Source organism: Dipodomys merriami, unplaced genomic scaffold, assembly GCF_024711535.1.
Source record: "Dipodomys merriami isolate MVZ:Mamm:240054 unplaced genomic scaffold, mDipMer1.0.p SCAF_3, whole genome shotgun sequence".
NCBI classification, from domain to species: domain Eukaryota; kingdom Metazoa; phylum Chordata; class Mammalia; order Rodentia; family Heteromyidae; genus Dipodomys; species Dipodomys merriami.
The window spans coordinates 110,668,814-110,740,902 of record NW_027204492.1 but is presented as its reverse complement, the minus strand read 5'-3'; the positions used below and the strand labels follow the sequence as shown (position 1 = coordinate 110,740,902).

Sequence of the window (72,089 nt, the reverse complement as noted above, 5' to 3'; positions counted from 1 at the left end):
TATCAAAGATAATAGAATTTACCACTTGAAAAAGTACTCTTCTTTAAGCCAGGCACCGGTGGCTCACACCTGTAATCCTAGCTACTCAGGAGGCTGAGATCTGAGGGTCATGGTTCAAGTCCAGCCCAGGAAGGAAAGTCCATGAGATTCTTATCTCCAATTAAGCACCAAAAAAACCAGAAGTGGAGCTGTGGGTCAAGTGGTAGAGTGCTAGCTTAGAGGACCAAAGCTAAGGAACAGCACCAAGACCCTGAGCTCAAGTCCCAGGACTGGCACAAACAGAAAGAATTTTTCTTTAACGTTATCTTAGTATACATCTATCAGAGTATTCAAATTGACATACCAAAGGTCCATTTAAAATCTCTATCTTCATCTCATATGAAAACTATATGATTGTATTAAGTATACTTATATTGGCATATTCTAGAAATAACTATAAAGAATCCTATCAAACAATGAACACCTTTATTCACTATGAAATTTTTAACATTTAAAGGTAAGTCAAGCAAACATGACTCTCATTAGATATATGCTGTTTTACAATTTTCAAATTTCTCTCCTATACATAAGGTCCTTTTTTGTGTATGTGCTGGTTTTAGAACTTGAACTCAGGCACTGTCCTTGAGCAATTTTTGCTCAAGGCTAGCACTCTACCACATGAGCCACAACTCCACTTCTGGCTTTTTTGTTGGCCAATTAGAGATAAGAGTCGCCCTGACTTTCCTGACCAGGCTGGCTTCAAACAATAATCCACAAATCCCAGCTTCCTGAGTAGCTAGGATTACAGCCGTGATCCACTGGCACTGCACTCAGATGAGTTCTTTTTATTTTTACAATAACTCTGGAAAGGAAAAGATCATATTATTTGCGTAACAGGACCCAGACAGTATAGCGGAGACTGGCCAGTTGTTCACAAAAGCATATCCCCCCCCTCCTTTTTTTTTCAGGGCAAAGAGTTAAGACAAAACTTCCCAGGCTCCTTTAAGGTTTTGTATGAATGTGATAGATCCTATCCAATGGAATGTGGGTCGAAGTGATGTAATTCATAACATCCTCTTAAGAATAAGGCCCCCATTCTCCTTCCTCAACTAACTACCTAAAGAAAGATTAATCTAAGAACCAAGCTATGATATTGAAAAAGCTTAAGTCACCACTAGGAGGACAGATGTGCAGGAAAGTTAACCAGCCAGGAGTATGTATTGGATTCTTGAATGAGTAAGAACTGTAGTGATTGGACTTTGGGGATCATTTTCTGTATCAGTTATCCTCTATTAATATGAAAACTTTATTTTTCCAATGTTATACAGCTACATTATTAAAGAGTCTGGACTAGAACTCTGCATCTCAAGTGTTTATCATTCATTTATTAACCAATACAAGCCCTATATGAGGTACTTTGCTATACAGATAAGTCACACACTGGCTCTCCATTTGCCCCTTCTGCTTCTTATATATGTTCTTCTAAGAGTTACTCCCTGAGTATCCCACCCAAAGCCGAATTCAGTGACAGATACCAGGCTTTACTGATGAGAGAGGACTCATATCTTAAAACTACCCCCCCCCGGGCTTCCTTCCTGATATTGCAAACAAAAGTTACTAAAATCTTTCTCCCTTCTGCTGAGATAACCTCAAATAGACTTCCTTTAAAAAGGAAGCTGCCAGTGCTTGCTTAGAACAGCAGTGATTGAAGTCTTTTTTTAGGTATGACTCACAGTGTCAGGAAGTCAGAGGCCAGAGGGCAAATGCCAAAGCAAGCAGAGGTAGTGAATCCATTAGATGAGGTAAATGTAAGATGGGGGAAAATGTAAGGTGGGGGGGGGGGGGGGGAGGGAATGTAATGGAATCATTCAGGACCCTGGAGAGCTCCTAGAAAGCACTGTTAACTGTCCTATGACTCTGACACCAGATTAAGTGCCCTATCTTCTGAACACTGTAACGGGTAGAGTTCTTGTCCTCTCTGGCCTACACCCAGTAGGAAGGCTAAGGCTGTCTCATCTAGCCCTAATAAGGACCACATGAGATGCTTACATCTGAGAATGTGACACCAAGGGATGTCATATTATTTAATTTGTTGTATTCTAAAGATTCTCTCTCTTCCAGGTTATAAGCTTGTGTTAGAACCCAGGTTATATAAGCTTGTGTTCATCCAACTGAAACTATTACTATATAAACTTTATATTATTACTATATAAACTGACTTATTAACCCTATGGTCCTAACAGGAGAATTGTCTAAATTATAGATCCTTTCTTCCTAAACCTATTTTCTGATGGCCTTGAGGCCAACATCTGCAGCTGGTGAACAGTGGCCTGTTTTAGGTTTGGGATCAGTGTTATAGAAGAGCATTTGTCCAGTGTGAATGACAACTCCCATCTCACATGTCACACCCAGGGACCACGCCTCCAGCCCAACATTTTTGCTAGTTTTTTGAGGATGGAGTCTCATGGACTTTCCTGCCTGGGCTGGCTTTGAACCAAAATTTTCCAGATCTTAGCCTCCAGAGTAGCTAAAGATTACAAGCATTAGACATCAGTGCCCAACTCTAAAGCTTATATTTGAAGCCATCAGAATGGATTGGTCTTTGTCAGGGCGGATCAGGTAAGAGAGAAGAGGGCCACAGACCAACATCTGGGAATCACCTGTAGTTAGGAGGCAGGTGGCCAAAGAACCAATAGACACAGGGTGGGAGGAAAACTGGAAGAGTCCTGAGCTTCAAATACTATGAAGAAAATAGAAGCAAGGAGGGCTTTAGATTCAGTGACCAGAGCATCACACTATTTTCTCCCTTATTGTAGCTGCTTTCTAGCTATTGTTAGTAAGGTTTTGTTGGTTTTCTTTTGATCTTTACATATTCCTTTGGTTAATTTCAAAGCTGTTCCAATTTTCAGGAATGTTGCTACCCTGACAGCTGCTAAAAACACTCTCTCCCAACCCACAGAAATCCTCAGGACGGAGTACTTAATGAGCATTTACTAAATACAGACCCATCAGTTAAAATTGTAACTCCAAAGTAGCAGGCTTTCAAAGTCAGCTAAGGGTGCACTTGTCACAGGGCCAAACATTCACACAAATGGAGAGGAGAAAAAGAGATGGAGAAGGAAGGAAGGAAGGCATTTCCTATAAAAGCCACTAACTTCGCAGAACTAGATAGCTTGGCAGGGTCTCATTGTTTAGCACAGGCTGGCCTGGAACCTGAGGTGCTGCTGCCTCAGTCCCCTGAGTTCTGTGATGACAGGTGTGCCTGGCTTCCTGGATCTTTTTTATTGGTAGAAAATTATGAGAAAGGAGAACGTGGAAGAAGGAAGTTCAAATGAGTTCTGCAGAAAGAAACACTAAAGAAAATTTCAGAAGCTAATCTCTATGCACAGAAAGGAAAACAACATATTAACTTATGTCACTGGCTGCACAATAACAATCCTCAAATGTGTAGTGAATGTTATTCCACAGGATAAATATTCATCATGTGTTTGTTCTATTCCAAGCCAAGGGAAGACAATAAACTCGCAGAAAACATCTCATCAGCATCAAAGGTCAAAAGGTCGTGAAAATGGGTGTGTGAAATGGATAATAAAGAAAAGAAATAGACTAGATAACTTTCAGAATAGAGGGAAAAGATCAAAATGGAATACATAACCAGAAAGCAAAACCTGAACACAGCTATCTCTAAAATCTTTTTATGTACTATCTTTATGGAGGTTATTTTGCTTTTGGATAGAGTTTTGCATTTGTTTGATTTTTGAGACAGTCTCACTATGTAGCCCAGATTGCCCTCTCAAATTCATGATCTTCCTGCCTCCCCTCTTAAGTACTAGAATTATATGCATGAACTGGAATGAACTTTAGTCACTAATAAATACTAGTACTGGGGATTGAACTCAGGACCATGCACCTGCTAGGCAAGCACTCTATCATTTGATCCACACCCTCATCCACTACTATCTTGAATAAATAAATGTTTTTAGTGAGGGAATGAAAAACAGAAGCTAGATATAGACTATGATTTTTTAAAACATCAAAATAGGCTGGATACTATAATCATAGGAATTCAGGAGGCTGAGATCTGAAGATGATGGTTCAAAGTCAGCTCTGCCAGTAAAGTCTATGAGACTCATCTCCAATTAACCACCAAAAAAGCAGGCAGTGAAGCTGTGATTCAAGTGTTAAAGCACTAGCATTGAGCAAAACAGCTCAGGAAAATTGTCCAAACCCTGAGTTCAAGCCCCAGGACCAGCACACAAACACACACACACAAAAATGAACACTAAAAATATAATGATGTATGCTAAAATACAAGATTAACAAGGAATAATAAAAATCTATCTGAGAAAGTTAATATCAGTAGAAACATGGGAAAAACAAAACAGCACCTTTCTTTGCAAGAAACAGAAAAATCTACCATAAAACTAAAACAAATAGAGCCTGAAAGGATTTTACATATGATTTTAAAATAGACAAAACAAAAAAATTGGTGCCTAGCTAAAAACAAACTTTTTATAATAGATTTGTCATTATAGAAGATTTTTCCTTTCCCAAAAAGTTATCAATAAGGTGGATAGAAATACGTATAGCAAGAATTTCCTAAAGATTTAATTCAAATTAAAATCCCAACATGATATAATATTTACATATAGAATATTACATTCAACAAATACAAAATTAAATTCATTTTGAGATCATATGGATTCAAAATTGACCACATACTAAGTAGGCTATAAGGAGAATCCCTTCAAATATAAATGTTAGGAACTATGGGGAAATTGCTGGCTTTGCATTCATGATGAAAGAAATCAAATGCTTTTTGCTCAGAGTCTAGGATAAACTCAGACTCTGTGTCGCCAAATCAGGAGCAGATGGACACTCGGCCCAAAAGAATATCAAATTAAGTTTCCAAAAGGTTTCCTGACCATGTGGCTCACACCTGTAATCCTAGCCTCGCAGGAGGCTGAGATCTGAAGATTTCAACTCAATGCCAGACCAAGCAGAAAAGTCAGCGAGACTCTTAAATTAACCACCAAAAGGCCAAAAGTGAAGCTCAAATGGTAAGGTGCTAACATTGAGCAAAAAAAAAAAGCCAAGAGGAGAGTACCTTGGCCCTGAGTTTAAGCCCCAGTACCAGCACACACACACACACACACACACACACACACACACACACACACACACACACACACACACACACACACACACACACACACACACACACACACACACACACACACACACACAGGCTTCCTGATGAATCACAAACATGACCCAATGTAGAAAACAAATGTTTCGTCTGTTATTCAGCTTTCCATTACTATAACAAAATATCTGAGATAACCAACTTATAAATAGAAAATGTCAGCTTTGGCTCATAGCTTTGGAGGCATTGGTCCGTGATTGATTAGCACTATTGTTTTGTGGCCAATAGCCAGGCCATATAACATGGTGAAGACAGAACAAAACTTCTGACCTCATGGTCAGGAAATGAAAAGAAAGGAAAAAAGGAACCTAAAGATCTCTCACTAAGCCTCAACTCTTAAGTTTCCACCACCCAACCTTCTGGAGCTCCAAGTCTCAAAAACATCGGCCTTTGAGGGCCTTCTCCAAACCATGACATTTCCAACAGTCCTGATAGGCTTTGGGATAGCACTGAGATCCATCAACTACATTACATGTCAGAACTCATCAGCAGCTTAAGGTTTATCACACCCAGAACCGGCTTCGTCCTTTCTTTGCCTGTCTCACTTCCTCACTCCTCAATGTTTCCTTCTTTCTCCATTCAGTGATCCACACTTGAATCTTTGTCTGGTGACTGGCTTTTATGGGAACCCAAACTATGAGGATCTCATTCAGAAACAAATTACAGTGTGTCATTACCAATTTCCACATATTGTTTAATGTCAGAAATAATTGAGTCTTTATCATTTATTTTGATCTTCCAAAATATAGAGATGGTAACCGATGTGCACGGTATTCAGTAAGCACCATCAGCATGCATCCGTGGGTACTAATGTTCTTGATAACAGAACACCACAGCATGCTTCTGTGAAGGGCTACTGCAGAGAGAGAAAGTAGAGGTGAATATTTGTGGCTGGTATACACAACTGGAACTTAGTGAGGATCTGAGAGCAGGTTGGAGTTAATGAGTCTTCATGTTATAGGTGTCGAAAATACTTGACCTATGGGCACTCTAAAACAAGATATAGTTCAATACACCAAAGGCTCCTGAATATTAGAATAGGGTTTTTCATAGCTCTGATTCCAGGTAGGAATTTCGACATCCAACACTGCTGCCACCTTCAAGGAAAGCTCTTCTTTCCCTAAGGCCCTCCAGTGAAATCAGTGTTCTTGCATGGGCCAATTTGTCCAGTATGATTTGCAACCGTTCATTGCTCATTTCTTATCATGATCCTATGAAGAAATACAAGGGAATATTGTGAGATTTGTTAGTGTGTGACTCAGTTCAAATTACCATTTGGAGAGAAGAAAGTCTCTGAAGATCATACCAAATCATCCTTTGAAGTGACAGGACAATGGAAAACAGTTCAAAAGGATCCTTTCTTTTCTAAAAGAGTTTTAAGATCTTGCTTCACCACAATGTGGTTTAGCTTTATTGAGACTCTGGGGTCATATTTATATTCCTCCTACTACTTTATATCCATATGTTAAAAGGCTATATCTGTTCTAATATATATAAGGCTTTATCTTCAGTAAATTTGACTTTGAGTCCTTTGCCACGAATAGATTCTGCTTCTGGGACTGTTGTATTTCATCTCTGCCAGAATAATATCAGCCTTTTGTGTGAATAACTCAGGTACATATTTTAAACTGTGGCAATGCACAGGTGGAAATTAGATAACTGAAATAAAGGATGGATGTGCATGTTTTGTAGAAACATGTTGTTACTAAATACATATGTATACATATATATATATATATATAGTAATGACATTTTTCATATATATACACAGCAAACTTTATTCTTTAAAAAAGGAGGACAAGGAGGAAAAGGAAAGAAAGAAGTACTTAAAATAACAACTGGGAAAGAACTTCACTTGGTCTTTCTGGTACATATTCCAGAAGTGGCTGGTGCAGGCGGAAAAGACCAAGTGTTTTCCTCTCAGTTGCAGCAAGGATGCAGAAGCCCAGCAGGGTGGCATTCCTAGTCCTGTAAACTTTTCCCTTTTATCTTTTACTGCTTTCAAACTTCATATACTATATGTGGGCTGTTACCTTGGCTAAACATAAGAAGAAAGATCATAAATGATTGATTCTTCAAGGAAAATCAATTTTGAGGAAAAATAAACCATACTTGAATTTTTAATATAAAAAGATTTCAGGTTGAAAAGTGTTGTATTGTTTGCTGAAAATTGTATTTTAAGTTATAAGCTGGTAAGAGGTACCTAAGCCTTACTCATAGAAGCAAGGGACAAAGGAAAAAGTGGAGCAAGATGGTGGAACAAGACCACCAGAAATCTATCCACAGACCATCAATCTTAACAGCTATCTGTGTATAAAAGCACCTTCACAAAAGATTAAAAAATGGGTGAGAGTTCATAGAGTTTCTGTTTTTAGGAAAAATATAAGAAAAGACTAATAATTAATGTATAAAACTCATTTGTTACTTTATAGCCTATAATAATGTGTCTGCCTTTTAAACCTGTTGCAGTAACTTTAACTTTACTAAAATATTAACACATCAGTAAAACTTCCCTTAAAAGGAAAATCAAAAGAGACACATAGAAGAAACCTGAGGCCTAGAAGTTTGAGGACCTGATTTCAAACCCTATTATTAGATCACTCCAAATTGAAAAAAAAATAAAAGGATACAATTGCATATACTATGATATTGACACAGTGAGATGAGACCTATTTCCTGTTCCATTATTTGGGGACTGTGATATTTAGTAGAGTGCATTATTCATAAGTTGAGATGTATTTTTTGTGAGCACAAAGATAGTACTGAATTACAAAAAAAGGCAAAATCATAACCTTTCCAAATGACATGTGTCTGATAAAAGAATTTAATATACCATAAAGAAAGGTCCAATCCCCATCCCCCAGTATCTGTGAGTGCTAGAGGCTGACCGCTAAAGCCAACTCTCTCACATTTCCATTCTAGGGGAGCTAACATTCAGTGGAGAATGAGAATCATACCCCCTTGTCTCAAGGGAGACAACTGAGAAAGGTCATCCCATGCAGAACCCCTTTGATTTTGGCTGAGGTGATTGTCACAACTGTTACGCAGCCTTATCAACCCCATTATGAAACATTAGAGAACATTTGCATGTACAGATGCCCAAGTCAGGCTTATCCACTGGCTCTTAGTCATTTACAAACTCGTAAGTGTGCCTATTATGAACAGTGGCGCACACGGCCCACAGCTTGTTTCAGGTGGTATTTTTAAGAAGATCAACAGCGTCTCTAAGCAATAGTTACTCTTGGAGCCCAGTACAGTCTATTGCACTGCCAAACACTGCAAAAACAGGCCTATAAACCTTCTTTAAATAGACAGCATCCATCACTTAAGCAAATCCACAAAGATGAAAGCACAAGTAGAGTATCCACTAAGATCTAAACTTTATGAAAGAGGCATTACTTCTAAGAAAGTGCCTTGCTTACAAATGCATTAATAATGAGGTGCCTTTAAAAACCTGAAGTGTTGGTGCTGGAAGTATGACTCAGTTAGCAGAGTGAAAATATCAGGTACAGAATTCAAGTTCCAGTCTCAGATCAAATAATGATAATAATAATGAAAGGGAAGAAAATGCTGGTGTCAGCATTCTACAAAAATGGAGTCTATTAGCAATGTAAGTGCACAGTTGTTTCCAAGGGCTGAGCAGGAATTGTGCTGTTCAAGTGAAAGTGGAAGGCTCTAATGCTCTTGAGTGGACATCTCAGTGGAGCAGGACCCTCAGAGCTGGTCATTTTGACATAAAGAAAATATATTGGACTATGAATATGCACCTATCTCTCCGTTTCTCATCTCATTCTTCTGTCTCACACGTGCACACACATTGTGCTCTATCTGTGCTTGAGAGGGAAAAAGAAAAGAAACCTATCTTTGCCTACATCTTGAATATTGACACTTCCCTTAAACAGACCTCTGAAATCACTTTGATTTTTAAAAACAACTTTGACTTTTTAAAACACAGTGATCTGCTCAGTGCCAGTGGCTCACACTAGCTAGTTGGGAGGCTGAGAATGGTTCCATATCTGCTTGGGTAGAAACATTCATGAGATTTCCTTCTCAATCCAGTAGTAGCTGTCATCCCAAGCTCTTGGGGAGGCTGAGATTGGGAGGATTGCAGTGCCAGGCCATCTAAGGGAAAAAAATTCCAGGACAGTATGTCTTCAGAAAAAGGAAGATGGACATGGTGCTGTGCCTGTAATCTCAAGGACGATAGTAAGTCCAAAGTAGGTTGATCGAAGTTCAGGTGCCATGCCTGAGCAGTAAGCAAGACACTATTCTTGAAATAACCAGTGAAAAACACAGCTGGCTGGAGTTATGATTCAACAGTACTGTGCCAGCCTAACAAGCACCAGGCCCTGAGTTCAAACCCCAGTACCACAATAGATAGATAGATAGATAGATAGATAGATAGATAGATAGATAGATAGATAGATAGATAGATAACCAGACTTCAAGGGACAGATGACTAGGTGGAATAGCAGGGAACAAGAACATGCACTCAGCTAAACTCATTCTCTGGTGACTCAGCCTTTGTATCCCAAGCCCAATCTGAATGTGAGGTATCATCCTGAAGCCATAGCTTGAGACTGATTTAAGGGCAGCGCTGGTGTGCTCTTCATCTTGGTGGTCACAGAGAAAATGTCAGTCCCTTGGGCTAGCCCCAGATCTCTCTAAATCATGGATCAAGAAAAACTCAGTCATGTTGCTCCTGTCACTGTAGTGAGCTTAACAGGGAAGTGCTTAAGTTACCTAAACCAGTGGTTTCAAAGTTGTTTTTTTTTGTTTTTGTTTTTTGGATTTGCCCAAATGTTTTTTTTTTAATTTTATTTTATTTTATTTGTGAACATACTGTACAGAGGGGTTACAATTGCATGGGCAGGATAATGTGTACATTTCTTACCAAGCACTGCAGCCTCTTCCTTTGTTTACCCTTCACATCACTTCCCAGCCTCCCCCCTCCCCCCCCAATCCCCATCCTTCTCCTTCCCCCCTTCCCCCCCACCCCCCGCACCAACGTTGTAAAGCTTGTTTTGGACATGACAACTTGTACTTCTCATTGTTGCAACAGGTCCACCTGTATCCTTAAACAACTGGTTTTTCCCCATCTCCTCCACAAGTTATACTGACATCAAATATAGTGAAAGCAGGGGTTATACTGTGGGGGAGGGACATACAAAGCAACAAAGAGATAATCTTATAGATGCATTAGAAACACATGCATGAAAGAAAAAACATTAAAATACATATCTAAGGGTTCGTTTTCCTGACATCACATTATCTGACCTTTTCCACTTGACTCATACATATACTAGATATTGCAAATAAGGGAAACCATGGGACCTATGTTTCTTTGGGCCTGGCTTACTTCACTTAATATAATTTTTTCCAAGTTTTTCCATTTCCTAACAAATGGGGCAATGTCATTCTTTCTGATGGAGGCATAGAATTCCATTGTGTATATATACCACATTTTCTTGATCTATTCATCTACTGAGGGGCATCTGGGTTGGTTCCATATCTTAGCTATGGTAAATAATGCTGCAACAAACATAGTTGTGCTGGTAGCTTTAGTGTGGTCTTGTTTGTAAACAACAACGGACAAGGGTCTCATATCTAAAATATACTTGGAACTCAAAAAATTAAACCACCCAACAACAAATCCACAAAGAAACAACTGCCCAATAAATAAGTGGGCGAAAGACTTAAAGAGAAACTTTTCTGAAGAAGAAAGAAGGATGGCCAATAGACACATGAAGAAATGTTCAACATCCCTAGCCATAAAAGAAATGCAAATCAAAACAACATTGAGATACCACCTCACTCCAGTTAGAACGGCAAAAATCAAGAACTCTAACAACAACAGATGCTGGAGGGGATGTGGACAGAAGGGAACCTTACTTCATTGTTGGTGGGAGTGTAAACTTGTTCAACCACTTTGGAAAGCAGTATGGAGGTTCCTCAAAAGACTTCACATAGGTTTCAAAGTTTTTGACTGTGAATCAAATAAATATTTTTTGTCCACACTGTCCTCAAACTGTGATCCTCCAGATCTCTGCCTACCAAACATCATTTCACGGTAGCAATGCCATCTTGCATTCCTTAATGGATTCCAGTTGTTCCACAGCCTCACCAGCACTTCGTATTGTCAGTCTTTGCAATGCTAGCCATTGCAAATGCTACAATTTTAAAGTACACTAATCCGATGAAAGTGTTGAGCACTTTTTCATTGGTTTAGGAGCCATTTTCTATATCTTCCTTTATAAAGTATCCACTCAAGAATTTTGCCCATTTTCAACTAACATTCATCTTCTTATTATTGATTTATATTTTTATAATAGATACAAGTCCTCTATCAGACATACATATTGCACATGGTGTCCATCTTGGCTTGCCTTTCACTTCAGTATTTGTTCCGTTATTTTTAAAGGATACCTATGTTCCCACTGTAGTGGCAGTTTCTTAATCTAGGACCTTACCTTTTATGGGTATTTACATTCACAGGGAAAATTGTGCGTTAGTGGGATGTAATAATGTTTAGATCACATGCTTCTGGGTTATCTAATTCTGATTATCCAACTTTCATCAACTAAGTTTTGATTCTATAAATTCTATGCAACAAGTAGAAATGTATCTATTGACATGCAAATCAATTCCATCTGGTAGGTTCAATTAACTTGCTCACTCGAGTGTGAAATAAGCCAATTTTAATTGTTGCATCTACACTTTGATATTCTTGATTTATACATGTACCTGTACTTTGCATGGTCTTCTGTTGGAACACCTTACCAGTTTTCTTGTCACTTGTCACTTGAAACAACAAAAATATCTGTTTTATGCTCATTTTATATTTGTGCAAGAGCCATAATTCTATTTTTTAAAAATTAACATAATGTTTCCTATATTTTTCTTTTACAGAATGTAATAAAACCCTTTTGGCTTCAGAACTCTCTCTGAAGACAAAGTAGTCTTCGAGTTCTGTTCACACTCCAAAGCAAACCAACTCCAGGGAATAGATGCAACAACTTAATAAAGGCCAAAGGGATGAACACAGATAGAAAATGCCTTTGTTTATTGCACATCTACTATTCCCAGACTACTGTGTTAGGCACCAAAGACATCATCTTTTCCCTTACACAGCTCAGGTCTGGCCACAAAGACAAATAATTAAGCAAGTAACTGATGTTAAGGCTGGTTCTGTATGCTCTCAAACCTTCAACTGAAAGATAGGGAATGTATCCATTTCTGATCCTCAGGTTATGGATTCTCAATGCTTTCTGAGTTCCTGGAAATGGCTTTATATGGAAATATCCGTTTTGTATTTTAAAGAAGAAAAAAGAAATTAAATTGTGGTCCTCATTCTTTTCACATGTGTCCTGGTAACAAAGATGTTTCGCTTTATTGTTCATGGCTTGAAATATTCATTAAACTGCTCACCAGTAGGGATGGGCACAATTGACTGGTGAGCCCTCTCACTTCTAATGGCATGAACTCCAAGGGTGGTTAGGGGATCAAATGCAGTAACAAGCTACAATTTGTCAGGGATTCAAAAAAAAAAAAAAACCAGAAGTCATGCCATGAAGGTTTTTATCATCAGAATTAGTCCTTTGCATCACTATTAAGAGGTAGGAAAGATAAGGCTTTTCTACCTTCAAATTTCATGCAAGTTCTTCTCATTAGCAAACTCTAAACCAGAGTTATTGAGACAGGGATCTCAGGAAGTATGCTTCCCAGTTCTGCTTCTGCAAAGGAAATTTCTAGTCTTTATTAACATCACTACCTCCTCATTCTTGAATCAGATTCTTGAGAACTTCAGCAATTAGGAATCTTTCAAGAATTTCCACCTTGGTGCTTCACGCTAAGGTTCCAGGGCCTGTTTCCTTCATCTTCAGTGGAATTTTTTGCCTTGTCTTTCCTATCTCTTAACAGTGATACAAACCAATTCCCATAGCACTTCATCTCTAAGAGTTCTCCCCTGTCAATCTCATCAGGTGAAAACATACAAGCCTAAGTAAAGGACCATTCCTATTGAACTGACTTGTCCTCTTCAAGAAAAAAAATGAAGGTCAGGAAAAAGGAAAAGACTAAGAAATCTGTCCCAGACTCCACAAGCCTATGGAAATATGACAACTAAATGCCAGGTGGAACTTGCATTGACTCCTGGGAGCTTACAAGAAAAAGGCCTTGTGGGTACCAGTGGTTTATACCTACAATCCTAGCTACTCGGAAGGCAGAGATCACAGGATCATGGTCTGAAGCCAGCCCGAGCAGGAAAATCTGTGAGACACTTCTCTCCAATTAACCACCAAAAAACCAGTAGAGCTGTTGCTCAAGTGGTAGAGCCTTGAGCAAAAAAACACAGAGACAGCACATCCCTGAGTTAAAGCCCCAGGACAGGCCCCCAAACAAGGCCTTAACTCTGAAATATGAAGGTTCATTTGGTTTTTGGTTTTGGTGGGGTTTTTTTTGCTAGTACTGTGATTTGAACACAGGACTTCATGGCATGCTGGCTAGCTTGCTTGCTCAGCTGGTGTTCTACCACTGGAGGCATACCTTAAGTTTAGCATTTTGAAGTCTCTCCGACTTTTCTGCCTAGGCTGGTTTTAAACATGCCTTCCAGATTCAACCTCCTATGTAGTTTAGGATTACAAGCATGAGCCACTTGTGTCCAGAAATTTCTGACTTCTGATCAGTGTACTTTAAGTAAGCTGGTAACCTCAGGAAAAGGAAACTGAATGGAGCTTATATGGGAACTCTTGCTCAAAGTACTCTAAGCCAAAACTCATTCCCAAATCAAAGGTTGAAAAATAAGGAACTGGCTATGGTGGCTCATGAGTAATCACAACTATTCAGAATGTAGAGATCAGGAGGACCAAGGCTTTTGAGCAGCCTGGACATAAAGATCTCATCTTAACCAACAAGATCCGATAGAGGTGCTTACTTGCCATCTCATCTCATGAGTGGCATGCATGAGTGGAAATTTCTCAGTCTGAAGCTGTCCCCCAGTCAAAAATAGGAGACCTTATCTGAAAGAAAGTAACTGAATAAAGCTAGGCATTAGTGGTTCATGCCTGTAATCCTAGCTACTCAGGGAGCTGAGATCTGAAGATCATGGTTTAAGCCAGACTAGACAATGAAGTCTGTGAGACTCATCTCCAACTAACCACCAAAAAGCCTGAAGTGGCTCAACAGTACTAGCCTTGAGCACAAAAATCTCAGAGACAAGCCAGGCGCTGGTGGCTCACGCCTGTAATCCTAGCTACTCAGGAGGCTGAGATCTGAGGATCGCGGTTCAAAGCCAGCCCGGGCAGGAAAGACCGTGAGACTCCTATCTCCAATAAACCACCAGAAAACCGGAAGTGGCGCTGTAGCTCAAGTGGTAGAGCGCTCACCTTGAGCTGAAGAGCTGAGGGACAGCGCCCAGGCCCAGAGTTCAAGCCCCACGACCGACAAAAAAAAAAAAAAAAAATCTCAGAGACAGAGCCCAAGCCTTGGGTTCAAATCCCAGACTAGCACACACAAAAAAATACCAAGTATAAAAGAGCTGATGGTAGGACTCAAGTGATAAAGTGGCTACTCAGTAAGTGAAAGGCCATGCTTGAGTTCAAGCTCCAGTAGTTATAAAAACAAAATATACTTAATATGAAGTAAACTCATCATTTTATACAGGGCCTGCTAATTTCGTATCAACTCCCAAATAGAAATATGGTACATTAGAAATCTAGACAAAACCCACTTAATGGGATACAAAATAAACACCAGATGATTCCTATGAGCTTGAGAGGGTCCTAGAAGGAACAAAGATAGGAGCTGCTTGGTTTCATGGGTCTTGAGAATAGGAATAAGAATGGCTTTGGGCCAAAGTCTAAAGACCAGAGGAAATGAAGTGACACCTTAGATGACGATGGAAAAGGAAAATTGTAAGAATATGATTCTGATACCCTTCCCCCTTCAGCTTAGCAGTAGACAACCCCAAAAACTAGCTGGGAGCCAGTGATTCACATCCATAATCTTAGTTACTCAGAAGGCAGAGATCTAGAAGATCAAGGATTGAAGCCAGCTCAGGCAGAAAAACTATTAGATTCCAACTAACCATCAAAAAGCCAGGTTGGAGACGTAGCTGGAGATATAGACAAAGCCAGGCTATGCAGAGGATGAAAACCCTCACCTATTGGTATGCTCCCAAATTTACCTCTATTCATGCCCTGGGTTATTTCCTTGCCTTCCAAGGAAACACAAAAGCCTTGAATGACCAAGGTTAAATTATACTCCCAATGCAATTTAACAGAAATGAAATTGCTACAAAAGAACAAAGTAATGCCTCCTACTATCTTTGTTTGTGGAGTCAGATTTGTACCTGTCATCTGTCAATCTTCCAAACTAACTTTTCTAATTTGTTTAGATTACTAGTTATTACATCTCAAGGGAGATAAGAAAGATTTTAGTATTGTGTAAAAGACCATTCTATAGTACAAGTTTTTGCTTAAGAAGGAAGAATACAAACATTCTAGCCATGTCACATTTATGAACCTGGCTAAAAAACATGTTAACATAAAACACTCCAGATAACATTAGTCGACATTCTGCAAATTATGTAAAACAAGTTTTTTAAAGAGTATGTATTAAGATTTCAAATGTTTATTTATTTGGAAGTTGAAACAAGATATGCATATTTTCAAAAAATAAAGTCTTATTGAACAAGCACTTATTGAGTAACAGGATCGACATACAAATTTTGAAGCCAGTAAGGGTCCAATTTTGTTTGATATGAAATATGAATAACCTTTACAAAATTTATATTGCTAAATCGAATGTGATTTTTAAAGAATGTATTATTATAATTAAAACCATGGAAGTTGTTCCAAATATTGTTTTAATAACAAAGAACATTATTGAGACTAGGAGTGAAGCTTAATGGTAGATAATTTTCCTAGCATACACAAGGCTCTTGTTTGCAGTTCTAGCATCACAAAAAAGGAAAGAAACAACAAAACCCAGGACATTCTAAACTGTGCCATTTAACGCAGTAGCCATTTGTTACTGATGTCTACTTAATTTTAAATTTTAATTAGACAAAATGATTATCTCATTATCTCATGTAAATTTCCAATTTAGCTCCTCTAAACACATCTCAAATGCTCTAATGACTACCATACTGGACAATCTCACTTAATTGTAAATTATTATTTTAATCTTAATTGCATTTCAATTATTAACTTTAAATTTGCATTCAAATTGTATTTATTTACATGTATTTTTTTGTTGGTTGTGGGACTTGAACTCAGGACCTGGGCACTGACCCTCAAGCCCTTTGTGCTCAAAGCTAATGCTTTACCACTTTGAGCCACAGTGCCACTTCTGATTTTTGACTCGTTAATGGCAATCAGAGTCTCACAGGGAATTTTTTGCTCCGGCTGGCTTAGAACCACTACCCTCAGTTCTCAGCCTCCTGAACAGCTGAAATTACAAATGGGAGACACTGGCGCCCAGCTTACATGTCTATTTTTATATTTAAATTTTTTGTTTCAATTGTGGAAAATTCTATTGGACAGGGCTGCTCTGGGTAACATATAAGTAACCACCATAAAAGGGTAACCATTTAAGTTTTGAAAAATGTCTGCAAATATAACATTTAATGATTTTTTAATTTTGTTCTTGGTTGTGGTCCAAAGGAGTATTTCAGATACCAAAAAATAATTCAAATTTGAAATCTACATATACTATTCCAAGTTTAACCTTGCCTACTATTTAACTGCTTTTCTTTTCAATCATTATATATATATATATATATACATATATATATATACACGTATGTGTATGTATGTATTTGTGGCACATAATCTTTTGTTTTGATTATGTTTATGTAGTAGATTTAAGTTTCTGTATTAGTTCTATAGCCAGTAGTTTGTAAAGTTATTTGTGAGACAGAATGGGGAAGCCAAAAAAAAAAAAAATATATATATATATAAAAAAAAAAAAAAAAAAAAAAAGAATGGGGAAGCCAAGGCTGTCTTACAAGAGTAAGTCTAAACAACTCTGGCCAAAACCCTTTTACTCTTTATAAAAAGATTTTTGTAACACAAGATTTTTTTAAACTACCTCCTTTGAAAAGCATATAAACATATCTAAGATGTATAAAGATGTATGATGAAATACTATAATTTTGTTAAGCTAAAGGCAGTTACTTTGGCAAATTAGAGAAGTCTTAAAACAATTTTTTTGTTAAAGAATGCAGGGTCTCAAGCATGCCCCAAATAAGTCTTTTATAAAGTTATGTGGTATTTCATGAAAATACTCAAAAAGTTAAAATTTTCTAAAAGTTAAAATCTGCTATGAACTGGTCACACATCTTTACTAACTCAGACGTCAAAAATAACAAGACTTTACACTTATTATAGTATTACTGTTATTCTTTTTACTCTTTTGAATTTTTCTACCTTATCAAAAACCTTAAGATCAATTATCTAAGCCAAAACAAATGGAAATAAGTATGAGCAAAAATACACTTAATAGCCAGTGTAAATTTTGCTTAAATGAATGTAACTGAGGACTTTTTGATAGGTTGAGAGTTGAAACATGACATTAAAACTGACAAAATGTTTCCTAAACCCAAATAGTCACAATGAAATTGCATATATTTTCCTGTGGCCAAAACATTCTAGAATGCTCTTTGAAGTAGAGGGTTTATGTTAAATAAACTTGTTCACGAGTAAATTAGATTTTGTTAGTCTCTTGGGTTTGCTAGTAACTGGGGTTTAAACTAAAAGAGCCTTATATTTGCTGGGCAGGCATTCTACCGCTTGAGCCATGACCCCACACCAAAATGGTTATCTTGTCAGTATCTTTCAAGAGCACTTTATGTAACTGAACTTCTGATCAATATTTTCCTCCATTCAAGCACTTTTAAATTTGTATGCTTTTAAATTAGTAGAAATCAGAAAAACATTATCAAAAATTAAAAGTCTACCCAATACTTTAGAAACCAGGAGTAGTTTGTGAATTTGGTCAGATTCATATTATTCATACTGGCATACATTTCAATTATTTAAAAGGAATCCAAATGTCTGGCAAAAGCTTTCCTGTTTTCACTATAAGCAAACTTGTTATAAAATGTTATCAAGGGGCTGGGAAGGTGGCTCAGCGGTAGAGCGCTTGCCTTGCATGCCTGAGGCCCTGGGTTCAATTCCTCAGCACCACATAAGCAAAAAGAAAAAAGCCGGAAGTGGCGCTATGGCTCAAGTGGTAGAGTGCTAGCCTTGAGCTGAAAAGCTGAGGGACAGCGCCCAGGCCCAGAGTTCAGGCCCCACGACCGGACCCCAAAAAAAGAAATAAAATAAATAAAATGATAAAAAAATGTTATCAAGAAGTAAATAAAAGAACTTTGGTTATTTCTTCGGGATGTAAATGCACACCTGCTTTGCCACTACAATACAACAGGCTAATTTTGGAATTACAAAACTAGAGAAGATTATACAATGATCTATCCATCAAAAACAGGAGGATAGTTGGTTCAAGTGCTCTAGCTGGTTGGCTCCACTGAATCTTTCAGCTTTTACTCCTCTGTAGAAGGGTGGGATAAACCAGCCTCTGCTTTAGGGGTCTTCAGTTTCTGTTTAAAAGCTCGGATACTGCTGCATATGGCTGCTAGGCACACTTTCCAGTCATCACTATCTTCCATTAGATTACAGGAAGGGAAGCTTTCCTGGAGAAACTCTGGCGGTAAAACAGAAGAGTTATTTAGAAATCACACTAGAAAAATGAATTTACTCACTCTCAATTTTACTGCTATTTCTTTTCAATACTGGAGACCAACCCCAGGGCAGAGAGAGAGAGAGAGAGAGAGAGAGAGAGAGAGAGAGAGAGAGAGAGAGAGAGAGAGAGAGAGAGAGAGAGAGAGAGAGAGAGAGAGTGTGTGTGTGTGTGATATACACATACATACACATACATACATACATACATACATACATACATACATACATATATGCTCTACCACTGAGCTACATATCCAGCCCACAGTATTTAATACTAAGTGAGGTGGAGATTGGGAGGATCATGGTTCAAGGCCAATGTGAGCAAAAATGTAGTGTAACCTTATCTCAGCATGCAAGTCAAGTTTAGCAGAGCACACCTCTACCCTCAGCTGTGAGAGAGGCAGAGATAGGAGGATTATGGTCTTAGAACAACCCAAGCAAAATAAATCGTAAGACCTTATCAGAAAAACAACTAAAGCAAAATGGACTGGAGGTGTGCCTCAAATGGTAGTACATCTGCCTAGCAAGCAGAAGAGCCTGACTTCAAATCTCAGTACCATAAAAAAAACCTAATTGAAACATGCTTTCCCCTGGTGTCAGTGGCTCGGGCCTGTACTCCTACTTAGGAGGCTGAGATCTGAGAATGGAGGTTCAAGGGCAGAAAAGTCTGTCGGACTCTTATCTCCAGTTAATCACAAAAAAAGCCAGAAGTGGAGTTGTACATCAAGTGGTAAAGACTAACCTTGAGCAGAATAGCTCAGAGACAGTGCCCAGGCCTAGGAACAGCAAAAAGGAAAATGTTCCACAAACATTATTTTAAAAGCTGAGTAAATCTGTTAATCTAAAAGAACGAGATGAAATAGTACCGTTCTTAAAGCACAATAAACTCCACTGCCTTAAGCACCCAGCAACATTTCTTATTCATAAGTGTATCTAACATATATCCATGTGTGCTAATAAGCCTTTGCAATTCACAAGAAGCACCAGTGTCTTCATATATATATAAGAAGCTACCTATCATTGCTACTTTCTGCACCACTAAATTTATCTCTAAAAAAGGAAATGAGTCTGTAGATCTTACAGTTATAGGAAGATGTGCATGTAGGAAGGTAATAATGAAAAATACAATGAGCACTCTTGGTCTCTTGGTGGGGGGGAGGACAAAGAATAAGGGATTGGTGTTTGTTAGAAGAACACAGGTGCCTTTAACTTCCATGCTTTTGTAATTAGCTCTACATCTCTGAACCCTTAGGAAAGAATATGGTGATTGCTACAGGTCAGCATTGAATGGTGACATCAACCACATTCACTTTTCAACATGGTAACAGGTGACAAATCAACATGCCATTAACACAGCCTATCTCCATTCTTTTTAGCAAGATATGTGTCAAAGGCTGCATATTCATAGCACCAACCAATTATCAGCAGTAGCCACAGGAGCTCCTGTGACAAGTCACTGAATTCAGTATGGCTCCACTATGATGAACATTTTTATTAAGAAAAAAAGGTGTCAGGCAAAGAAAGTTTGTACCATGTGGCCCTGGTAGCAAAACTGGGAGGATAATGACCACATAATGACCACATAGCATCTGCAAATCTCACAACAGACAATAAGGGGCCAAAATTGGTTGGTGTGTTCTCTTCAACACAATTCCTAAAAAGTTAGTGTGTTTTCTCCATCACTAATCCTAAAAAGTTTCAGACTGTGCAAATGGGAAAAGCAATACTCTGGAGTTATTGCCAACTTGGGTTTTTACATTGCACATAAGCACTTTAAGTGCTCTGAAAATATTCAACAGTAGAAAGCTAACAACAGGAACTTGCACTGATTCAAAGGCAATAGGGGAGGCAAAGCTGGTGGGGTGCATAAATGAAGGAGGAGTCTGAACACAAAGCAATAGGACAAGGAAGACCTAGTGAAGCCAATGGATTAAAGGTATTCAAAACATGTTTTAAAACTGAGAGACCACTGGACACCAGTGGCTCATGCCTATAATCTTAGCTACTCAGGAGGCTGAGATCTGAGGATCCCAGTTCAAAGTCAGCCCAGGCAGGAAAGTCTGTGAGACTCTTATCCCCAATAAACCACCAGAAAACCGGAAGTGGTGCTGTGGCTCAAGTGGTAGAGCACTAGCCTTGAGCTGAAGAGCTGAGGGACAGCACCCAGGCCTAGAGTTTAAGCCCCACACTAACAAAAAAACAAAAACAAAAAACTGAGAGACCATTGAAGTCCTTGTTGCCTTAAGGTCTCTTGTGATCATTTGACTAAAACGTATTTTATTCATGAAACACCTATTAATATACAGCAGTCTTTTAAAAAGTTTGGGATTGGGTGCTAATGGCTCCTGCCTGTAAGCCTAGCTAGTCAGGAGGCTGAGATCTGAGGACTGAGGTTCAAAGCTAGCCCAGGTAAGAAAGTCCATGAGATTCTTATCCCCAATTAATTGCCACAGAAAACCAGAAGTGGAGCTACGGCTCAAAGTGGTAGAATGCTAGCCTTGAGCAAAAGAACACGGACAGAGCTCAGGTCATGAGTTCAAGTCCCTTGACCAAAAAAACAAAACAGAAAAAAAAAGTTTGGGGAATGCTGACCCTACACTAACAGGATAAAATGTAGCAAACTAACTATGAAATCCTACATTAAAAATTAGAAATACTAATAGAAAGGACAAGAGCCTAATAACAATAGAAGTATTAGGTAAATGTCAGTATGGGGGGGGGGATCTAAAGATCTTAGTTAGCCATAACTTTAAAAATAGTAAATGTCACTTTAAACTGCATTAGCAACCTAGTGGGTAATAGTGTTACTATATTCTGGGTTGATTTGGGAAAGCATGCAACAAACCTCGGATAGCAGCAATTGTATTGTCGTCAAGATTACAAACATCAAACTGCACGTTGTCAAAGATGGTATTTCTGGACAACTCCTCTGTGAACAGGTAGTGACTGAGGTATCTGGCTGATAGCTCTGGAGAATGCTTTGTTTTCGCTATAGTCATTACTGAACTCGGTACCTGTACACGTCTACTCGAATGTCCCAAATGACCTAGCAAAAGAAAAAGATGCTAATTTTCACAGCAGATATTTGGTTGCACTTTTTCAAGATTTAAGTAGAAAGGCTGATTTTTCTAAATTTTTAGGCTCAAAAATTGGAAAGGTTGAAGGAATCAATTATTAAATTTTAAATGTTAAATATTAAATTTTTAGTGGTTAGGAGACAGCATGATGGGACAGAATTTACTTGCTAATGTGATTGCACATGCTCCCATTGTTCAAGGGGAGGCTTTAGTGGTATGTTACTTTTTAGGATGCAATAATTATGTGAAAATTACTTTGGTGCTACTTGAAAGGATCATACATGGTTAAAGGCCAGTTGGGCAAAATAAACATTGGAGAACTTATCTCAAAAAAACAAAGCAGATGAGCAAAAAGAAGTTTGAGCGATCTTATCTCAAAAATAAAGCAGCTGCCGGGCTCTGGTGGCTCACGCCTGTAATCCTAGCTACTCAGGAGGCTGAGATCTGAGCCAGCCCGGGCAGGAAAGTCCATGAGACTCTTATCTCCAATAAACCACTAGAAAACCAGAAGTGGCCCTGTGGCTCAAGCAGTAAAGTGCTCACCTTGAGCTGAAGAGCTGGGGGACAGCGCCCAGGCCCAGAGTTTAAGCCCCATGACTGACAAAAAACAAACAAACAAAAATAAAGCAGCTGAGCAAAAAAAAAGTTAGAGACTTTATCTCAAAAAAATAAACCAGTTCACATAGTTTTATTTGCATGGATGAAAATAGAACAATAAGGCCTGTGGAAGTTGTCTTAAAAAGGGGGGAAGTAGCATACATAGGTCAGTGATAGAGGAGTAAAACTGAGTAGGATACACACCTGTTCATACGAGTGGAAAAGTATTGAAAATAAAACTCCCCCTACACAACACACTGTACGCTAATTTAAAAAAACAGGTATGGTGTATATGCTACAATCCCAGCTATATGGAAGGCAGAAGTAGGGGAATGGTCATTCAAGGCCAGAAAGAGCAAAAAAGAAAAATAAAGAAAAAGAGTTGCAGAGCACTTGCCTCCCAAGGATGAGGCCTGAGTTCAAATACAAATGGCATCAAAAAAGAAATTTGAAAATGAGAAATAAAGAAAATAAAATTAGATTTAGTAAGAAATTCTAAGTAGTCTCAGACATACTAGTTGGAGGAGGCAACAATGCTTGATAAGAAATGTACTCATTACCTTGCTCGTGTAATTGTAACCCCTCTGTATGGTATTTTCATAATAAAAGAACTTATTAATAATAAAAAATAATTCTAAGTAGTTTTAATGACACCAAAATAAGCACTATGATTCTTCTTACTGCATTATTTTCATTTCTAAAATGTAGATATTTAATTTAGTATTAAACTCATCACTTAAACATCAACAAACTTCTGGTTGTTCATAGATGTATTTTAGATACCGTATTTGAGCTCAAAAATAAATGTTGAAGTTTTCATTTCTCAACTGCATATATCTTCTGCAGTCCATAAAGATTAAAATTATCATATTTGAAAATTGTATTTTACATATAATAAACAATTATTTCTTAAGGAAGACATATTAGAGAAATAGGACATCATTATTACAAGTAAATGTTTATTTCATCTTGGAACATTCATCCTTTAATAAGTAGAGTACTATAAATTGTTGGATCACCCAGATTTAATATGATCAGATTAACTTACTTAAAAATGGGCCTAAAGGATTAACTCTGGGGTGTAAACCAAGTAATAGATAAGACTAATATTCTAGTCATAAATTCAATTTCTAAGAACCTAAGAAAATTATCCAAAATATGGAATAGCTATCCAAATGAAGATACTTCTTTACAGTGTGATTGATAATCTTCTAAAGAATCCTCAAATAATTAAGTAAATAAACAAGGAGTAAGCTAAATAAATTAGAGTAAATTATGCACTGTTATATATCTACTAAGAAAAATGATGATAGATTGTAGGTTCTTCAGAAAACAAACATATTATCTGGGAGAAGGAAAATAGTTATATGGAGACCATGTTTGATATGTTCCCAAGAAAAAGGAAACAGAAAAAATGAAAATACCTTCAACATTTCTAAATTACTGATGATGAAAAATTTTCCCCTTTTAACTATTTTTTGAAGTTTTAGAATAAACCAGTATAATAACTACACAAACTGGTAGCTTCCTTGCTCACAATGCACTTAATAATCCTGTCACCTGCTATGGTTAAATCACATTTATAGACCTGTGACCAATCTCCCCAGACAGATTCTTTTCCTTTCACATGGTCTTGGGACTCCCTCTCTCTGGCTCCTACTTGCTTGAGGCTCATATTGTCTGGTGCTTCTTTTATATAGTATGTTTATTGTTATCTAATTTAGAGTGATTCAACAATTTATAGTACTACTTATTAAATGATGGATTTAGCTTTTAAAGTAGTTCTATAATGGTAAAACAAAATTAACAATTTATCGTTTCACAATTCTGTTTGCACAGGATCCTAGGCAATACATTACTAAGGGGGTTGACCTGAGGGAAGGGTAGAAACAAAATGGAATTTTGCCACCTTGGGAATCACTCATTGGTGATGCTGAATTCCACCATCCTGGGAAGGATGTCTTGGGGAATGTAAGCAGCTACTGGCACCGTTACCTATGAAACTGCCCCTTGATACAAATAAAAGCAGAGCCTTTGATAGGCAACTTGCAGTGGAAGCACAATGTTCTGAAGAATGGGATCCATTAAATTCACGCCCAAACCCCTTATTGAGCACCAGTGATCTACCAAGCTTGGAGACCAAAAACTTCAGGTTCACACTAGCTCCTGCAGAGGATGCTGGCTCCTCTGAGCTAATAAGTCAGCAGGTTGCTGCTGGGGCTGCTCTCCTGGTGGAGAGGATGGGGAGAGACAGACAGGTTTCGATTGTAAATCATCAGTCTCAGAACTAGGCACCCTTTATTTTCTCATTAAGAAGTTTAAATTGCTTTAATTTCTTACAAAAAAGTTGAGAACAGTACAATGAGACCTACAAATGCATTACCAGAATCTAACATTTATGAGCAAAATAACTGATTTTCAAAACTCACCCAGTTGTTCCACATAACAAGTGACTGGCTTTCCATTTCTTGTTCCATAGAGTACCCTCCTTCCATACAGAACCCTCCCGTAAGGCTCATTACTTCCCTCTCCATCATCGTTCCTTCTCACACAAACAAGAGCAACTTCATGCTGAAACAAAAAAGTCATATCTAAAAACCAAGCCCCATGGTCTAAAAATATGACCATATTCCAGTATCTACCAGCATGTTCCTGTGGTTGGTAGGTAAGAAAGCATTTCTAGAGAGATGGGCTGACACCATAAGTACTCAAAGCAGAAGTGCAGATTCTCCTTCAGGATGCCATGACTCACTGCTTCTGAGAGTGGTCTTGATAGCTCTAATGGACTGAATGATAACTGCTAGCACAAAAAAGTACATGGCAAACATTCCAGGAACAAACGAATGAATTTCTTAGGAATGATCATGTTTGCTTGTTTTTTTTAATGCTTTTTTTCTGTTTTCCTAAGTGGGTTTCAAGTCCAGCTGTATATTTGAATTACATTAGGAATCCTCTTTTTTTTTTAACACAAAAAATGTTTGTGTCCTACCTTAGAAAATTCAACCAGAATCTCTGGAGGTAGAAGGAAAGAATTGCAGCAGGAGTAAGCTTTTTCAGGAGTGTTTCATGTAGTCAGGTGTAATAGCACATTTCTGTAAGTCCCTGTTACTCAGGAGGCTGAATGAGGCAGGAGGATCTGAGACCACAAGCTTGAGACTAGCCTGAGCAACACAATAAGCACCCATCTCAAACAAAAAGGGTCTCAGCCAGGTGCCAGTGTTTTATACCTGTAATCCTAGCTACTTGGAAAGCTGAGATAGAATTGTGGTTTGAGGCTAGGCTGGGCAAAAATAGTTGGCAAGACCACTTCTTGACCAATAGCTAGATAAGATGAGATGTACCTATTATTGGAGTCTTGTGGGAACCATAAATAAAGCAGACTGCAGATAAGGTACACTAGGCAGAAACTCAGACTTTATCTTAAAAATAATGCAAGCTTGGTGTCAGTGGCTCACATCTGTTAATCCTTGCTACTCAGAAGGCTGAGATCTCAGGATCTTGATTCATAGTCAACCCAGGTAGAAAAGTCCTTGATTGTCACCTGCAAATTAACCTGCCAAAAGCTAGACCGAAAGTATGACTCACATGGTAGTGATATAGCCTTGAGAAAACAAGACACATGAAAGCACTAGGCCCTGAGTACAAGCCCTTGTACTGGCAATGCAATAAATAAGTAAGTGCACACATAAACAAACTCCCCAAGGGCTTAGCAATAGAGTGCCCACCTAGCAAGTGTGAGGCTCAGCTGAAATCTCAGTACTGACCCTAAAATAATGTCTCAAGTGATTCTTACATGTACCCAGATAACAGCTACTACTCTAGGTTGGAGCCTTTCAAATAAGTGAGTGCTCACAAATCACCTGTGTAGAGTAGGAACATACAAAAACGTAAATTCTGTCAGAGTCTGACGTAGAATCCAAGATTGTATTTCTCACAAACTTTTATACTGCTGCTGTTGCTGGACTGAAGACCCACTTTGAGTAGCAAAATTCCCCCAGTTTCATTTCAAGCATACACCAGGCACCTGACAGATGCTGCATCTCTTCTGCTGCCTAAGCAAATATGCAAATTGAAGTTTTCCAGGCAGTTTCTTGATTTTATGTGAATTGTTTAGGGCGCAGTTTTGAAGGATATAAAAATGAATGTTAAAAATAACTAGATTTGGTTTCAGACAGGTGGTACTTGAGCCATCACTCCAAATGTTTACCTGAAAAACATTGGCTCAGCTGCAAGAATTCTTAGCAAATAGTTTGTATAAACCATCTAGAGGGGTAGGAATGACTAAATATGCCAAGAATAAAGTTTAGAGAGATTGGTGGAAATTAGGAAATGTCATTAAGCTAAACACATCTTCAGCCAAAGAGAAACAACATAGAATCCTCATCTCTAAGGATCCATTTAAGGTTAAAAGTCGTTTAAATTGGACATACAATGCCTATAAGAGAAACCAGATATCTATTACCATGCAAATATACTGAATGTAAAATACCTGTGACAGCTTAACCCCAAAGCTTGCATTATTTTCACCAGGTCTCAACAACATTGAAAGTGAACAAGTAATGAGGGCCTGTAATTTCTCCTATGCTATCCTCAGCTGCTGCCACCACCCACAACAACCAAGAGGCACACACAGATGCCTCCTTTTGGTGTTACTTAGTGAGATACTGAAAAAGATTTTGTAAACAACTTGGTAAGTTAAAACTTACATTGATATAGAGCTTGGCTTCATATATATTAATCCTAACATATTTTGTTTACCTTTAGGTTATGTTTTAAGGAGTCTAAATACAAAATAATAAAACAAACAGGCACTATGCTTTTGATCACATACTCCCCCCTAACTTAAGAAAATAGCAAGCCAGGTGCTGGTGGCTCACGCCTGTAATCCTAGCTACTTAGGAGGCTGAGATCTGAGGATCACGGTTCAAAGCCAGCCCGAGCAGGAAAGTCTGTGAGACTTTTATCTCCAATAAACCACTCAGAAAACCAGAAGTGGTGCTGTGGCTCAAGTGGAAGAGCACTCGCCTTGAGCTGAAGAGTGCAGGGACAGCATTCAGGCCCAGTGTTCAACCACGGCTGACAAAAAAAAGAAAAAGAAAGAAAGAAAGAAAAAAGCAGATGGCCTGAAGATCCTGTGCATGATGATTATCAGTTCTTGAATTATATACAGTATGGGCTTACACAGCAGTTACTTACAGTTAAATAAAAAATAACTTACTAAATGTGTTTGAACTTCAATGCACAAATTTTCAACCAAACGTCTGATACTAGACATACAAATGCTCCAGTCACTTCCATTTTCTGTCAAATCATACTGAAGGAAAATATTTGCCAAATGTTCTGAAAAAGTGAAGGTATTCATGAAAATTGGAAAGGAAATCAACAAAGAAACAAGTTAGAATTACTTTAAATAAATGGGCTCAGCCTGGTACCAGTGACTGATGCCACTCAGGAAGCTGAGATCTGAGGACCACAGTTTGAAGCCAGCCCAGACAGCCTCAGACTCTTATCTCCAATTAGCCACCAGAAAGGTGGATGTAGAGCTGTAGCTCAAGTGGTAGATTACTATCCTTGACCACAAAAGCTCAAGGATGACACTGAGACCCTGAGTTTAAGACCCAGTACTGGCACAAATAAATAAATACATAAACTCTATTCTAGTTGCCATTTTCTGTCTCTTTCAGAGAGTTTAGAAATTCTATCCAATGAGGATTCTTTGCTGAATTATTTCTTCCTCTTATAGGAAATTTCCTAAAACACTAACCTAAGAAAGGTCTTCTTGCTTTAAAAATATTTTTAAAATAATACATTAACCAAAAGCCAAACTGGCAGAGTCCTGAGATAATTTAATACCCCAATGGATGAGTTAGAACTAAAAAAGGCAACCTGTAAAGAGAAAATAGTGTCACTGCAAACATCATGACACAGTGCTTCATTTACTTGTGTATTTACAATGTCTATTTTCCTATAAGCTCTTCTTTCTTCTTAAACTTTCTCTCCTTTGTCCTTCAACCATCTAAAGAGTCTTTTGGAATCTTGTTCCAATGTATGTCCTTAGCAAAGCATCTTGGAACGTCTTCAAAATAGTTGCTCTGCTCGCTGAGCCCCTACAACACCACCACACCAAACTGGAAATTATCTGTTGTTGTCAATGTGTCATTTCTAGACTTTAACCTGTTTGAAGAAAAAACTTCTTCCTATGGTATCCTCAGTGTCTATGAGTTATAGGGCCTCACTACATTTTTCTGAAAGGCAGAAAACTAAGGTATATTCATTATGAGATCTTATTTCTGTGCTGTTAGTTGCTAACACTGAAACGTTCTTATTCCTTTCTCTATCCTCTCCTTTCTCCATCATCTATTTATTTGGCTTTTCTTAGCAAGCTCCAGTGCTAAAAAAAGTGACTACTTATTCACCATAAGCAATTACATTTAATAAGGCTAGTCTTAGTCTACCAGTCTATTGACAGGTTTTCTTTTAAAAGTTGTTACCCATTACATATCATTAAATTGTAAAATCAGGGTCACCCAGCTGAAAATAAAGAGTTCTAAGATTTACATTTTTATCATTCTTTAATTAATAATAACACTTGTTACATGACCAAGTAATGGTTTTTAATCCCTAATTACATAATAAATGCACATACCTCTTATTGCAGCCATTCTGTTTGGATCCAGGTCTGGGTAACCTAGACCATTGATACTTGCAGCACTGTTAATCAGACTTTCCTCAGAGAACACCACATAAACCAAGTAGCAGGCTGCAAGGCTGAGTTTGGTCATCTTCTCTATAGTCTCCAAATGAATATTATGTATCCTGATATTTCTTCTTGGATCTCCAAGATATGCTTTAAAAATCCAAGAAAAAAATCCTTGTTTTCAAACAGACATTTCATGAAAGTGTTTAATGTAAATTAACCGATTTCTTTTTTTTTTTCTTTTTTGGTCAGTCGTGGGGCTTGAACTCTGGGCCTGGGCGCTGTCCCTCAGCTCTTCAGCTCAAGGCTAGCGCTCTACCACTTGAGCCACAGCGCCACTTCTGGCTTTTTCTGCTTATGTGGTACTGGGGAATTGAACCCAGGGCCTCATGAATGCAAGGCAAGCGCTCTACCATTGAGCCACCTCCCCAGCCCAAATTAACCGATTTCTAACGCAAATTATTTCCCGCTATTTTCCATGACATTACTCCTATGTGAAACAGTAAACAGTATTTAAGATCTCCTTGTGTACCATTTTTCTATTTACCGGAATATTTCTTATACTGACATGTGACTCTGAAATATCTCAAAGTGAAATGTTTATTTAGGTTATAACTAATAAATTGTATTAAAAGTATGCTACTTGTACTATGAATCATTTCAAACATACCAAAACCTGTGATTAAGGGAAATTCTGGAATGTTATCTTGGCCTGTACCATTTTCCATGGAAACTGGGCAATTCACTCTCACAGGTATCAGTTCTTGGTCATCTGTCAGTGTTGAAAGACAAACAAAAACTCACCATTTGTTTTTTGACAATACTAGGGATTAAACCTGGACTGGTACTTGCAAGGCAGGTGCTCTACAACCTGAGTCAAGTCACCAATACCTCTTTGTGATGATTACTTTCAAGGGAGCGTCTTGCTTTATGATCTGAGCCACCCTGGGCTGTGATACTCCTACTTGTGTTTCCCATGTTGTTGGGTATGATAGGCACATGGCCATTATACCCAGCTATTGCGTTTACCCTGTAGCTGGGGTAATAGGGGAGCGCCACCATGCCTCATGATTGCTTGAGATGAAGTCTTAAGAACTTTTCTGTGTAGGCTAATCTCTAGACACAATCCCTTGGATCTCTGTCTCCCAAGTAGCTAGTATTACAGGCTTGAGCTATTACGCTGTCACCAAATTTTTATCAATAAAGGAGAAATGGAAGCACTCTCTAAGAAAAACTTAAAAGTTGTCACTTACCCAAAAAGAAGGGGTAAACAGATAAATCATAGTGCATCTAGACCATGGAATACACTTCACCAATAAAAGGAAGAATGGTTGGTACATGCAACAATGTGGATGAGTGATCAGGGAACTGCACTAGGGGAAAAAGCCAACTGCTAAGTTATATACCATATATTCCATTTATATAATGTTGAAGTGACAAATCACAGATTTAAACAACAGATTGGTGGATTCCAGCAGTTAAAAACAGGGCAGGGCTTTGGGAAGAGATGTTAAACTAGAAAGCAGCAAATGTGATTATAACAGAGTAAATGAGAGAACACGGTGGTGACAAAATTATTTGGGGGCTGACCTGTAGTAGAGGATGCATGAACCTGAAATGTGAGAAAACTGAACTAAAACATGCACATATACATGTACACAAAAGAATAAAAGTAAAGCTGAGGAACTTAAGATAATATCTATTAATAGTGTCACATCAATATCCTGGTTGTACAATTTTTCTATAGCTTTGCATAATGTTACTATTTGGGTGAACTGGACAATGGAAATACAGAATCCCACTACATTATTACAACTATATACTTAGCTAAATTTTTCCTGAAAACAAAGTTTAGTTAGAAAAAGCCACCACTATCTTGTACTAAGGACATTAAAGAATTTAGATAAAACAGTGCTTTCTGTAATAAGCATCATTCCAAACTCACCCAAAGTGTGACTTCAATGATGTGGAAATATTTTGGCTACTGTCATCTTCCAATAAAAGCAAGGAATTTGTCTCATAGTTCCTTCCAGGCTGGATTGTGCTTGTACCAATGTTTCCATAAATAAAATATTTTAAAACATTGAAAGAAACCTCAACTGTGAAGCAAAACTACCCTTCATAAATGAAAATCTGGATGACCTAGTGCTGCTAGCACTATCACTTCAAACTCACCAAAAAAGAGGGGGATAGAGAAAAATGGAGATTCATTATCTTCTTCATCATTATCATAGTCACTGTCATTTCCAAGTTCAGGTGGGTTATCCATTATATCTGAGTTGTCTTGATCCATAGTTTTGGGATCAAATGCTATCTCTTCAAGTATAATTTTTTCAACTCCTGGAAGAAAAGAATTCTTGATCAAAAGGTATGTACTAGATAAAATTATCAAATTACTCTTCAAATAAAGGGGAAATAGTGGCATTCTCACACAGAGCAAAATTAAAAGAATTCATTCTGCCAGGCACTGGTGGCTCACGCCTGTAATCCTAGCTACTCGAGAGACTGAAATCTGAGGCTTGTGGATCAAAAGCTAAGCCTCTGAAGGAAAGCCTCATGAGACTCTTGTCTCCAATTAACTACCAAAAATTGAAAACGGAGCTGGAACCGGCTTTGAGCACAAAATCTCAGGGACAGCACACAGGCCCTGAATTCAAGCCCCAGGACTTGCTCCCCCCGGCCTAAAGAAAAAGGAAAGAAAAGGAATTCGTTCCTTGCTGTTCTAGACCAATATTAGCAAAAAGTTCCAGAGACTCCATCTTAACTATAGCTGCATGCAATGGCATGTTCTAGTACGCCAAAATATTCCAGAGATTGAGATGGAAGGATTCCATTTATATATCAGCCAGTCTGGAAAGGAATGTCCATGCGACTCCCATCTCCAATTAACCACTAAAAAGCTGAAGGTTGTGGTTCAAGTGAGAGAGCACAAAAGCTCAAGGACAGTATACCCAGGCACTGAGTTCAAGCCCTAGGACCTGCACACATATACATACACAAAAAGATTACAAAGATTACACATACATATATATGCACATATATAATAAACATGTATATGCACTATATATATATTTCAAAATAAATATTAGTGCATTAAGGACAGAAACAAAACAATAAAAAAGATCAATCAGAAATATAAATGTGGTTATAAGAAATTAGAAAGCCTTTTTGGAAAACTCTTTGGAAGATAAATATAATATAAGACCTAACAGTTGCATTCTTGTCACTCATGACAGAGAAATAACTTATTCAAAAAATGGGGAATAAAAGGAGGGAGTGATTTTTCAAAACCTGTCTATAAACATACTATGGAGAACTATTGCTCCATATAAAAGGATGAACTATTGCGAAATTAAAACTATATTTAGATAAAAATGGGTATAGGAATATTAACAAAGCTTTATTCCTGGTAGCAAAATCTCAAAAACAAAAGGGTTAAAAACAAGGAGTAGGGGCTGGGAAGTTGGCTCAGTGGTAGAGCGCTTGCCTTGCATGCCTGAGGCCCTGGGTTTGATTCCTCAGCACCACATAAGAAAAAAGAAAAAAGCCGAAAGTGGCGCTGTGGCTCAAGTGGTAGAGCGCTAGCCTTGAGCTGAAGAGCTGAGGGACAGGGCCCAGGCCCAGAGTTCAGGCCCCACAACTGGACGCCCCCCCCAAAAAAAACAAGGAGTATTTTCAAACCATAGTGTATTATTCAGCAATATAATAAATAATTATCAATACACACAACAGGGATGACACTCTGGACAAAACAAACTGAGTGAAAATCAAAGCCAGTTTGGAACATCAATTGGAAGACTTACAAAGCTCTAGAGCTACATGTTAAGAGATGGGTCATAGGCCAGGGGTAGCCAGAGTTGACTGTGGTTTTTCAAAGGACAACTGGAGGGAAGCTTATACAAAAGGAAGTGGTGTGTCCACTGAATGTAGTGGTGGACATAAAAATCTACTCATATCATAGAATTTCATACAATTAGATACATACACACATGCAACACATGTGGATATAAGAAAAAGTAGGGACATCCCAAAAAGATCTGTGGATTATCCCCATGTCAAAATTCTGACTGTGCCATTTTACTGTGTTTATTTTTTAGTATTACTTTGGAGGAAAACTAAGTAAAGTGTATGAGTGCTCTCTGCAGCATTTGTTTACACCGGCACGTGATTCTGAAATACCTCAAAATAAGTTTTGTTTTTGAAATTTTCACCAAGAATTGATGTTAAGATCATTGGTCAGTGAAAAAATATACCAGTGTTACTTGTTAGACACTAAACCAATTTATTGCCACCAAGCCAGCACTACAATACTCAGAGATGTCCCTACCTACAAAAGAAGGGATAGGAACAAAAGAGATATAACTCCTAAAGAAGGGAGGAAACATAACAGGAGCTATCACATACTACTCAGTTCTAACACTAATACCAATTGGCTCAATTCTCTGATCAAAAGACATAAGACCCATTCATTCATCTGCTGCCTATAAGAAAGAACATCTGGCAGTAGTGCTGTGGCTCAAGCGGTAGAGTGCTCACCTTGAGCCAAAGAGCTAAGGGATAGTGAGTGCCCAGGCCCAGAGTTCAAGCCCCACAACAAAGAAAGAAGAAGGGAGGGAGGGAGGAAAGGAGGGAGGAAGGAAGGAAGGAAGGAGGAAGGAGGAAGGAAGAAGGAAGAAAGAAGGAAAGAGGGAAGGAAGGAAGGACATCTGACAAAGACAAATACCTACTCAAGGTAAAAGGTTGGAACAAACTCTTTCAAGCAAATGTCCCTCATAAAAAAAGTTGGAATAGCAATATTAATATCAGATTAGAAAGACTTCAAATTAAAATTCATGAGACAAAGAAGGACATTACATAAAGGGAACTCACCATCAGGAGGCCATAAAATTCTAAACATCTATGCACTGAATGCTGGAACTCCCAACTTTATCAAACAAATATTTATTGACCTAAAAACACACATAGATCCAAACACATTAATAACTGCTTACTTCAACACACCACTGTCACCTTTGGAAAGATCACCCAGACACAAATTTAGAACCCTCAGAACTAAATAACTGCATTGACGAGCTAGCCTTAACATACATCTACAGAATATTCCATCCAGCAGCACTGCAATATACATTTCTTTTGGAACCCAATGAACATTCTCCAAAATAGATAGTATCTTAAGTCCCAAAGCAAATTTCTGAAAATTCAAGAAAATTGAAATTACTACCTGTATCTTATCAGAACATAATGGAATGAAATTAGAGCTCAACAGCAAAAGCCATTACAGAAAATATTCAAACCCATGGGATATTCAAACATTTCCGAAATTCAATATAAATGAAAACACAAAATACCAGCTCCTCTGTGACACAGCAAAGGCAGTTTATAGCTAAGAGTGCCTACACACGAACAAATTAAATAAATCTTAAATCAATACTCTAATAATGAACCTCAAGCTCCTAGAAACAGAAACAAGCCAAACCCAAAATCAGTAGAAAGAAATAATAGAAATTAGATCAGAAATAAAATGAACTAGTCTTAAAAATCCATATAAAGATTCAACAAAACAAAAAGTTAGTTCTTTGAAAAGATTAATAAAATTGACAGGCCTTTAGCAGACCTAAGAGAAATCCCCTAAATAAATAAATTTAGAGATGAAAAAGGGAACATCACAACAAAAACAAGCAAAACTCAGAAGATTGCCGGGCACTGGTGGCTCACGCCTGTAATCCTAGCTACTCAGGAGGCTGAGATCTGAGGATCGCGGTTCAAAGCCAGCCCGGGCAGGAGAGACCGTGAGACTCCTATCTCCAATAAACCACCAGAAAACCGGAAGTGGCGCTGTAGCTCAAGTGGTAGAACGCTCGCCTTGAGCTGAAGAGCTGAGGGACAGCGCCCAGGCCCAGAGTTCAAGCCCCACGGCCGACAAAAAAAAAAAAAAAAAAAAAAAAAACAAAAAAAAAAACTCAGAAGGTTTTAAGGGAATACTTTGCAAAGCTTTCTGCCAATAAATTGGAGAATCTGACACAAATGGATATATTCCTAGTGGTATATATACACAATGGAATTTTAGTCACATATTAGAATGATATTGTAAAGAAATAGAAAGACTTAGAAAAAATATGTTAAGTGAAGTAACAGAGAGACAAAAGGATCCCTGTTTTCCCTTCTATGTGGAGCAAATATGTTGAGTAGTATGCAAGTGTATTTCCCTTCTATGTGGAGCAAATATGTTGAGTAGTATGCAAGTGTATATACATGTAGTAACTAAAATACAGTAGATTTAAAGAATTCAAATACTGTAATCTCTTAGGAGAAGTCAAAGTTCAACAAAATAAATGCCAGAATGTGGTTACTTGAAAGAGATATGGTCGGGAAAATGTGTACACAAAAGAGGATGAAAAGAGCAGGAAGAAAAATGTATATACAAGATGTAGGGCATTGGAATCAAATATAGTGAAAACAGGGGTTATAGAATGGAGGTAGAACATAAAAAAGAAACAAAAAAATCACATAGTACATTATAACTACATTAAAAACTACAGCAAGAAAGATAAAACCTCTTGTGTCCCTATCTTGGGGTTCATTTCACTTACTTTGTAGCAATGAGATGTACAAGACACTATTAGCAATGAGATGTACAGACACTATGTTGAAAGCGAACTTTACAACTTGTAGGGGGAGGAGGTGGAGAGGTGGGGAAGAAAGGAATGATAGGGGTAAAACAAAGGAATAGGGTAACAGTGCTTGATAGGAAATGTACTCATTACCTTCTTCATGTAACTGTAACCCCTCTGTACAGTATCTTTACAATAAATATATATATTAATATACTAAAAAAAGAGAAAAAGAAAAGTTGGCACATGAAAAAAAGAATGGGGAGAATGCAGTCAAGAATTCAATCTCTATGTTCTGTACATCACCTTTACAATAACCATAAAAATTAGTTTAACAAAGAAAATACTGAAAATACCTACTGGACAGTATATTGGAAACGAACTTTACAACTTCACGCAGCGAGGGGGTGGGGGGATAGGAGTGTGGGAGCTGGGGGAGGGAAGGGATAGTGGGACAACAAGAAGGAAGGGAAGGGGTAACAATGATCAACAAGAAATGTAGTCATTGCCTTACTCATGTAACTGTAACCCCTCTGTACAACATCTTAACAATAAAATAAAAATTTTTTAAAAAGAAAATATTAACAAAAAAAGAATCCAATATATGATGAGTATGTTGAAAGAAGTGACATTGATTGAGATATAGGTATTCATAACTACTTAGTTAAATAGCAATTCCTTTGTACAACTACTTAATTTTTTTTTTTAAAAAGAAAAATTAAATGAAAAAAGAAAAATATAAAAAAACGACTGCTTGTACTATGTATCATTACAAACTCACCAACATTTGCAGATTCAGATGCAGATGCAGTTTCAGAATCTGAGGTAATGATACGTCCTAATATGCCTGGGTAAACGACAATCTGATCATTGACTTTTACTGTTTCAGGCATTTTTATCAGTATAACCTTTTCAATATCTGAAAAAAAAAAGTCCAGTCATGAATACTATTGTTAATTAAAATCATCCTCTGGAAAATCTAAAAGTAAAAATTCTCTAAGAGCTGAGCACTGCTAGATACTCATGAGGCTGAGATCTCAAGACTGTAGTTCAAAGCCAGCCTAGGTATGACAGTCTAAGAGACTTATCTCTAATTAACCACCAAAGAGCTAGAAGTAGAGCTGTCACTCCAGGGGTAGAGTGCCAGCCTTGAGCAAAAAAGATAAGGGACAACACCTAGGCCCTGAGTTTAAGTCTTAGGACCAGCATTAAAACAGAAAAAAGACAGTCAGAAAAGAGCATTTCAAATACCAGGTTAGCCTTGGCAAAGTCAAACAAGTAGTATAAACTTGGTTAGGTTTTTTTGTGGTACTGAAGTTTGAACTAAGGGCTTTGCATATTCACTTGGTTTGCGTGCTTGGCTTGCATCCTACCAGTTGAGCCAATATACCACCCTTGTGTTTTGATGTTTTTACTTCTTTTTTGAAGTCTCATACTTTTCTGACAAGGCTTCCTTCAAATTGCATTTTTGAAGAGCTCAATATATTGAGTAGATATATTTATGAGTACTAATATATTTGTGAGCAAACGGAGACTAGCTAGGGAGAAACTACCTTGAAAACAAAGTAGGCAAGCTGGCTCAAGTAATAAAAACTCTTGTTACAAGTGGAAGACCCTAGGTTCAATCCTCAGTATGCAAAAAAATGCAAAACAGAAATATTTATTAATAAAAGCAAAATTTGTATAAGTCTTCTGAGAAATATGACTGATATCTATAATATATAATTCCCATTATAAAACATTTGGTGGGGGGCTGGGAAGGTGGCTCAGTGGTAGAGTGCTTGCCTCGCATGCATGAGGCCCTGGGTGTGATTCCTCAGTACCACATAAACAGAAAAAGCCAAAAGTGAGCAGTGTGGCTCAAATGGTAGAGCGCTAGCCTTGAGCTGAAGAGCTGAGAGGGACAGCGCCCAGGCCCAGAGTTTAAGCCCCACGACTGAAAAAAAAAAAAAAAGCAAAGAAACAATTTTTTGTATGGGCACTGGGACTTGAACTCAGAACATTAGCATTCCTTAGCTTTTTTGCTCTACCAGTTGAGATACAGTCCCACTTTCAGCTTTATGGTGATTAACTGGACATGAAAGTCTCAGGGACTTTCCTGACCAGAATGGCTTCAGATCAAGATCCTGAGATCTCAGCCTCCTGAATAGCTAGGATTACAAATGTGAATCACCAGCACCTGGTGGCAAACACTCAAGTTAGCAAAATTATAGAGAGCGATTTTTTCCCAGACAGAAAGGAAGGAAAGTATACAGTAATGTGAAATAGGGGGTATGGTGAAAAAGGCAAGGTAAGGCCACTGGTGGTAAGGGATTAGGCTTATTATTCTGACTGGTGATAGAAATCAAAACTACTCATGTAATAAATCTGCATAGAAACAAATATAAATACACACAATTACTACAAGCTAAATTGAGACTTCTCAATAACATCTATATTTAATTTCAATGTACTGATTGTGTTATCTTAGTTTTGAAAGATTAGTTATTGTTGGGAGAAAAAGAGCAAAATCTATAAACAGGTTCATGCTTTATTATTTCTTATGCATCCATGTGAATCTAAAATTATTGTTAAAATTATTTGTTGTTAGAAATATGAAATTTAATTTTAAAAAATGGAATAGATCTGGCTATACTGAGTATTTGGGATGCAAACAGATCCAGATCCTATAGTGTATTTGCAATGTGTACCATCTAAACCTTACCAGAATCAGGTGGAAGACTGGCAGGTGAAAACAAAGAGAATGAATGGTCATTGTAATTCACAACTGCAGGGAAATTTATCAACTCAGGGTTGCTTTCCAGGCTGTCTTCTTCTACTACCAGTATTGGCGCTTCTGTTAAAAAAAAAATTCAAAACTCTTAACCTCTATTAATTTATACATAGCAAAATCATCCTGAAATAATGTATAGGAAAAAAACCATTTCTAACTTGAAAAAAAAAGTAAAAGTACTTCTCTCTTCATAGATTTATGCTTAAAGAAAGGGTAAAGGAACACTTTCACACAAGAAGCTTGTAAACAGAATTCAATTTAAATAGCAGGGAGAAAGAAGGAACAATGAAAGAAAAACAGTACAAATGTAAACATGGTGCCCAAACAATAGGGAATCATCCTAGCCCTCTACAACCAAATAGAGAGTTGGGGGTGCCAACATGCAGATTCCCCCAAGAGATCAACAACAAAAAAAAATTGAACAGAGAATCACAGGAACTGAAAAAGAAAAAAAACTCATAAACTGCACACACAAAGATGTAAAAATCGTGAAGACCACTCCTCCACCCCTTGCTGGAGCCTGGGCTTCCGGGGGCTTCAGGACCACCAGCGGACTGCAGAACCCAGATGCAGAATACTACAACAGCACAGGACCTGGAAAGGACAGGACCTAGACAGCGCAGGACCAGGACAGCGCAGACAGACTGAGACCAGAGGTGAGACACCATGACTCCCAGACCTTGAGAGCTCCCAAAGCACTGCCAGACAGCCCACAACCAGTCCCAGGGTAAGTATCATGCTGGGGGTCCCCCCATGGGAGAACAGGGTGTTCACAAAAAAAATAAAATAAAATAAAATAATAGGAAAAAAAGAATTATATTATCTAGTATTCAACCAAAAAAATTTAAAAAAAGATATTGTCACTAAGAACTAATATTAAGACAGCTGACTAGGCATAATAGTTTACAACTATAATCTCAGCTACTTGGTTGATTTGAAACCAGCCTACTCAACATAGTAATGGGAAACAAGACCAACTTCAAAGAAGAATATGAGTATGGTGATGACATTTGAAATCCCAGCTAATTAAGTAGGTGAGAAACTTTGTTTTGAGGTCAGCCCAGACAAAGAGCATGAGATGCTAAAAAATTACTAAAGTACAAACAGGAGAAGATGTGAGTCAAGTGGTTAAGGACTTGCCTAGCAAGCGTGAAGCCCTGAGTTAAAGCTTCAGTACAACAACAATAAAAACAATGTGTTGAAGAAATTTCTATTTTCAAAACCCTGCTACTTGTGCTATGTATCATTTCAAACTCACCAATATCTGAAGAGGCAGATGCAGTTTCAGAATATGTAACAGCTTTATGTCCTAAAAAAGTTGGGTAATAGACTGTTTGACCATCGACTTGTATTTCTCCTGGCATTCCTAATACAACTTCTTCAAAACCTAAAAGGAAATGAAACCCTGTTATGACACTTTAAACTCTTAGGTGTCTTTAATCAACTATATGAAGAGTATCTTCAAGCACAAAAGGTATAATGAAAGGATATTTGAGAGGAAAAAAGAAAAAAAGAAAGACTATTTGGAGAATAAGAAGTGCCCAGCACAGTATCTCACACATGAAATCCTAGCTACTCAGTAGGAAAAGATCTGACTATTGCAGTTTAAGGCAGTCTAATCTCCAATTAAGCAGAAAGAGACAGACAGACAGACAGACAGACACAGACACAGACACAGAGAGACAGACACAGAGAGAGAGGGGGGAGGGAGAGGGAGAGGGAGAGGGAGAGGGAGAGGGAGAGGGAGAGGGAGAGGGAGAGGGAGAGGGAGAGGGAGAGGGAGAGGGAGAGAGAACAAAAACTAGAAGTGAAAATGTGGCTCAAGTAGGAGAGAGTACCAGCCTTGAGTGAAAAAGCCAAGTGAGAGTATGAGGCTCTGAGTTCAAACCCCAGTACCAGCACAAAAATTTACGTATAGACAAAAAAATGGTTAGAGGACAAGTTTTAAGCAATAAAGATATTACAAATGAACAATTCTTAGTGTGTCAAGAAGAAAAAAATACAGTAGAAATATAAATGTGTAGAAACTAGATCATACCTACACTGCTACTGACGGTACGAAAAGTTACAGCCTCTCTGAAAAATTGTTTGGGAGCTTCTTATAAAACAGAACATGCTTTCACTGTATTTGATATTGGTATAATTTGTGGAGGGGAAGGGAAAAAACAAACTGTTTAACTAGGGATACAGGTGGACCCATTGCAACAATGAGATGTACAAGTCGTTATGTCGAAAAATGAACTTTACAACTTTGGTGGGGGGGGGTGGAGGATCGGGTGGGGGGAGGGAGGGAGTATGGGAAGAGATGAGAAGGGGAAACAAAGAGAAAGAAACAATGCTTGATAAGAAATGTACTCATTATCTTGCCCATGTAATTGTAACTCCTTTATAAGGTATTCTCACAATAAAAAGACAAAAAAAAGAACATGCAATTAAATAAGGCTCACTAATTGCATTCTTTGCACTTATGACAAAGAAATGACATTTATTGACACAATAGCCAGTGTATGAATATTCATAACCAACTTATCTGCAATATACAAAAAAATAGAAAAAAATGTTGAGAGAGAGAGAGAGAGAGAGAGAGAGAGAGTGTGTGTGTGTGTGTGTGTGTGTGTGTGTGTGTGTGTGTGTGTGTGTGTGTGTGTGTGTGTGTGTGTGTGTGTGTGTGTGTGTGTGTGTGTGTGTGTGTGTGTGTACAGGTCCTGAGGCTTCAACTCACAGCCTGGGTGGGTGCAGTCCCTGAGATTTTTGGCTGAAGGCTACAACTCTACCACCACTTAAGCCATAGCTTCAATTTCAGCTTTTTGGTAACTGATTGGAGATAAGATTCTGACGGACCGTTACTGCACAGGCTGGCCTCAAACTGCAATTCTCAAACCTCAACCTCCTGAGTAGTTCGGATTACAGGCATAAGTCACCAGCATCAGGTGAGTGAATGGGGTTTGTTTTAAACCAATTCTTATGTATGCCATGTAAAACTATTCCTCAACAAAGGAAGAACGAAAACTACATTTACATAAACATTGGTACAGGAATATTTATCAGGGTCCTGTTAACAAAATCTAGAAGAAAAACAAAGCTGTCCCTCAAGAGGTAACAGTTTAAAAATATGAAATATATTCAAACCATGAGATAGTATTCAGCAATAGCAAACTTAAGTGTGTTGCTCAAGAGGTGAGAGACTTGCTTATCAAGCATGAGGCCCTGAGTTTAAACCTCAATATCACCAAAACTAAAAATGAATGTTAATGAATCTTCATTTAAAAACAGCTATTAAAAACAGCTGTACTATACATCCTTTCAAACTCACCAAATTTGAAGATACAGAGGAAGATGAAATTTCAGAATTTGGTGCACTGAAATGTCCAAATAAAGCTGGGCAATAAACTATGAATTCTTTTTGTCCTGGTATTCCTAACAGTATAAGATCTTCAAAGCCTAAAGACACTGATGCTCCCTTATGATATTCTTTAAACTTTTGGCTGTATTTAATGAACCACGTAAAGAATATCTTCAAGCAGAAAATATGGTGAGAAGAAATTTAAAGCATCAATAAGGAAAGAAGAAAAATGAAAAAACCAGAAATATGGCTGTGAAAACTAGATGCTCCATACATTGCCAATGGGAATATAAAATGCTACCATTTCTCTGAAAAACTGTTACACGGTTTCTTAGGAAAGTAAACTGATCACCCTAATACTAGCAATTGCACTATTGGTTCATTATAGTGAAAAATTAGTTACAAATAATAGTAAAACTTTAGAGTTACAGAAGTCAGTATATGAATATGATAGTGCTTTACTTCTAATTCCTGGGGGGTCTAAAATCTATATGGTAATCAATGTATGAGTAGATTAAAATAACTAGTCAGCATCCAATCCAAGGAAAACAATTCAGCAATGAAGAGCAAACAACTGAGACTTTAGAGCACACAAGTAATACCAGTTCCTCAGGAGACAAGGTTAAATGGATTTTGAGTCTGAAGCCAGCCTATGTAAAATTAGGCAGGTCCTATTTTGAAAAAAAAACTGCAAAGAGAAGGCCTGGGATACTGGCTCAAATGACAGAATACAAGCTGCTAGGGGAGACACCCTGGATTCCAACACCAGTATTTCAAAAAGGAAAAGTAAAAAATGGAAAAAGGAACAAAAAGGCAGAAACTTTTATTGGTACAAAAAAATTTTCTGTCTTCAGGGAATTATAGTGTTGGAACACAAATCATCCATAATGTATGCTTCCCAGTAGAAAATACTCTTCAACTGGCAACTTTACAGAGAACAATATTGTCCAGGCATTAGGGAACTGGTATAGTGAAGGAAAGGATGGGGTAACATGAGAGAGGGGGTATGGTCAAAAAAGCAAGATGAGGTAGCTGATGGTGAGGGATTGTCTCTGTGTTTAACTGATGCTAGAATCAAAACAACTCATTCAATAAATTATATCAGAGGTGCTAGTGGCTCACACCTGTAATCCTGGCTACTCAAGAGGCCAAGATCTAAGAATCATGGTTCAAAGCCAGCCTGGCCAGGAAAGTCTGTGAGACTCTTATCTCTAATTAACCACCAGAAAATCAGAAATAGTGCTGTGGCTCAAAGTGGTAGAGCATTAGCTTTGAGCAAAGGAGCTCAGGGACAGTGCCCAAGCCCCAAGTTCAAGCTCCAATAACTAAGTAAATAAATAAATATTATATAAAAATTAGATATTATAATATATCTCAATAAAATTTGTATTTGGATTGATGTCTATATCCTGGTTGTATTGCTTTACCTGTTTTGAAGGATGTTACTGTTGGCAGAAAAAAGCAGACTACAAACAGAATCAAAACATATTTCCTGTGTAAGAAATATTTATGTGAACCTTACTTTACTAAAATTACTGCTGTTAAAGAAGCTTGATTTAAAAAATAAACCACAGCTAGCTTGCATTGAGGGCTTGAGATATTGATAGATCAAGATTCTGTAGTGCAGTTTGTTATGTGTATCAACAGACACTCACCAGAATTGAAGACAAGAGTGTCAGCTGAGTAAGAGTATTGGCCATGGTCATTTCTCATCACTGGTGGGATATGCATCACCTCAGGACTGATTACCAGGCTGGCTCCCACAGCAGTCAGATCTTCTATAAGAAAATAGTTTCAAAACTCTCAACCTTTATTAATTTATACAGAGCAAAACTACACTGAAATAATATAGAGGAATAAAACAATTTTTCACATGAGAAAAACTAAATTACTTTACACTCATAAATTTATCCTTAAAGGACAAAGAAAATTCTTCACACAGCAAGAATGTTAAATAATAGAATTTGAAGTAGCAGGGTAAAAGAAGGAAAAATGAAAGCGTATACATCACTATTACTCTTACCTATTGCTAGGGAGATATTAAAATGGCATCCCACCAGGGGAAAACAATCATATATTGAGTATATGTAATGCAATCCAAAATCCTAAATGGAGGGATCATGGGTATAAGCAGCAATAAGGAAGTATTTTCAGAAAAGCATGCTGCATGAGAATATCAATGCCTCTACATTAAAAATTTGATTATCTTGACATTTTTTTGCTATTGTTTTGAGGCAGAATTTCACCATATAGCCTAGGAAGGCCTGAAATTCAGGATTGTCAGCCTCTCCATTTCTAGGATTACAGACATCCATCACCAACTTCTCTTAACATTCTTGAAATGACAACTACAAACAGAAAGAAGAGTAATTGGTAGGTATTAGCAAAGAGAGGACATAAAGAAAGGGTGACAAGAGAAATGGCACTGTGATTGTACAAGAATAAAATGAACTATTTTTGCACTGACGGAACTAGTCCTTCACTTTCATAGAGGACCATCAAACCTGTGCATTTACTCACATGTGGTGGCACTAGCCAGTGATCTTTGCACTCAGGTGGCAGAAACCAAAGTAATCATAGGTTTAAGTACAACTTAGACTACAAGAAATATTCCAGGCCAATTTGGCCCACATAATGACACCTGGTCTCAAAAAAAAATCAAGGTGGGGGTGGGGGGAGGATCGGGTGGGAGGAGGGGAGGAGTATGGGAAGGGATGGGAAGGGGAAACAATGAGGAGGCAACAATGCTTGATAAGAAATGTACTTGTTATCTTGCCCATGTAATTGTAACTCCTCTGTATGGAATTCTCACAATAAAAAAATTAAATAATTTATGAAAATTGAGCCCTAACTGAAGCGTATGAAGGAGTATTATAAATTAAAATGAGCCATGTCTTTTCTAAGTTAAAAAAAAAATCAAGGTGAAGTTTGTTAACTCACTCATATAGTACTTGTCTAGTCTAGCATGAACAAGGACTTGGGTTACAGCCCCAGTTCTGAATAGGATATAGCTGCTCATGTAATAAAATAATGTAGAACTAAATGCATACTCATCAATAAAAGTAGAACTGGAAACATGTAAGTAAGTATTCTCTAAGCATTGAACCGTACACTGTGGTTCACACCAGTAATCATCACTGCTTGGGAAGTTAAGACTGAGAGGATGATAGTAATAGGCCAGCCCAGAAACTGAGTGACCTAAGAGTTGTAATCAAGGGACAATGGAAATTATAAGTGTGGTTCAAATGGCAGAGTGTTAGCTTTGAGCAACATAGCTCAGGGACAATATCCAGGCCCTGAATTCAAGCCCTAGTACAAACAAAAAGAAGTAGCAGCAGCAGTAACAATAGTAGTAGTAATACTCAACAAAGACAAATTAATGAGCAAGACCCAAACCAAAAAGAAAATGAAGTTGGGCATTCGATAACATGTACAATCGCAACCACATGGGAGAAGTAAGTAAGGAATGTTAGTTTTGAGGTCAGTACAAGCAAAATGCATGAGACCTTATCTGAAAAAGAAAGTAAAAGGACTTAAGATGTAACATTAGGTACAAAGGACTTACTTACCTACCAAGAGGCCCAAACCCATAAAAACTAAAATACTTTAACTTTAAAATCCAGATTTTAAAGTGTCTACTATATTATATATCATTTCAAACTCACGGAAATTTGTAGATTCAGAATTAGAAACATTTTCAGAATCAGAGTCACTAAAATGTCCAAAAACACCTGGGTAATTGATTGCTTGGCCACTGATTTCTGCATCCTCTGATATTTCTATCACTATAGTATCTTCAGTATCTGAAAGGAAACAATGATCTATTATAATATATTTAAACTTGTGTCATTAATTAGCCAGAAAAAGACTATCTTCACATAAAACTACCTTATGATCCAGCCATACCACTCATGGACATCTGCCCAGAACATAACAAGCCAAGACAGCATATAGACACTTGCACATCCATGCACATTCATGCTGCACTATTCACAATAGCCAAGACATGGAAACAGTCTAGATCCCTACAATAGATGAGTGGATCAAGAAAATGTGCTACTGGGCTGGGAAGATGGGTCAGTGGTAGAGTGCTTGCCTTGAATGCATGAGGCCCTGGGTTTGATTCCTCAGTACCACATATGCTGTGGTTCAAGCGGTAGAGCACTAGCCTTGAGCTGAAGAGCTGAGGGATAGCACAAAGGCCCCACAACTGATAAGGAGGGAGGGAAGGAGGAAGGGAGGGAGGGAGGGAAGGAGGGAGGGAGGAAGGAAGGAAAGAAAGAAAATTTGCTACATATACACAATGGAATTTCTCTCATCCATCAGAAAGAATAATGGAGGGACCTAGAACAAATCATGTTAAGTGAGTTGAACCAAGCTCAGAAAGACAAAAACCACATGTTCCCTCTGGAAACTAGATCTAATATACAACTATACATGATAACTTACTCAGACCCCTATGTATTTACATAAAAACTGACTAAAAGAGGGTATACATAGGGGATGAATCCAAAGGTATAACTTCTCTAATCATCTAAATAACTATTTGGTTTAAAAATATTCTAAGAGATGGAAACGTTTTGTTTTGTAATATTTTTCTTTTTGGGACATTGGGAACCGGGATAGGAATGGAGGGAAGAAGGGTGAACAAATTTACTCATTGTGTTCAATTAACACTATGTAAAAAATTAACTATATAAGTTGGGAGTTATAAGAGAGGGAAAATGGGGGAGAATGAAGGAAGGGGTGACACTAACCAAAAAGCATAGTACGCATAACATGACTTACTAAACTGTAACCCTTTGTATAACTCCTTAAAAGTAACAATTGGGCCAGGTGTTGGAGGCTCACGCCTATAATCCTAGCTACTCAGGAGGCTGAGATCTGAGGATCATGGGCTGAAGCCAGCCCAGGCAGGAAATGCCGTGAGACTCTTAATCCAATAAACTACTCAAAAAAGCCAGAAACAGATTTGTGGCTCAAGTGGTAGAACGCTCACCTTGGGCAAAAGAAGCTTAGGGACAGTGGCCAGGCCCAGAGCTCAAGCCTCAGGACCGACAAAAACAATAACAACAACAATAACAACAGCAGGGGTTGGGGATTTAGCACAGTGGAAGAACACTTGCCTGGCAAGTGCAAGGTCCTGAGTTCAGGCCTCAGCTCTGCCAAAAAATGAACTAAAAAAAAATCTTTATTAACTAAAGGGATGCATTCCAGCCAGAAAAGTACATCTTCAAACAGTAACAAAAAGATATAGTTGAAAGGAATATGAAGAATTATTAAGGAAAAACAATAGAAGTATCATAAATGTAAATGTGAAAAGTAACTCCTCCATATGTTACTAATGAGAATATAAAAAGCTGCAGCCACCCTGGACAATGTTGCAGATTCTTTTTTTTTTTAATTGTGAAAATACCATATAGAGGGGTCACAATTACATGGACAAAATAATGAGTACATTTCTTGCAGATTCTTAAAAAGGTAACCATGCTATTACCATAAAAACCCAGAAATTGCACTGTTTGAATTCAAGATAGAAAACTGACAACTTACATTTACACAAAAGTCAGTACATGAACGTGGTAGTACTTTACTCCTAATTCCAAAACTAGGGATACCAAAATTTCCAACATAGTGTCTTCTGAGCATCCCTGTAGCATTGGTTCCTCGTTTGTCCTTTGTCTCACCATTTTGTTGTTGCCCTTCCCTTCCCCAAATCAGGTAAACGTATAGAAGACACAGGATACCAAAATCAAAAACAGTGACAACAGGGGATAAACCAAAGGGGAAAAATGAAAGAAAAAGAAATAACTTCATACTGTACATTAAAAACCACAACAACAAAGAAAAACCTCTTGTTTCCATAATTTGGAGTTCTTTTTTATTAGTATCATCTTATATGGTCATATGTACATCAAGAAAATGTGGTATATCGGAAGTGGCGCTGTAGCTCAAGTGGTAGAGCACTCGCCTTGAGCTGAAGAGCTGAGGGACAGCGCCCAAGCCCAGAGTTCAAGCCCCACAACTGACCAAAAAAAAAAAAAAAAAAACAACAAAAAGAAAATGTGGTATATATAATCAGTGGAATTCTATGCTTCCATCAGAAAGAATGACATGTAAACTCTTAGCTACTCTTAACTACTCAGGAGGAGATCTGAGGACTGACAGCAAGGGAAGTCTATAAGTCTCTTATCTCCAATTAACCAGCAAAAAAGATGGAAATGAAGTAGTAGAGAACTAGCCTTGAGCAGCACTTGGACCTGAGTTCAAGCACCAGGACTGGAACCAAAAATTAAAAAGTATAATAAAAATAAATTTGCTATCACTATAAGACCTGGAAACTGCACTATTCACAGTGTATACTTGTATCTATGGCAATCTCCTGACTGGGTGGTTTTACCTTAGTTTAGAAAGATGTTATTGTTGAAAAAACAGAACAAAATATAAGTAGGATCGTGTCATATTGTTTCTTACATATCCATGCCAATTTAAAATTATTTCAAGTATTGTTATAAAAATATGAAGTTTAATATTAAAATGAACTACAGCTGACTCGCATTAAAGATTTGGGGTGCTGACATATGAGATTGCCATAGTGCTATTTGTTATGTGTATCATCTGAAACTCACCAGAATCAGATGAAAGAGTGTCATTGTCGTTTTCCATCACAGGTGGGAAATGCATCCCCTCAGGATTGTAGTCCAAGCTGGCTTCTGCTATTCCTTGCACACCTACAAGAAAAATATATTCTAAAACTCTTAACTTCTATGAATTTATACATATCACACGTACCCTACAATAATATACATGAAGTAAACACTTCTTTTTTTTTTTTTTTTTTTTTTTTGGTCAGTCGTGGGGCTTGAACTCTGGGCCTGGACACTGTTCCTCAGCTCTTCAGGTCAAGGCTAGTGGTCTACCACTTGAGCCACAGTGCCACTTCTAGTTTTATGGCAGTTAATTGGAAATAAGAGTCTTACAGATTTCCCTGCCTGGGCTGGCTTTGAACTGCAATCCTCGGATCTCAGCCTCCTGAGTATCAGCTAGGATCATAGGCGTGAGCCACCAATGCCCAACAATAAAGACTTTCTCACAGGAGCAAAAGTAAATTATTTCTAACCTCACAGATTTAAGTGAGGGCAAAAGGAAATCTTCATATAGGAAGCATGTGAAAGAAAACAACTTCAAGCAGCAGCAAGAAAGAGGGAACAATAAAGTAACACATATAGAGAAAATGCATCACATGTATTACTAAGGTAACAGTAAAATGATAATCCACTAGGGAAAAAAATCTTAGTTTATATGGAATTTATGCAACACAATCTATAAACCTAAAAGGAGAAACCATGTGTAACAAGCAGAAACCTTGGTATGAATTCAGAACATTATTCTGAGTAAAAATGCCAATCTCTACAGATTATATATTCAGGGTTTTCCTTAATAATCCTTCAGGATTTGTTCCTGTTGTTTTTGTTATTTTGAGGCAGAATCTCACTATATTTTCCAGGATGGCATTAAACTCACAATTCTGAGCCTCTGTAGTGCTGAGAAAACAAGCATAAACTACTATACCCAACTTCTCTTAACATTCTTGAAGTATCAAAATTATACATGGAAGAGATCAATAATAACTATGTATCAGTATATGGGAGTATGGAAGGAAGGGGTGATACCCAGAGAAGCGACTGGAATTATAAAAAGGCAAGATGAGGCATTCTTGCAGTGATGAAAATGGTCTGTATCTTGATTGCAATGGGGGGACACATAAAACCTATATAACCAAATAAAAGCAAAAACTCAGGACATCTCAATTTGGCTCCATGTTAAAATCCTAACTGTGACATTTTTGTGCCATTAGTTCCTGAGGCCTGAACTAAGCTTCTGAGTGCACTCTGAGCTGCTTTATTTTTTCTCAAGGCTAGCGTGTTACCACTTGAGCCATAGCTCCTCTTCTGTCTTTTTATGTTTAATTGGAGATAAAAGTTTCACAAATTCCCTACCTGTCCTGGTTTTGAATTGTAATCCTCAGATCTCACCCTCCTGAGTAGCTAAAATTACAGGCATGAGCTACCAATATCTGTAGAAAAATATTATTTTTGAACTAAACTAGTTAAAGAATACTCAAGCACTCACTGTATCATTTCTTAAAACTTCATGTGGTTTTAAAATACCTCAAAATGAAAAGTTTAATTCTCAAATAGTTCTAAGAATCAGTATTAAAAATGTTGATCAGTATCTTGGCTATGATAATGCAGCACAGATAGCCAAGATATAGAATCAGCCCAGATGCCCTTCAGTAAACAAATGATTTATGGAAATGTGGTATATGCACCATGGAATTCTATTCATCCATTAGAAAAATTATACCATTCATAGGGAAATGGAAAGACTTAGAAAAAGTATATTAAATGAAGCAAGCTAGACCCAGAAAAACATAGGTTGCATGGTTTCCCTCACTGTGGTAGCTAGAATGTACCCATAAATCTACAAGTAAAACATACTGTGGTACACAAGGGGTTGCAAATGAATTAACTGAAATGTAATAGACTATGAAGAGCTCAAATAGTAAATTCTTTTTTTGCAGGTTGGTAGCAGTATTTATTTTACTTTTAGATTTTACTGAAAGACTACATCAAAGCTCAACAAAGTACCAGGAAATGGGTACTTGCAAGAGGGAAGGGGGAGAGGGGTAGAAAATGAAATGGGAAAGGAGAAGAATACAGGTAAGAATTTATTATATGTACCACAGAATTGAGAAACAGCTCACACCTTCAATCCTTTTGTTTGGGTGGTGGGCCTGAACTTTGGGCCTGGGTGCTGTTCCTCAGCTCTTCAGCTCAAGGCTAGCACTCTACCACTTGAGCCACAGCGCCACTTCCGGCTTTTTTTCTTTTTGCTTATGTGGTGCTAAGGAATTGAACCCAGGACCTCATGCATGCAAGGCAAGCGCTCTACCACTGAGCCACCTTCCCAGCCCCACACCTGTAATCCTATCTACTCAGAGGGCAGAGATCTGAGGATCCAGTGGGAAGCCAGCTCAAGCAGGAAAGTCAATGAGACTTTTATCTCCAATAAACTTCTCAGAAAAAGCCAGAAATGGTGTTGTGGCTCAAGCAATAGAGCACTAGCCTTGAACACCAAGAGGCTCAGGGACGGTGCCCAGGCCCTGAATTCAAGCCCCAGGACCGGCAAAAAAAAATAATAAGTTTTTTTTAAAAAATCCACTATACACATAAACTTTGTTAAATAGCAAAAATTCAATACATACCTAAAATTAAAATAAAGGAAGGGGTGATTTGGAAGGGCGGGGTTGAGAATGTTGAAAGGGTAACACTGATCAAGATGCACTATATTCATGAACTCCTTTGTTGAATGGCAATGCCTTTGCACAACTACTTAAAAGATAATAAAAATATTTTTGAAAAACGATCAGGCCAGGCCTATAATCCTAGGCACTCAGGAGGCTGAGATCTGAGGATCATGGTTCAAACCACCCAGGCAGGAAAGTCCGTGAGACTTTCATCTCCAATTAACCACCAATTAACCACCAGAAAACCAGAAGTAGCGTGATGGCTCAAGTGGTAGAGTGCTAGCCTTGACCTGAAGAGCTCTGGGACAGGGCCCAGCCCCAAAATTCAAGCCCCAGGACCGGAAAAAAAAATATCAGGCTGTGTGGCTCACAACTGTCATCCCAGTTATTTTGAAGATATAGATACATTATAGTTTAATGCCAGCCTGGAAAAATAAGTAAGAAAGACTCAGCTAAAAAGAAAAAGCTAGGCATGGTAATGACTTCTAAGCACAGATGGTTGAAAGAAGTACATGAAGAATGTGGTTTTGTGGTTTGCTCAAACAAAAGCTGCAAAACTTTATCTGAAAAAAATACTAAAGTAAATTTGGTTAAAGGTGTGTCCCAAGTGGTAAAGAGCTTGTGTAATAAGCTTGAGGCACTGAGTTCAAGCCCCAATATGGCAAAAACAGAAAAAGACATGTTAAGAATCTAGATTAAAACCTGCTAAAGATACCATGTGTTACTTCAAACTCACCAGAATGTAAAGCTGCAGAGGCAGGTGCCATTTCAGAATCTGGGCCATTGAAATGTCCTAGTAAAGCTGGGTAATAGAGAGTCTGGTCATTGACATCAGTTTGTCCTGGCATTTCTATCAGTATAACCCTTTCAAAGTCTGAAAGAAAATACCTTGTTATGAACCTTGCTTGAAGAAAAACTATCCTCGTAAAAACAGTAAAACAAAAGCATTCTATAATACAGGAAAATAATAGTCTCCCTACTTAGCAGAACTGCTTAATTTTCAACCAATTTACTAAATAAACATATACAGATAGGTGCGATTTTTTAATGGCTACAAATATTATTTTATGTCTAGCCAATGGACAAGTTCCATTTTTTTATTTTGTTAAATTTATGTAAAGGATAGTTACCTGATTATTTTTTAGTTATTCAGATTGATATAAATATAGGTTAGCCTAGAAAACTTCTCTAGGCTTTCCGAAATGAAAAATATAACATAGCCTTTCAAATAATATCTGTATTCAGTATTAATTTAAAAGTATACATATAGCTGGGAATCATTATTGGCTCATGCCTGTAATCCTAGCTACTCAGGAGACTAAATCCTGGAGGATTATAGTTTAAAGCTAACATGGACAGAAAAAAACATGCACATGTATTTTATGATTACTTGAAGACCCAAAAGAGTAAATGGAAAGTTTCACAAAATTAAGTTTTGCATTTTGGTAATTTATATGCATTCCAAGACATTTTAAAAGCAAAACCATTTTTTTCATCCACTGCTTACAAGAAATTTGATATTCTATGATTTTGTGAACGTAATTTAGATCTGAATTTGTTTGTTTGTATTTACCTGGGGGATTACTTCAGAGATGTTTTCATTTGTTTAGGAAAATTCTTATTCCTAATACCCTTTAATGTTTTTTCCATCCTTATTCTTGCTCTTCTCTCCTTTTGGGATTCCAACTAATCAGAATGGACTCTATATATGCCCTGTGGTCTTACATCCTTGGTGATTTTTATCTAGCTACACTCCTAGCTTTTGCCTTCACAATGCCTAGAACATTACCTATATCAAGGAAGGTTCATTGTAGTCCTGAATGGAAACATCAGGTTGAAAAGAACACAATAACATTTCTTGCTTGGTTAATTCTCTCTTCAGCTATTAGCCTAGTTATTGAATTCTATGGTTTTATTGTACTTTTCAGTTCCTGAGTTTTTATTTTGCTTTATTTCAGCTTCTCTAGGTCACTTCTATTATCTCTGTTTTTGACATAAATTTCAAGGTTTTCTTTATCACCTTCAATTAATAGTCTGTGCTCGATTATTCCAGTATGGGGCAAAGTTATAGGTCCCTTTGTATTGTCTGTTATATTGGCTGGTTCTTAACCATAAAGTCTTATACATTCCCTATTATATATTGTGTATTATATTTGAAAAATTATTTATAGCAGTAACTCGATAACAAAGACCATACAAAAAGAATATTCCTCACTATTTAAGATACATAGTTCAGAATCATACTCAGATCATATCTATCCAAATTCAGGAACTGAGATTATTCTAACCAGTCAACAGATATGAAATAGGTCTAAAGTTTCTTACTAGAATCCAACTAAAACCAAGAAGCCATGTTCCCACATTTCACACCTTCCACTTGGTCCTGAAGTTTTTTAACATCACAAAACTCACTTCAGCTCTCACTTATAAGTGACACCAGGGGGGCTAGGAAGGTGGCTCGGTGGTAGAGCGCTTGCCTTGCATGCTCGAGGCCCTGGGTTCGATTCCTCAGCACCACATAAGCAAAAAGAAAAAAGCTGGAAGTGGTGCTGTGGCTCAAGTAGTAGAGCACTAGCCTTGAGCTGAAGAGCTGAGGGACAGCGCCCAGGCCCAGAGTTCAGGCCCCACGACCGGACCCAAAAAAAAAAAAAAAAAAAAAGTGACACCAGGGCAAAAACAGCTCCTGAAAAAGGCTATGTCTCTGGGTTGTTATTATCTTCTAGATCCAATATTACCATTTTTATTATTATAATTTATTTTCTATTATATTATTGATTTTTATATTATATTAGAATTTACTTTTTCAAAGTCGACTTCTGTTGGATATTTTAAAATTTTAATCTGACATTATCAAAGCAATAGTCATTGTGTACTGAAAGCTAATTAAAATATATTGTAGAGGATAAAATATATTTATGTTAAAAATCATCTGCCTCTAGTATATTCATCTATTTAAATGAATATTTTCAAAGAGAAAAGATATGACAAAAGGAAATTTAGGGCTTCCGAAAAGAAGAAAGAATTATGGAAAGACCAGACATATATTATACATTGCTACTGGGAATATAGAATTATTCAGCCTCTCTAAAAATGTGTTTCTACATGCTTTGGGAGTTGGGTGAGGTGGGCACAATAACGGAGGAAGGATGAGCAAATGTAGTCATTGCAGCCAACATACGTTATATAAAAAAACTGAACTATATAAGTTGAGGATAGGAACAGAAGGGGGAAAATGAAGGAGAATGAAAGGTGTAACATTGGCCAAGAAGCACTGTAGTCATAACATGACTTAGAGAACTGTAAACCCTTTGTATAACTACTTAACGATAATTTAAAAAGTATTTATATCTCCTTTAAATTAAATATGCTTTCATTATAACATTAATTAATATTAATTAAACATGCTTTTACCCATTGGAGAAATAAAGGATAGAATGACCTGAGAGAAAGTAATATAGTCAAAAACACAAGATGAAACAGCTAGTAGTGAGGGATTATGCTCTATATCATGACTGGTCATGAAAATCTATCCTACTCATGTAATATATCTGCACAAAATAAACATATAAACTACAATGAGTAAAAATTGAGATAGCTCAATAACATCTGTACATGTATCAATGTAAATATGCTGACTGTGTTATTTGCCTTAATTTTGAAAGATGTTATTAACAGAAGAAATAAAATGTAAAGCCAATATTACTTTTTTTCCTTTTTTTCTTTTTTTGTTCCGTCCTTGGTCATGAACTGAAGGCCTGATCACTCCCTGAGCTTTTTTTTTTTTTTAATGCTCAAAGCTAATGTTCTACCATTTCAGCCACAGCTATACTTCCAGCTTTTCTTTTCTTTTCTTCCACTTCCTTCCTTCCTTCCTTCCTTCCTTCCTTCCTTCCTTCCTTTCTTTCTTTCCTTCTTCCTTTTCTTTCTTTCTTTCGGTAGTTGATTGAAAAATCTCAGACTTTCTTGTCTGGGTTATCTTCAAACTACAATCCACAGATATCAAGCCTCCTGAGTAGCTATAATTACAAACATGAGCTACCTTTGTCAAGGATGTTATTTCTTTAAAGTACACATGAATCTAAAATAACTTAATATATTCTTTTATTAAAGATATAAAGTCTGATATAGCATCAGTTGCTCATGTTTGTGATCTTAGCTACTCTGGAGGCTAACACTTCAAAGATAGAGGTTCAATTCCAGTTTGCAAAGAAAAATCGGTGAGATTTCATCTTAAGAAATAGTCTATCAGCTCTGCAAGCAAGTCAGGCAATTGTGAACCCCCAACTTCAGTTCCTAGTAACAGCAAGATAGACAGCTAGACAAGCAGACACATATGTATGTAAGAGTTTGAGTGAAAAAATGAACTACACATGGCTTGTATTAATGATGTGATGTGGACAGATTTAATTCTATACCATTGTTGCTTCTGTTTTTTTGTGTGTGATAGAATTGGCACTTGAACTGGGCTCTAGGAGATGTTGCTTAGATTTTTTTTGTTCAAGTCTGGCTCTCTATCACTTGTGCCACAATTCGTCCTTGAGCTTTTTGGTTGTAAATTGTAGATAATAATCTCAGGGACTTTTCTTCTCAGGCTGGCTTTGAACCACTATCCTCAGATTTTACTCTCCTTAGTAGCTAGAATTTATAGGCATGAGCCACCAACATCTGGCTTCCATAGTGCTCTAGGTAATATGTCATCTGAAACTAACCAGATTGAGATGAGAGAGTATCAGCTGAAAAAGAGTATTGGTCATTTTCATTTACAACGGGGAAATCCGTCGTCTCCATGTTGTTTGCCTGGCTGGCTTCTGCTACTGCTGGCATATCTAGAAGAACAAACAGAGTTGACAGGGGTTACCAAAGGACAATGGTAGGGAAGCTTGTGAGAAGGAAGTGATATCTCTCTGAATGTGGTGATAGACACATAAATCTATTCATGCAATAAAATGCCACACAATTAGATATACATATGAATACATACTTAGATTCAAGAAAAACTGAGGACATCCCAATAAATAATATATGGATTATCTGTGTCAAAGTCTTAATTGTAATAATTTTCTGTGTTTTTGAAAAATAGTATTTTTTGAAGTAGAGCTGTTTGCAGCCAAGCACTGGTGGCTCATGCCTGTAATCCTAGCTACACAGGAGGATATGATATAATGTTTGAGGTTTGAAGCCAGTGCAGGCAAGAAAGTTTGTGAGACACTTATCTCTAATTAACTAACAAAAAAGCTGGAAGTGGAGCGGCTTAAATGGCAGAGTGTTAGCCTTGAGCAAAAAAGCTCAGGGACAGCACCCAGTCCGAGTTAAAAACCCAAGACTGGCTGGCGCATGCGCGCGCGCACACACACACACACACACACACACACGAGCTATCTGCATCATTTCTTACAACTTCATGTGGTTCTAATATACAGTATCTCAAGATGAAAATTTTAACTTTTAAGTTTAAGAAAACTGATCAGGCTGGATAGCTCACGTCAGTCACTGCAACCATTTGAGAGGTATAGCCAGAAAAGACCAAAGTTTGATACTAGCTTACACCAAAAAAATTGAGTAAGACCCAGTTAAAAGAACAAGCTACTGTAAAGATACTGTACAGGGGGTAACGGTTACATGAGTAAGGTAATTAGTACATTTCTTGTCAAACATTGTTACCCCTCATCTTTACAATACAATAATTTTTTAAAAAAGAACAAGCTAGGAACAGTAATGACACCTATAATCCAAGCTGGATTTGAAAAGTAGGTAAGGAACATAGGTTTTTTTTTTATTTGAAGGGTGATAGAAACATGGTTTTGAAGTGTTCTCAAATAAAAAGCATGACACTTCACATGGAAAAAAAACTCAAGAAAAACTGGCTAAAGGTGTGGTCCAATGGCTAACGGGCCTATCTAGCAAGACTGAGGCCTTGAGTTCAAGCCCCAATATTGCCCAAACAGAAAAATCCTTGTTAATAAATCTATATCAGAAATTATTAATGATACCATGAATCATTTCAAACTCACAGGGACTTGAAGCTGCAGAGGCAGGTGTCATTTCAGAATCTGGGTGGTTGAAATGTCGTAGTACAGCTGGGTAATAGAGTGTCTGATCATTGACTTCAATTTGTCCTGGCACTTCTATCAGTATAACCCTTTCAAAACCTGAAAAATATCCTACGTCATGAATCCTACATTTAAAACTATCCTTGTGGGAAAATTTTTTTTAAAAAAAGCATTCTCTAATAAAGGAAAAAACAAAACAAAATATGCCTATAGTATACTCATCCACTTAAATGAATATTTTCAAATAGGAAAGACATAATTAAAGGCTATATGGAACATCAGAAAGGAAGGAAGGACTGTGGAAAGACTAGAAAAATACAGGTGAGACACTGGATTCTTCATACATTACTATTGGGAATATAGAATTTTACAGTCTCTCTAAAGAAGTGTTTCCAGCTTCTTTAAATTAAATGTGCTTTCATCATATGACCCAGCAATTACACTCTTGGCCTAAATAAGAACAAAGTGAAACTTGCATGTATACAAAAGTCAGGACAAAAATACTTATAGTGTTTTACTCTTAATTTCAAAAACCAGGTAATAATGTTGGGTGCCAGTTACTCAAGCCTGTAATCTTAGCTATTCAGGAGGCTGAGATCTAAGGATTATAGTTTGAAGCCAACCATGGCAGGGAAGTCTCTTAAACTTATCTCTAATTAACCACAAAAAAATTCTTGCTAGAAGTTGGGTCCCTGGATTCAACCCTAAGCATTTCAAAAAAGGAAAACGTTAGCATCTTTTAATGATTAATGATACACAAAATCCTGTATGAGTTTTCAGAAAAGTATACAAATTGAAACAATACCCCATACCATATGACCCCATTACACAACACTCTAAAACTCTCAGAAGTACAGACCAGTGTTTGTTGGGTATTACAGAACGGGAATTGGAGGGAAAAAAGGTAACCTGAGAGAAGTAATACAGTCAAAAAAGCAAGATTAAAAAGCTGGTAGTGAAGGAGTATGCTCTAAATCTTAACTGATGATAGAAATTTAATCTAGTCATGAAATACATCTAGACCAAAATAAATATAAATACATATAAACTACTGCAAATAAATATTGGACATCTCAGTAAGATATGTACATGTACATGGCAGAAAAGAGTAAAATGTAAAGGGAATATTTTATATTATTTCTTCAAAGTATGCATGAATTCAAGCACCCATGGCTCACATCTGTAAGCCCAGTTGCTCAGGAGGCTGAGATCTGAGGATTGTGGGTAAAAACTAGCCCAGACACTAAAGTCTGTGACACTCTGATCTCCAATTAACCACCAAAAAGCTAGAAGTAGAGCTGTGGGTCAAGTGGTAGAGCACTAGTCTTGAGCAACAAAGTTCAGACATAGTGCCCAGGCTGAGTTCAAGCCCCAAGGCTGTAATAAAAGAAGTACATGTGACTCTAAAGTTAATATATTGTTTTTGTTAAAAATGTAAACTCTGGTATAGCACCAGTTGCTCACAACTATAATCCTAGCTACTCTGAAGGTTGAAGCTTTGAAGATCAAGATTTGAATCCAGGTTAGGCAGAAAATTCTGTGAGACAGTGTAACCCCCGCTTTCACTATATTTGATGTCAGTATAACATGTGGAGGAGATGGGGACAAACAAGTCGTTTAAGGATTCAGGTGGACCTGTTGCAACAATGAGAAGTACAAAATGTCATGTCAAAACCAGCTTTACAATGTCGGTGTGGGGGGGGAGGGGGGTATAATTGGGTGGGGGGAGGGGGGTAAAATTGGGTGGGGGGAGGGGGGAGGCGGGGAAGGGAAGTGAAGGGTAAACAAAGGAGGAGGCTGCAATGCTTGGTAAGAAATGTATGCATTATCCTGCCCATGTAATTGTAGCCCCTCTGTACAGTATGTTCTCAAATAAAATAAAATACAATTAAAAAAAAAAAACAATGATATGACAAAAAAAAAAAAAAAAAGAAAATTCTGTGAGATTTCTTCACTAATTAACAGGAAAATGTCATTCCGAATAAGTGGCTCCAACAGTAGAACACCAGGCCAGCAATCAAGTTAAGGAAGCATGATTCCCTGAATTCAAGTCACAGTAATAGCAAGAAAGCAACAAGATAGATAGATAGATAGATAGATAGATAGATAGATAGATAGATAGATAGAGATAGAATATAAATTTTATTAAAAATAAAAATAAATTATATATGGGCTGCATTAAGGATGTTATAATGTAGATAGTATTAAATTCTGCAGTGCTCTTTGTACTGTGTATCATCTGAAACTCACCAGAAACAGATGGGAAAGATTCAGCTGAAGAGTGGTGGTCACTGTTATTTCCCATCACAAATGAAGAATTCATTGGCTCAGAGTTATTTTCCAGGCAAGCTTCTGGTACTCCTGGCATACAGAGAAAAAATATTTTCTCTTTTGATTTATACTCTAGTATTCAATATTTATATTATCATACATTACCTATACAAGGGAAAATTGCATTGACATTTCCACTCATGTACAGAATATATTCCTATCAATTGCACCAACTTCTATCACTTACCCTTACCCTTCCTAATGCAATTTCAACCATAGGAAAAAAGACAATTTATATTACTCTCAATCTATATATACTCTCAATTTATACATAGCAAAATTTTCCTGAAATAATGTATGGGAAATAAGGTCATTTTTACATGAGGGAAAAGTACAATTGCTCGTCTCTTAAAGAAAGTACAAATGAACACCTTCATGAAACTGCAAGTAAAAAGGAGAATCAAGTAAAAAGATACATGTACAGAACTGGCATCACTCACATATTACTAGTGAGAAGATAAAATTATATAACCCTTGGAAAAATTTTTAGAGATTTCTCACAAAAGTAATCACATACAAATATATGTCCCAGAATTGTATATAAGTTTCTGTTTGCATAAATGCCAGTATATTAGTGTTCATAATCTAAAGTTGGAAACAGCAGGGTGCCAGTGGCTCATGCCTGCAATCCTAGGAATGTCTTAGATACGTTCCTGCCCGAGCCAGATTCAAACCACAGTCCTCAGATTTCAACCTCCTGTATTACAGGCATGAGCCACTAGCACTGAGATTAGTTTTAATTAAAAATAAAACATGCTGATTTCTTCCTTTGAAGATAATAATGGAAAATAAATGCTCAACTGCAAATTCTGCAGAGTAAAACTATTCTTAATGAATACAGGGAAAATAAAGATATTTTCTCATGAAGAAAAACAGACTATTTTTAAAAATAAATTTAAAATATTGATAAAGAACAAAAATGTGGTTCATTAGGAAAATCCACATTAGAAATAAGAAGATAAAGAAAATGGATCATTCATATATTGTTGGTGGGAATTGAAGATATATAAACTTTTTAGAAAACTGAAAGTTTCTTATGAAAGTACAAATGCAGTAAGACACTGATGGCTCATAATTGTAATCCTTAGCTACTCAAGAGGTTTAGACCTGTAAGATCTAGGTTCAAAGCCAGCTTGAGCAGAAAAAACTTGCAAATTCCATCTCACAGCAAAAAAGCCAGACTATAGAGTAAAAATGGCAACAGCCACATGAAGAAATATTCAACATCTCTGCCTTTAAAGGAAATGCAAATTAAAACAACACTGAATTTCCACCTCACCCCAGTTAGAATGGCCAATATCAAAAAATTAGCAATAACAAATGCTGGCAAGGATGTGTTGGTAGAAATGTAAGTTTGTTCAACCACTCTGGAGAACAGTACAGAGGATTCTCAAAAAACTAAATATAGAACGACCCTAAGACCCAGCAATTTTACTCCTTAGCATTTATCCAACAGAGCACAAACAAGGCCACACTAAAGCTACCAGCACAACCATGTTCATTGCAGCATTATTTACCATAACCAAGATATGGAATCAGCCCAAATGCCCCTCAATGGATGAATTCTACTCATCCATTAGAAAAATGGTATTTTAAGGAAAGGGAAAGACTTGGGAAAAATTATATTAAGTGAAGCATGCCAGTCCCAAAGAAACATAGGTTCCATAGTTTCCCTCATTTGTGGTAACTAGAAAGTGCCTATAAATCTATAAGTAAACACACTGGGTGCTATGCAAGTGGTTACAAATGAATTAACTGAAGTATTATATTATAAGCTGTATGGAGAGCTCAAATAGTATAATTCTTTAGAAAGAAAAAATCAAAGCCCAGCAAAACAAGTACCAGTAAATGGATACTTGCAAGAGGGGAGGGTGAGGCCAAGGAGAGGGGGAAAAGAATGAAGAAGGGAAGAGGGAAGTTACAAGCAAGAATTCATTGTAGCTAGGCATTGGTGGCTCACACACCTGTAACCCTAACTACTCAGGAGACCAAGAACTGAAGATTGTGGTTCAAGGCAAGCCCAGGCAGTAAAGTCCAAGAAATTCTTATTTCCAATTAGCCACCAGAAATCGGAAGTGTAGCTGTGGCTCAAAGTGATAGAATGCTAGCCCGGAGGAAAAAGAGCTCAAGGACAGGGCTCAGGCCCTGAGTTCAAGCTCTACAACCAAAATAAAATAAAATAAAATAATGAATACATTATATATACTACAGAATTGGGAAAAATAAGGGAAGGGGTAGGTGAAGAGATGTTGAAGGACTAACAGAGATCAAGATGCATCGTACACATAAACTGCTTTGTTAAACAGCAACAAATTCAATACATAACCTAAAAATTAAGAAAAATGAGGTAATAGTAGTTGAGGTTAGATAAGAATGTTAAAAGGGACATCATCAAAACTCACTGTTTTCATAAACTGTTTTGTTAAATGGCAACACCTTTGCACAACTAGTTAAAGATAATAAAAACATTTTTTAAAAAGCTAGGCTGAAATAATGGCTCATGATTTAGAGCACTAGTTGTGAGGAAGCAAAGCAAGCCAATTTAGCACTATTCATTATCAGGGGATAAAAACTTACTTATGTAAAAAAAAATCCTTACAAAAAATTCCTTATAAATACTCACAGCATAATCCCACTACTCAAAACATGAAAAACATCATACTACACCTTTAATGGGTGAATGGCTAAACAAACTGACATATCCATACCATGGAATACAATCCAAAAAAAATTTTAAAGGACCATGTATGCCTAGAGCAGCCTGAATTGGATTCTCTTCACATTCTTTTTTTTGAGATAGTATCACTATATAATAACTCAAGCTTGTCTCAATTTATAGTGCTCAGCCACTCCAATGCTAGAATTACAGGCTTAATAAGGCACTACCTTATTAAGCATCTCTTAACATTCTTAAATACAAAATTATAAACAAAATAGATCAGTAATTGCTAAGTATCCAGATATGGGAGGATGGAGGGAGAAGTAACAGAAGAGACTATGATTAGAAAAAGGGCAAGATGAGGCATTCTTTCAGTGATGCAAATGGTCTATATCTCTACTGTGATAGGAGACATCAAACAAACCTGGGTGTATTGCCATATGAGGTAACACCAGTTTGTGATCTCAGCACTTTGGAGGCAGAGGCAGGCCAATCACAAGTTTCACCGTAGCTTATGCTACATAGCCAGTTTTAGGCAACCTGAGCTACAGATGTCATGTTTCAAGAATATAAGCACTGAGTATATACCTTGGTGGTAGAGCAACTCTAGCTAGCTTGCTGAAAGTGCTAGGTTATATCCCTAGTCTTGACCTAAAAGCTTCCCATGTGATAAAAATGCACAAAACTGAAAACATACATTAATAAATGTAGTACTGGCATTTCAGTGAGATCGATGGATTGAGTTAGGTGCAGCTGGCCCATGCCCATAATCCTAGCTACTTGAAAGGTTATGATTACAAAAATGACAGATATAGGCCAGACCAAAAAGAAAAGTTCAAGAGATCCCATTCTCAACCAATAGCTAAGCTTGCTAGTATGCACATGTCATCTCTGCTGTCAAAGAAAGACTGAAAAATGGGGCTGGGAAGGTGGCTCAGTGGTAGAGCACTTGCCTTGCATGCATGAGGCCCTGGGTTCGATTCCTCAGCACCATATAAGCAAAAAAGAAAAAAAGCCGGAAGTGGCTCTGTGGCTTAAGTGGTAGAGCGCTAGCCTTGAGATGAAGAGCTCAGGGACAATGCTCAGACCCAGAGTTCAGGCCCCATGACCGGACCCAAAAGAAAAAAAAAAAGAAAGAAAGAAAAAGAAAGACTGAAAAACGAACAGATCAAAGACTAGACATGTGCCTGGGCAGGAAGCAATTTCCTACCTTGGGAAATAATCAGGGCAGCCGGGCTCATGCCTGTAATCCTAGCTACTCAAAAGGCTGAGATCTGAGGATTGTGGTTCAAAGCCAGCTGAAGCAGGCAAGTCTGTGAGACTCTTAGTTTCAATTAACCCTCAAAAATCCAGAAGCAGAGGTATGGCTCAAGTGGTAGAGTAGTAGCCTTGACCATTAAAAGAAAAAAGCTCAGGGACAATGCCTAGGCCTTGAGTTCAATCCTCAAAATTGGCACAAAATAAACCACGGCAAAAAAGCTGGAGCTATGGGTAAACAGTAGAGCACCTATCTAGGAAGTATAGCTGGAGTTGAATCCCCAGTAAATAAAAGATCTATGGAATAAATCAATGTTGAAAATTTGTAGTCTGAGTTTTATTATAGTTTGAAAGACATTATCATTGGAGAAAATAGCCAAAGAAAAAACCTCTGAAATACAGTACTTCTTACAATTGTACGTGAATCTAACTTTATCTCAAACAAAAAATTGCCACGTTGAAAAGTGCCATTAATATCCACTAAGAATGGTAATGAAAGCCAGTGGCTCAGTCTTATAATCCTAGCTACTCAGGTGGCTGAGCTCTAAAGATCATGGTTCGAAGCTACCCTACACAGGAATGCCCATGAGATTCTGTTTCGTTTTATTTTTCTTTTCTTGCCAGTCCAGGGACTTGAACTCTGGGTCTGGATGCTGACTCTGAACTTCTTTTTGCTCAAGGTTAGCGCTGTACCACTTTGAACCACAGTGCCACTTCCAGCTTTTTCTGAGTAGTTTATTGTAGATAAGAGTCTCACAGACTTTCCTGCCCAGACTGGCTTTGAATTGCAATCCTCAGATCTCAGCCTCCTAAGTAGCTAGGAATATAGGTATAAGCCAATAGCACCAGACTTCTAAGAGATTCTTATCTCTAATTAACTACAAAAAGCTGTAAATGAAACTGTGGCTCAAGTAGTAGCTCTAATCTTCAGCACAAATGATCAGGGTAGGAGGGGAGAGGTAACACCCAGGCCTAGAGTTCAAGCCGACTGGCAAAAAAAAAAAAGAATGTTAGGGCTGGGAAGGTGACTCAGTGGTAGAGTGCTTGCCTTGCATGCATGAGGCCCTGGGTTCGATTCCTCAGCACCACATAAGCAAAAAGAAAAAAGCCGGAAGTGGCGCTGTGGCTCAAGCGGTAGAGCGCTAGCCTTGAGCTGAAGAGCTGAGGGACAGCGCCCAGGCCCAGAGTTCAGGCCCCACGACCGGACAAAAAAAAAAGAAAAGAAAAAGAAAAAAAGAATGTTAGCAGGGCGCCGGTGGCTCACACCTGTAATCCTAGCTACTCAGGAGGCTGAGATCTGAGGATCATGGTTAAAGCCAGCCCAGGCAGGAAAGGCCCTGAGACTCTTATCTCCAATAAACCACTAGAAAACTGAAAGTGGTGCTATGGCTCTAGCAGTAGAGTGCTCACCTTGAGCTGAAGAGCGCAAGGACAGCACCCAAGCCCAGAGTTCAAGCCCCATGACCAACAAAAAAAAAAAAAAAAGAAGAAGAAGAATGTAAATGAATCTGGGGCTTAGCATATACTTCAATGATAACAGTGCTTGCTAGGATGCACACGCCCTGGGTTTGATCTCAAGAATCAAACAAAAAAAATTAGTGAGGTTATACTACTTGTAATATGTATTGATTCAAACTCACCATCTTCATTTATGAAGACATTCAGAAGGTTAGTAGATTGTTCTTCATCTTCCTCAAAATTTGGGACATTTACTAGCACAGTGTCATCTGGAATGTTGGTTTCTTCATTTTCTGGCATTTCTATGAATTAAAAAATCAAGTGTTACTATATGAGAACCACCTGTAATCTTAGCTACTCAGGAAACTGAGATCTGAGAACCACAGTTTCAAAGTCAGCCCAGGCAGAAAAACCCATAAGACTCTTATCTCCATTAACTACCAATAAATAAATAAATAAATAAATAAATAAATAAATAAATAAATAAATAAATAAATAAAGCTGTGGTAAAATGAGCACAAAACCTCAGGGACAGCACCCAGCATTTGAGTTCAATCCCCAGGTAAGACCAATACAAACAAAAACAAACAAACACTGTCATTCATAAATTCTATACTAGACAAAACTTACCTTCAAGTAAAAGGAAGAAATAAAAACATTCACAAAAAAGAAAGAAAAATTTGTCCCAAGCAGGCTTACAATTTAAAAGGTGCATGTGTGTGTGTGCGCGCGCGCGTGCGCGCGCACGCGTGCACCCACCACTCACACAAGTACTAGAGCTTGAACTGAAGAGCCCCAAGCCAAACTCTCACTCAGCTGTTTCAATAGCAGCTGGTGCTCTACCCCTTAAGCAACACCTCCACTTCTGGCTTTTGGCTGGTTAGTCTCCAGGATTTGTCTGTCCAAACTGGCTTAGAACTTTCTCAGATCTCATCCTTCTGAATAGCTAATTATAGATAATTATGCTTTTTTTAATTTCAAGATTTTCTTGCTGGTGAGACGACTCCAAGGATCTCTTATCTTCACTTAACCAGCCAAAAGACTGATGTGGGTCTCAAGCAGTAGAGAGCACCAGCTACTAGTAAAAAAGACAAATAAAAACATGAGGCTCTCAGCTCAAGCCCCAATATAAACACACAAAAAGTACAAGTAGGCCCTAATTCTCTGATTTTTAAATCTCAATACTAACAGAGAAATGAGGCTATGAGGCTGACAACATGCCTGTAATATTAGCTACTGAGGAGGCACAGGTAGAAGAGTAGCAGTTTGAAGCCAGCCCTAAGCAAGACAAAAGAATGGAGGTGTGCTTCAAGAGACAAAGTACTTTGCCAGGGAATCCAAGACACCAAATTCATTCCCCAATCCTAACCACCCTACAATAATGGATATAATGAAGAAGGAATTCTGGAGCACTAGGAAGAAAGAGTAGAAATACTCATGGAGAGAAACAGTATAACTAGTAGGAATATAAAATGGTCAAGCTACACTGGAAAATAGGCAGTTTCTCATAACTACACATACATGTGTCCAAATTTGTCCAACTATGGACATTAAATATGTGTATACTTTTATATATCATTTGCCATGGTCTGAATGGTCCCCTCTAGAAATTCAGCCTTGAATACAGTATTAAAAGAAGGAGTATCTGAGCAATGATTATGTCATAAGGTCTACTTATTTGGGCCTTGTAAAAGAGGGTATTTTTGCACAATGTTTAGTGAGACTCTTTCTTTCCTTTCAACAGGTGAAGTGACCACTTTTGTTCTCTCTGGAAGATTCAGCCTTCATCAAACCATCAGACCTGCCAGTTCCTGGCTCTTGAATTTCCCAGCCTCCAGAACTGTGACAAAATAAATTTTTGTTCTTTATAACTTACCTTGTGTGTGGCATTTTCTTATAATAGCCCAAACTGACTAAAGGTATTTTTTCTGCACATGACGATGGTGGTCTCTACTTCTCCCCTCCCTCCAAAGGCTGCTGCAGGCTATCACCAGCAAACCTGAGAACTCCCAGGGCTCCAGCCCAGTCTGTCTCAGTTCTCTGCTGTATATCCCTGCAGTAATTATTGAATTGAAGCTAATTACAGTCAGTGGCTGCTTCTGCCTTGACTGACCTGTGCTCTTAAGTCCTTCTATTCCCCTGTTAGAGTAACACCTTCTCTGCATCCCTGCTCTATGCGCCTGCTCTATCTTTTGGCTTCCTAGGTTATCAAATAATACAGGTAATTACTGTATTACCTTCCCTCCCTGAGAATTCCTCTTTTTATGAGCTGATATCAAGGAGATTGTATAGAATGTTTTTCACGCACCAGGAACTGAGCCACATGGAGGGTCTTACCTTAAATAGCTAATCAAACTCATGGGTTTGCTCTGATTATTATATGACAGATTCCCAAAAGTCTTTGGGAATCCTCAGGAAATACATAAAATAGCAATCATATAATATGTATAGAAATAGCAATCACATGGAATTACCGGACTCATGGAATAGTTAAACTTTTTTTTACTCAAGACAAAGTGAATTTTGAACATGCTGCTAGATTACAGGCATGAGCCACCAGTGCCTAGCTTCAAGAAAAAAAATTTAAATGTAGATTATAAAAAAGTAATAGATGGGGTGAATATGATCAAATAATATTACATGGATATATGGAAATACCATAAAAACAGCATTATGCAATTAAACAAATATATATTTACACATATATATGTATGCATGTATGCATAAGGCTCATGCTCAATACTAAATACAGTTAAATTTTTTTTTTTAAATCCTAGCCAGGTGTGCTGGGCTCCAGTGGCATACACCTCTTAATTCTAACTACTCAAGAAGCTGAGTTCTGAGGATCACAGTTCAAAGCCAGCCTGGGCAGGAAAGTCTGTGAGACTCTTATCTCCAATTAACCAGCAGAAAACAAGAAGTGGCACTGTGGATCAAGTGGTAGAGCGCTGGCCTTGAGCTGAAGAGCTCAGGGCCAGCGCTCGGGCCCAAAGTTCAAACCCCACAACCAACCAAAAAAAACAAAACAAAAAAGACTAAAACTAGTCCATATGAAACAGTTTTCAAACCTACATTAAAGGATGGTATATATAATATACAACACTTTGAACTTACCATAAGTAGGAGGTACCAAGAGACATGGAAAGTCAGGATCCAGTATGGCTGTACCCTCATTTTCCACAATAGCTGAGTACTTTATAAAATTATGGTTATTGGCGAAACTTGGATCCTGTGGTAGCAGAAATGGTGCAGGTGGTGCTATTGTAGGCTGGGCATCTGAAATTACAATGTTGCTGCTCTCAGCTTCATCCAAAATATCAGACACTATAGGAACATCAATAACTGAGCCCTCTGATGTTAATGAACTTGTAGAAATAATTCTAGGAAGGAATAAGTCCTGACTAAGGACCAACTGCTGCTCCTGCTGCTCCTGCTGCTGCTCATGGCATGAAACTGACTGAAAAGATGTTCCTGTAGTTCTGTCTGGCTCATCGGTTTCCATTATTTCATCTTGAAGTAATCTGCAACAATGTCCCTGTCCAAGATAAGAGAAAATGAGTTAACCTTTCCTCATCAGTTCAGTTCCTGAACATCAATTTGCCTGAAAGGTATGATCACATCATTCTCTTAAAAAAAAAAAAATAGCAAAACTTGCCAGGCACCAGTGGCTCAGGCCTGCAATCCTAGCTACTCAGGAGGCTGAAATCTGTAGATCACAGTCCAAAGCCAGCCAGGGCAGAAAAGTCCATCAGACTTTTATCTCCAATTTAGTAGCCAAAATCCAGAAGTGGAGCTGTGGCTCAAATGGTAGAGAAACAATCGTGAGAGGAAAAATCAAGTGAGAGCACAAAGCTCTACTACCAGCACCAAAAAAAAAAGAAAAATGTTAAATAATATTTTAAAATTTTCTTTTTTCCCCTTGGTTTTTTGACAGGGTCTCACTATGTAGTGCATGCTAGCCTCAAACTTGTGAGCCCTTCTGCCTTTACTTCACAAGTACTGAAATAACAGACCCACGCCATCATACATGGCTGCCAACTACACCACCTCTTAAATGACATAAACTCAGTTATGTCAACTTTGATTAAAAATGAGGATTTAAAAAATGGTTGAAACATTTGTATCCCCTTTCTGTGCTACATCATTTTCCATTGTTAAAATACTGCATTTAGGTGTAAATTTTATTTTCATTTTTTTAGGTCCAAGACCAGGGCTCTTAATTTTCCTCTTAAACACTACATTTTAGTTCCATTTTATCCATGACTTACTAATATTACATATTCAATACTATAAGGTATTAAACCTAACTGTAGCATTCTTCCAACGAAGTTTTAGTCCACATCTGCTACTACAGCAGGGACAGAATAGCCTTGATGATACTAGTTGATTGATATACTTAGGAGTTAGAAGTTTAGCGAAGTTGTAAAAATATTTTAATAATACTTACACATTTTTGCACCTGTGACTTCTCCCAAAACTGATGTATTTTTGAAACCATTCCAAAAAGTTGGTTAACTTGCCCGTTCAATCTTTCAATAAGTTGGAGTAAAACCTATCATAATTTTAAAAATTATTAGTTACTATTTCAAAAGAGAAATGACACATGTGAAAATCACATGAAATTATGTTTTTACTGGTAGATAAAATGAAAATACTCAAATACTCAATCTGTCAGAAGTTGCTTAAAAACGTAAGACAAAATCTTTACAGAAGACTGATGAGATGCCCCTTTTTTTTGCAGTTGTGGGGCTTGAATTCTGGGTCTGGGCACTGTCCCTTGGCTCTTCAGCTCAAGGCTAGTGCTCTACGACTGAAGCCACAGTGCCACTTCCAGTTTTCTAGTGGTTAATTGGAGATAAGAGTCTCATAGACTTTCCTGCCCGGGCTGGCTTTGAACCATGATCCTCATATCTCAGCCTCTTGAGTAGCTAGGATTACAGGCATGAGCCACCAGTGTCCAGCTGATGAGGTGCTTTTTTGTCTCAGTTTAGATATCTTCATATACATTTAAATGCATAGTAAATTTCATCCAAAAAATTCATCAGTTTTCATAAATTATTATCGTGCAAAAAGTAAACATCAAACTATCTAGATGAGGGATTTAATTACACTTCATCAACTGTGTGCCTTTATTAAGTTACAAAAACTATATTGTTTTTGTAGTACTGTGATTGAAACTCAAGGCCCTGAACTTGTTAAGCAGGAGTTTCTACCACCGGAGCCACACACCCATAGCCATAAAACTATCTTTTATTTCAAAAATTTCACCTATTTTATCTTATAATACTATTGTACCTTATTGTTAAAACATTGTCTCACAGTGCAATAATCCTCATAGACAATTTAACAAAAGAAAACTTCTCCTAGTATTATAGATATTAAATATAATAAATTTTTGTTCGGTGTTTTATAAAATTCCATTAGGAGGACAAAACTTAAGAACTTATCAATTCTGTGAGAAGTCTCTAAGTCTGCTTGAATCACAGAAAAATGTAAACATATTTTGCCCATTCAGGCATTATGAAAAGGAATAATCAAGCCTTAACATCACTAGGAGCAAAATCAAGCACTAGAAAAAAGTTTAAATACTTAATTATTTTTATTTTTCAGTTAAGATAATACAAAGATAAAATAAAGATTCAATAAAATCAAAACTCCCACTCATATGAAAATTTGAGAAAGAAAAAAATACTTATTAATAAAGAAGGGACAAGGAAAAAATATGTAAGAATTTCAGTTTAAGAAAAGCTACTGAAGATAGAAGCCTATAATCCTAGCTACTCAGAAGGCTGAGATCTGGAGAATCATGGTTGGAAGCAAACTTGGGCAGAAAATGTCATTTGGACTCCAGCTCCAACTGTCCAACAAAAAGCTGAGCTGGAGGTATGACTCAAGTGGTACAGTACCAGCTACAAGCAAGAAACCTTAGCAAGTTCAAGACTCTCTTCAAGCCCCAGTAATAGCAAAAACAACTTAAAATACCCAAAGGGGACTATAAATTTGGAACAACCTGAAAGGAGAATCTAGGATATCTATTACATTTTCAAGAAGCATCAACACCCAATTTGTTATACTGAAGAACTGATTGCAAATTCCACAGCAACATGAAAAGATGAATTTGGAGTACTGTGTTTTCATTAACTGAAATACCCTAAAGACACCATTTCTACCACGCTTAACCTCTCCTGTATTTCAAAGAAGACAAAAAGTAAGGACTATTACTGCTTTAAAAGAAATTATTTCTGCCGGGCACTGGTGGCTCACGCCTGTAATCCTAGCTACTCAGGAGGCTGAGATCTGAGGATCACAGTTCAAAGCCAGCCGGGGCAAGAAAAAGTCCGTGAGACTCTTATCTCCAATAAACCATTCAAAAACTGGAAGTGGAGCTGTGGTTCAAGCGGTAGAGCACTCGCCTTGAGCTGAAGAGCTGAGGGACAGTGCCCAAACCCAGAGTTCAAGCCCCACGACTGACAAAAAAAAAAAGAAAAAGAAAAAAAGAAAAAGAAATTATTTCTAATTTTCAAATAATCCAACAGTGACACATAGTGGACAAGGTAAGTATAACTTAGGCATTTATTTTTCTTGATAAATCAACCTCAAAATCACTTTAAATCCTTTTTTGGAATGAGACAGGGCAGAAAAAAGTTAATTGGAAGGAAAGCTAACAGGTACACTTAACTATTCTAAGAACAAATGTGGAATATGAGGACAATTTTAATACAAATAGTTATCAATAGCAAGTAATCAATATTTTGGTTTTAAAGTACATGATTAAAAATTACCTGAATTAGCCCAGCATTAAAGACCAGTAACACAACCAATACAACATGGAATAATACACTAATCTTAACAACTTACATAGTGCTTCATGCTTTCCAAGATATTTTCCCATAATTATGCCTAAATCTATGTTACCTGGTAGATAATTTTACCACTGAAGATTAAAATATTCACTATGAGGTTAATAATTCCCTATAGTACTTTTTCAGTATCAATACT

At 37.5% G+C, this 72,089-nt stretch overlaps 1 protein-coding gene across 1 annotated transcript; it reads right to left on the bottom strand.

Annotated features, from left to right (window-relative positions):
• Positions 1-18,491: 18,491 nt before the first annotated feature.
• On the bottom strand, positions 18,492-68,592 carry Bend2 (BEN domain containing 2). The gene is made up of 19 exons (XM_070039405.1): positions 68,205-68,592; positions 65,273-65,392; positions 59,636-59,746; positions 57,347-57,484; positions 56,045-56,161; positions 52,072-52,209; positions 48,655-48,756; positions 45,691-45,828; positions 43,681-43,803; positions 39,941-40,069; positions 38,614-38,745; positions 36,691-36,828; positions 31,474-31,638; positions 29,969-30,070; positions 29,248-29,448; positions 27,820-27,941; positions 25,031-25,172; positions 21,773-21,973; positions 18,492-18,889 (listed from the first exon to the last, which is right to left on the bottom strand). Exons 1-19 carry the CDS (start codon positions 68,590-68,592, stop codon positions 18,729-18,731), a joined length of 2,868 nt encoding a protein of 955 aa, XP_069895506.1. The 3' UTR covers positions 18,492-18,728.
• Between the last annotated feature and the right edge of the window lie 3,497 nt (positions 68,593-72,089).

Coding starts and splice junctions, on each gene's coding strand:
- Bend2 (XM_070039405.1), bottom strand. CDS start 68,592: ATGGAAACCGATGAGCCAGACAGAACTACAGGAACATCTTTTCAGTCA. Junction 52,210..56,044: donor TACTCTCTCATCTCAATCTG/GTTAGTTTCAGA, acceptor ATTTTCTTTCAG/ACTTTGAAAGGGTTATACTG. Junction 25,173..27,819: donor TTGAAGTTCAAACACATTTA/GTAAGTTATTTT, acceptor TTTTTGTTTCAG/CATGAAGTTGCTCTTGTTTG.